At 35.8% G+C, this 72,089-nt stretch overlaps 4 protein-coding genes across 4 annotated transcripts; 3 read left to right on the plus strand and 1 right to left on the minus strand.

Annotated features, from left to right (window-relative positions):
• The first annotated feature begins 12,861 nt into the window (after positions 1-12,861).
• Positions 12,862-17,694, plus strand: LOC110915473 (naringenin,2-oxoglutarate 3-dioxygenase). Its single transcript, XM_022160179.2, has 3 exons — positions 12,862-13,301; positions 16,488-16,916; positions 17,241-17,694. The coding sequence occupies exons 1-3, from the start codon at positions 12,921-12,923 to the stop codon at positions 17,523-17,525; spliced, it is 1,095 nt and encodes a 364-aa protein (XP_022015871.1). The 5' UTR covers positions 12,862-12,920; the 3' UTR covers positions 17,526-17,694.
• A 7,760-nt stretch (positions 17,695-25,454) lies between these two features.
• LOC110915472 (calcium-dependent protein kinase 28) lies at positions 25,455-31,850 on the plus strand. Its single transcript, XM_022160178.2, has 11 exons — positions 25,455-26,584; positions 27,563-27,693; positions 27,797-27,838; positions 28,195-28,306; positions 28,431-28,509; positions 28,944-29,240; positions 29,307-29,422; positions 29,496-29,603; positions 30,066-30,128; positions 30,593-30,766; positions 31,394-31,850. Exons 1-11 carry the CDS (start codon positions 26,186-26,188, stop codon positions 31,508-31,510), a joined length of 1,638 nt encoding a protein of 545 aa, XP_022015870.1. The 5' UTR covers positions 25,455-26,185; the 3' UTR covers positions 31,511-31,850.
• Positions 31,851-41,097: 9,247 nt separating this feature from the next.
• Positions 41,098-41,814, plus strand: LOC110920394. Its single transcript, XM_022164607.1, has one exon. It carries the CDS (start codon positions 41,098-41,100, stop codon positions 41,812-41,814), a length of 717 nt encoding a protein of 238 aa, XP_022020299.1.
• Positions 41,815-47,488: 5,674 nt separating this feature from the next.
• On the minus strand, positions 47,489-48,281 carry LOC110920393. The gene is made up of 2 exons (XM_022164605.1): positions 48,150-48,281; positions 47,489-48,019 (listed from the first exon to the last, which is right to left on the minus strand). Exons 1-2 carry the CDS (start codon positions 48,279-48,281, stop codon positions 47,489-47,491), a joined length of 663 nt encoding a protein of 220 aa, XP_022020297.1.
• Between the last annotated feature and the right edge of the window lie 23,808 nt (positions 48,282-72,089).

Genomic DNA, 72,089 nt, shown 5'->3' on the forward strand with positions numbered 1-72,089 from the left:
GGACGAACCTCGACGTACAAAAACTCACCTTAAATGGACGAAGGATGAGGAATTCGTGTTGACTCGGGCGTGGCTCGACATTTCGGAGGACCAAGAAACCGGTAACTTTTATATTTTTTTTACTTATTTTTTACTTATATTTTTACTTTTATTTTTAACATACAACTTATATTTTTACTTTATTTTTTAAATTTGTAGCAAACTTTCAAACGGGCCCCGTTTTTTGGGATAGGGTTCGTGCACTCTTTTATAGCACGTGGGGTTAAGGCGAACATCGGGAGAAAGATTCCATTTCTAGCAAATGGACCGACATCAACAACAAGTGTCATGCGTTCCAAGAAGTGTACCAACGTAACTTCGATAATCGCCCGAGCGGTGAAGGTGACGTCGGGGTTTTAACGAGGACTTTGGATGAGTTCGAGAAGACGAAATGCCCTTTCGCGTACTATAAGTGTTGGGATCTACTACGAAAAAGTCCAAAGTGGGCGCGAGTAGGTACCATGACGTCTAGTAGTAGACGTCGAGCTAAACGGTCAAAAACATCATCCTCCGTTGACCCTGAAACACCGACTTCGGATGCCTGCAATGTCGATCTAAATGAGGTGGTGGACGTTGACGAGGAACTTGAAGAAGAGTTGACCCGACCGGCCGGTAGAAGAAAGGATAAGCGAACCGAGAAAAAAACGGTCGAGTCGTCTTCCGATCTCGAGTTAAAGGAAGATTTCGAGGAGATGAACCGTCATCTCCAAGACATTCGCGACCTCGGCCACCAACGTTATGAGATTATGAAAGAACGAGTGGCCGAAACCAAAAAGTTTAACGAGATGCAAGAGGCGAGACAAATGGAAAAGGACATTGAGTTTTTGTCCAAACCGATCGACCACCTCCAAGGCGACGCGTTGATTCTTGCGCAAATGCGTCGACAAAAAAATTCGAGAAAAATATGGACTCTAGATCATCTTTTTTTTAACTTTATTTTTTTTCGGTTTTTTTATTTTCAGTTTTTTTTCGTTTTTTTTTTAAATTTCAAGTAGTGTAATTTTTATTTTAAATTAATGAAGATTTTTATGTTTTAAATTAGAAAAAAATAATTGTGAAATGATTGCTTGGACGTTATTGGAATAATGCCCCACTACGCCACTTTTGGAATAAGGCCCCATGCTGACTGAGATGACACGTGTCGAATAATGCCCCATGGTGGGGGCATTATTTTCTTTCACCACTACACATGGGTCTATCACCAACAATTTTACGGCAACAATTTTAATTATATGGGCATGTCATTTAGTGTCTTTTTTTAACGGCGGATCAACTGAATTTCCAGCTTACTTTAAAGAGTCAGTATATGTTGTTCAACCCCTCATCCCAAGTTCGAATCCCTCCCAATGGTGCTCACCCATATTTACATAATTTGCACTTAGTAGGGATCTGAAACATCCACAGGAGGAAACCACTTAGTCGAAAACCCCCTAACCAACTGGGCTATACCGTATTGGCAATTTAGTGTATTCACTTGTCCGTTCTTAAAACTTTGATTTTTTTTATATTTCAACTTATTTGATAATAAAAAGGCTTTGAATCATATATCTATACTTTAATGCATAAAAACAAGGATATTTTAAAATACTCAAAACTTAAGAAATTTTTTTTGCTTTAATGCATAAGCTGCAAACTAAAATGAGGGTAAAATAATCTTTTAAATACTAATTACACTTTAATCTCATGATCTTAATTATACTATAATCCCTCATATTTAACAAAATTATAGATAGTTCGTTAATAGTTTCACTTTATTCCCTTATAAAATACTAACACCCATGATTTTTAAACGACCACAATTTTTTTGTACGTTAATATTTTTTTAAAATTAGATCATATAAAAACATTTTATTCTCTTTAATTTGAGTATAGTATTGCTATAGTTTTATATTAAATATTGACATGTTAAGTGATTAACGGTGTTTAAGGTGAGCAATAACAGAATCGTTAATCGAAAACAAACGAAACGAAACCGAAATCCATAAAAAATCCTAGATAAACTAAAACAGACTAATTGAAAACCGAATTAACCAAAAACCGGTTATCAGTTTTTGTTTGTACCCTTGTTTAACCAAAATTAACCAAACCATTGATATTTTCATATATTTCTAGCAGTTATATATTTGCAACCTGTATTTCATATTTTATACCTCCATTCATGTATTAATACCTTAATTTCATATATTTCTAAACACAAATTTTAGCCTAAATTAGTTTTGGCTATTAATCGAAATTAAATAAATCGAACCAAAAACCAATTGGTTAATAAAATAGACCAACCGATGACTTCGATTAATGATAATAACCAAACCGATCCATCCATGCACACCTTGGCAGTGTCTGTATTTGTGTCGCATCGCGCGGGCACCCTTCTAATATGTGTGTGTGTGTGAGGGCTAGAATGAAAACCCAGTTGAGTTGAGAAAACTGTGAAAACCTATGTTTCAAACCCTTTTTTTTTATTTTCTTCTAAGCCAAAACAAACAATAATAAAAAAATAGAAGCGCCGAGTGGATTTTTTTATTAAAAAACTAAAAACCTGTAACATGGATGTAACATATGCGTTTTTTAGTAAAACAAAATCTTGTTAGACACCTGTTACGTTAATATATATATATATATATACATATATATATATATATAGGGGAAGGTTTAAATGAGAACGTTAAATATTGTGAGAACGAATGAAAAAACCACGAGAACTTGGTCAAAAACAATTCAAAAAAAAAAAAAAAAAGCTTATCATTATTATTTGAATACAATGTTAGAAATTCAATTTACATGTTTAAATTTATGTGAATTCGTAAATAAAAAAATTTTAAAAAATCTAATAAAAGTGATTTTGAAAGAAGAAATGAATTATTTGATGTTGTAATTTTGTTTTAATAAAAAAACTGCAACATCAAATAATTCATTTACATCTCAAAATCACTCTTATTAGATTCTTTATACATGTGTAAATATAACAAATTTACACAAATTTAAACATGTAAATTAAATTTCTAACGTTGTATTCGAATAACAATGATAAGTGTAAATAAATTTTTTTAATTTAAATTGTTTTTGACCAAGTTCTCGCAGTTTTTCATTCGCTCTCACGATTCTCACAATATTTTCTTATTTTTCTTGTTTAGACCAAAAAACCACTCAAAGAAAGGGTTAGATGAAGTTAATAGGATTAAACCATTTCCTTAGAGTGTGTCAAAGTGAAATGGGGAAAAAGATTGAGGTGACATGGAGTTAACATAGGTTAAAATATACCCAAAGGCCTTAGATTGTAATTTTGGATGGATGGCATTAATTAGTGATATTTTTGTAAAGAGTAAATTGCTAAAATAGTCCCTAACGTTTGTTCACATTTGCTAGATCCATCCAAAAAAAGATTTTTTCTCATATGAACCACTGAGGTTTCAAAAAAGTTGCTAAATCCATCCAAACTTTAGGGACAATTTTAGCAATTTAATAAAACAAACTTTTTTTGGATGGATTTAGCAAATGTGAACAAACGTCAGGGATGATTTTAGCAATTTACTCTATTTTTTTATTTTCATCTTTTTATTATATCTCTTAATTAACATAAAATCTATTATTTTTTTTTATTTTCATCTTTTTATTAAATTTCTTATTTAACATAAAATCTACTAGTTTTTTTTTTTTTTTTTTGAACGGCGAATTTCTACAACAGGCGATAGATTCGCACATGCTTTTGCAGGCCCTCCACCCCACTCTGGCCAAGACTGTGTTGTCTTAACCGGGCTCATGCTTGGCGTCAGAGTTTGATTTGGCGCTCCCCGACAAAATTTTCAGCCTACTGCCATATGCGAGTAGTTGCACCCTCCACAAGAGCCGAAAACCCTCTGGAGTAAATGCACAGTAATAGAAAACTCGGGTGTACTCCGCGGGTTTCGAACCTGTGACCAGGCCTTCACCCAATATTTTTTTTGTTCATTTATAAAATAAAATACACGTTCTTGCTAAATAGGTAACAAATTAAACAGTTGAAAAGATTTTGTCGTATAATTAACTTTATTAAAGGATTAGTAATGAGTAAAATGTTTACATTTTAAAAGACTTGGTTAGATGGTTAGATGATTATAAATATAAAACCGTATTCAGAGTGGGGTGGAGGGCCTGCAAAAGCAGGTGCGAATCTATCGCCTGTTGTAGAAATTCGTCGTTCAAAAAAAAAACTAGTAGATTTTATGTTAAATAAGAAATTTAATAAAAAGATGAAAATAAAAAAAAACTAATAGATTTTATGTTAATTAAGAGATATAATAAAAAGATGAAAATAAAAAAAAATAGAGTAAATTGCTAAAATCGTCCCTGACGTTTGTTCACATTTGCTAAATCCATCCAAAAAAAAATTGTTTTATTAAATTGCTAAAATCGTCCCTGAAGTTTGGATGGATTTAGCAACTTTTCTGAAACCTCGGTGGTTCATATGAGAAAAAATCTTTTTTTGGATGGATCTAGCAGATGTGAACAAACGTTAGGGACTATTTTAGCAATTTACTCTTTTGTAAATTATGTTTTACTTTTAGTGACTGATTGAATAACACGGGGGTATAAATGTTAAATTTAGAAACCCAAGTGCAACTTTTTTTGATCTTTTTTAAATGTTAATAGCATTTTTATACGTCATTAGTACTTTTTAAAAATTACACCATGCGTTTTTTTATCTTTATTGATATCGGTACCATATTATTATATAAAAATTTATGTTTCAACTGAGTGGTTTTTGTCTATGGTATTTCTTGTTCTATTATCCAATTATGTTTTATTTGTAAAAGGTACATTGTGTTTTATTTTGTAGGTAACAAATGGTTCATTATGTAGTGTTTTATTAGTAGTATGTATATGATGTTTTATTTTTAGTTAACAAATGGTATATGTTTTATTTTGCAAGAATATGATGTTTTTATCATTATTGAATAATTGTTTAATTTATTCTTATACCCTCCACTCTAAATTTTAGTTATTCTGACGTGTTAATCTCCTAAACCTTATTACACTTTCTAAGATTTTGATTCTTTGTAGAGTAATCTTTTATATATATACTATGAATAGATGATTATTGGTGAAACTTAATTATAAGAAACAAGCTAGGGTGAAGTTCTAGGTGTAGGGACAAATTCTCTAAAGTTTTGGGCTGACTTGCTATTTAATTTTTAAAGTTCTTAAGTTTTGTTAGTATCTTAATTATAAGAAACAAGCTAGGATAAAATTCTGTGTGCTGAGACAAATTCTCTAAAGTTGTGAGCTGACTTGCTATTTATTTTTTAAAGTTTTTTACGTCTTGTTAATACACACACACACACATATATATATATATATATATATATATATATATATATATATAGGGTAGGGTTCTAGAGTAAACACTAGTGTATCTGCGAACTAAGTGAACAAATCCTGCCCATTGATCTACACACGTGTATGGCCAGGATCTCATCATCAAATCGTAAAATACACTAGTGTATTTCAACATCAAATCTTGGCCATTGATCTACACACGTGTATGATCAGGATTAGTTCACTCAGTTCGCAAGCTACACTAGTGTTCACTCTTGAACCTAATCCTATATACGTACATACGTACATACATATATATATATATATATATGTGTGTGTGTGTGTGTGTGTGTGTGTGTGTGTGTGTGTGTGTGTGTGTAGGGCCAGGATATTCTATAAATGGCTAAAACTCTACAAACGCTAGGAATGATTTTTATGCTGATATGTGGCACTGGTGCTAACTTATACTAAGGGCAATATTGTCTAAAAGCCCATGAACATTCCACCCACATGCCAAAAACCATACATATGCAAGTCACATGCATCTTCCATCATCTTTTTTAAATGCTCGTAAATTTTTTATACGTGATTATTTAAAAAAATGCACCATGAAATCGAGTGTGTTTATTATTTTTCTAACGAGTATACTATTGCTCTACTTAAAAAAAAAGATATGAACTGGGTGTACGTGAAAGTGGGTGTTTTGTGAAGTTTTTGCACTGTACAATTTTGTAGAGTTTTCGGAAAACACCATGAAAAATATCCAAATGAAAAACGCCATAAAGATCCAGTTCAGAAAATACACAAATAATGCCTCCAATTTAAAACGTCATCACAAAACCCAATTCAGAAAAACACTGTAAATGTCCAATTGAAAAACGCCATAAAAACTCAGTTCAGAAAAAACCTTAGAATGTCCGGTTAAAAAAGGTCATAAAAATCCAGTTTAGAAAAACGTCATAAAATAACCCAATTGAAAACACAGTAAAAAACCTAGTTCGGGAAAACACCATAAAAAACCAGTTAAAAACGCCATAAAATACCAGTTCATTTTTCGAAAGTATAACAACAATATACTCGTTGGAAAGATAAAAATGCTCGATTTTATGATGTAATTTAAAATATAATAATCATGTATAAATAAATTATGGACGTTTAAATATGATGTGGGAAATGGCATGTGATTAGCATGTGTACCCTTTTTGAATCTTCTCATTTCCTTCCTGGTAGTTGTGAGGTCCACAATATTTACGTAAATGTCACTTCTTCAATCTCAGTCATAAATCACAAAGATCTTATGGCTGGAAATCATTCTTAGAGTTTGTAGGGTTTTGGCTATTTGTAGCAAAACCCAACACTATATAATATATATGTATGTGTGTGAGAGAGAATGATTATATGTGAGAATTAATTTATAAGAAACAAATTAGGGTAATATTACGTGTGTGGGGACATATTCTTTAAGGTTGTGAGGTGACTTGCTATTAAAGTCTTAAAATTCATAATTTTTGTTTTAGAACCAATTCCATTAAAACGTTGCATCATCAGCCAAAGCAATATGTCCTGAGCCAGACCATGATGGTAAGAGTCTCGGCATCCTAGCTTTGGACGCAACATAAGTATGGTGTGAGACTCTTACCATCATGGCCACTGTAACAACCAATCACTCTCCACAACTTAATATAACCATTACCGACTATTATATTTATATATATTAAAACCCGACTAAAAAGAGTAGTATGTTTTTGGGTTTCTCATTTTTGTTAGGATCTGAGTTTGACACTTTGTAAACAAATAGTGATAAAAACAATATAATTCACAGGTAGAGAGATATTACAATAATTGTTTTTCATTGATTCAAATGATTTAAAAGTTTTATAGAAATGATTCTACAATCTCTCCTCAGCCTGATCACTCACTAGAACTATTCGTACAAAAGAGAATGTGTAAAGTGATGAAATAGATCTCTAACAGGTGAGATCTATTTATACTAAATACTAAAACTCTGTTCGTGATAGGATGACATCATCCTGATAGTGACATCTAACATTCCTTACAGAAAAGATTCCACAGATGTTGTGCATATCTAAAATATGTTCTAACTAGTCTAAACATTGATACAAGATAAGTACTGTTGCATTAGGAAACATCTGTTTGGACTATCCTCTGTTGCTTTGACCCAAACAACTGTTTGGCCAGACAGGTGTTTGGTCTTCTTCATCAGACCTTTGGCTTCAATAGACTTAGTTTCAACAGACCTTGTTTCTTCTTGAACTGTGGTTCCAAGGCTTTATAAGATGTTTGCTTTGTCTTTATCATATGTTCTGATATAGGTGTTCAAGATTCAGTATCTTTGGAGAGAGACTTGCTTCATCAACTGTTTATTTCTTGATCCTTGAGTCATGTTTTGGCTTTTGGATATCATAAGTACTTTTCGAGGGCCAAAAATCTCCCCCAAGAACAGATGATGCCAAAATTGAGGTTTATTTGATCAACTTTTATTTTCTCATCAACTGTTCTCTTATTTGACCCTGGAATTGTAATTCAAAGTCTAGAGAAACAGTGTCTTCCGGGTCCCTCTCCAGTGATAAACTAATCAAGTCTTGCAGATCTTCATTTTTTAGCTCAGAAGCACTTTTCATTGAAATCTTCTCCACCTCCCCACTATCCCTGAGCAAGGTCAATTCATGGGTGTCTTTGTTTGACTTCCATTTTAGAATTTTAAGGCTATGATGATTTACAGGGACCAACGTTATTGCTGATGAGTTTGGAGATACCGGTCTTCCCATGATTGTGTCAACTAGAACATCTTTCCTGGTCTCCTTCTTCTTCTTCTCAAAATTTCTCTTTACAAATTCCCTTGCATCTCTTGATATGTTTCTTGCTGATGGGAATTCAGAAGGTTCAATTAAATTTTTGATAGGAAAGTCTAGTTGCTCATACTCTGGCTTTCTTGGTAATGATGGATCTCTTTCCCTTTTGATTTCCAACTGTTTGTAGCTTTCAAGGGTTGTTGACTCATTCCGTTTTCCATTGTCTTCATGGTGCTCATCTTTGCAGTAACCAGTTCTTCTTTCATTCTCCTTATCTTCAGAGCCCTCTTGTCATTTGGCTTTTTGACATCTTTCCAATTTGGGATTGAAGGGGGGTAATATTAGTAAATAGCTTCAACTTTTCAATCCTCACTCTTTCAACTAGCAAGGATTCAGTTGGCCATCCTGTGAACTGTCCCACGTTAGCATCATATGGTTTCTTTTCCATGATGTAATTTAGGTAATCTTCTCTGTGTAGCTTTTTGAGGTCTACATCAGTTATGGGATCATGGGATAAGTTTCTATAGATCATTTTGGCATACCGTTGTAAGGCATCCACTTTTCTATATTCTTCTGCCAGAATTCGCATGATTTGTTTATCATCCTTCCCTTGGTTTCTTTCCAAGACCATCTTTTTAGCCTGCCTTTTCTTGAGTTCCAAATATTCAGAGACACTAGATGACATTGGAAAATTTGCAAATGGAAGAAATGATGATGGTGGTGATGATGTTGTGGTTTTGGTGGAAGATGTTTTAATGGGTGATTTAATAGGTAAGGTTATCATTTTTCTATTTCTGGTTTGAGGGATAGGTGGTAATGAAATGAGTAATGGTGAAGTTGTAACCTCTATTTTCACTTTTATAATGGCAACAAATGTTTGGATAGGTGGTTGATCAGTGGTTTGAGATGAAGCAGTGGTTTGAGTTGGTTGGACAATGGTGTGAGAAACCTTAACCTTTTTAGCTGGGTTTGCTGGTGAAAGCTTTCTTAGGCTATCACTACTCTCCTTTTATTTGAATCATCTGCAGGATACCTGGGAATTGAAGCAGTGTCTGTAGCTTGAAGAAGATGATCTTTTATGGCTTGAATTTCTGCTTGTGTATCATTGAATCTTGCTTCAACCATATTTCTGATCATTTCCTTGTGAATATTATGGGTGGCATCTTCAGACTGTTTTTGTAGTTGAAGATAAGATTAGGCATGGAACCAAATTTTTCTTCAAGTTCTACATTTGTTAGAGGAGGAGTAGAGTTTTGTACCAATATCTTCATCATGTCTTTTATCTCAGCCACTGAAGATTCCAAATTGGATACTTTAACCGCCAATTCCTTATATCTTAATTCATCACCTAAACGAATAGGATCATCTGAATTCCCACCAGATGTGGTTGTATCTGGTTTTAAACCAGATGCCCCTTTTTCTTGGTACTAGGGACTTCCAACTATTTTAGAGTGAGCTCTGATATTTCGGGGTGTGACACACATGGCCCCGTGTCTTCTTGTTCTCTGTTTTTATTTAATGAGTTGTGTTAGTCCGTATGCACACACGGCCCCGTGTATCAGAAGGCATGACCCCATGGTCTTCTACTAGCTGTACTATAGGAGATTTTGCATATTAGGGAGTTGACCACGATATGTGTCCATGGGACACAGACCCATGTCTCTTGTCTGCTTCTGTTTATCATTTTCTTTATGGAATCTGGAGTGGGGCACGACCCCATACCTTGGTGGCACGACCCTGTGCTTGTCTTCTAATTTGTTGTTTTGGTCTTGGGGTGAAGCTCGGAGGGTTAGTATGATGTGTCAACTTCTCTTCTTTTGTATTTATGTTGGTTTTTTCCGTTAATTTGTTCCTTTTGTACATTTAAGCTCTTTTAATCCTGAAAATCAAAAGTATAAAACGAAACATACTTTTTCCAACATTAGTACATAAAAGGGTTGATTTTATACCTTTTTGATATCATTTATATGTTACATTTTGCGCATATCACTACATGAGTATGAAATGAATATGGTACTATTTGTATAGCCTACTATAATAACATAGATGTATGAGTATAAGTTGAAAGTTCATATGATAGATAGTTGACTTTCTGAAAGTCAACAATGTATGAATAGCATGGTTAGGCTTTTTTGACACCAATGTAAGTGTAGAGAGATTGTGTGTTACTTGTTAGATCAATATGTGTTATACATGATGACATGTGGAATTGAGTGGGTTTGAAATGATGTGAATGATAGTCCATGCCTTGTGTCGTTAGAACTTAGACTAATGAAAGTCAAATGTAAGACATTAGTTAAATGTGATTGATAATATGTATTATCACATATTCTAACAAGGATGTTAATGTGATGGCATGTAAGGATAGTAATCATGTCAATGTAGACTCAAGAACGGGAGGCTAACGGGTCAAGAGGAGGCAATGAAGCAAGCACGAATACGGACGCTCAAGGTAAGTGATTCCTGACTCCCTTCTTAGTAGATAATGTGAGTTTATATGTATGAATATTTGGAATCATATAAGAAAGTATAAATAATGGTAGTACTAAGCTAAGTATCGTTGTAGTGGTCAAATGTAGTTCACTATGCCGGAAATCGCTTGGTCGAAGCAAACGGGCCAAAAAATAAAACTAAATGCAGTATAATAAATTGTGGAATTTGGTTGTGGGGACAAGGGGATTAGTGTTAGAATGATTTGGGACCTTGGAAAAATGTTATTTTACACGTGCGGACAGGGGTCGAAACGCGCAAAAGAATGAAACCCGGGCACAGGCATTGCAGGTGGAGTTGTCAACGCACTAGATTGAAGTCGCCGACGCCATAGGGGTGATAGATGCCCTAAGTGGCTGTCTACGCCCCTGTCAATGCCGAGAAACCCCATTTCTTCGTTTTCTTCGATCCCCATAGACCCATCCCCAAGTCCCATTAAACTTCTAAAATGCACCCTAACCTTACAAAATAGTTATGTGAGGTACGGGTGAATATGGGACTTGTATTTAAGCTCCCAAAATGTACCGCAAACTTACCAAAGAGTGTTTATAAGGTGCGAGTAAGAATGGAGCGTGTATGCAAGTATGTGTAGGAACAAAATAAGTATGTAAGCATGTGTGCATGGATTTAGTTGTATGTTAGTTGATGGAACCCATAGGTGGGAATGATTAAGAATGAATACTTGTGTAGGTTTGTATGTACGGGATTTGTATGTATGGATGTTTGTGGCTAGGATTTGTATGTCTGATTATGTTAGAATGTAAGATGTATGTAAGATTTAGATATAGAGATATGTATACACCTATGGGAATTATATAATATGTATATGAATGAATTAGACTTGTACATATGTATACGTGGTTTTAATACATACGGGTATTAACGGTGCTAACCATGTTGCTTTGAGAATGAAATAATAGTGCAAGTAAGATATTGTTGGCTCTTCGAAGGTTTGAAGCCGGGATGAAATGATTGAATTCGGAAGAATAAACGAACAGATTATCTCACGTTGGAAGAATGCGATATGTCGTTTAAATTATATATATATATATATATATATATATATAGAAAAAGTATATCGTACATTACGGCTTAACGTACTTCACGTACGACAACGTGCGTGATTTGTTCTATAACATGCGTGATTAATGTTTTCAATATGCGTGATTATTGTGTTTCAACATGCGTGATTTTGGATTTTTGAGTTATAACGTGCGTGATTTTAAAATGAACGTGCGTAATTACCTGTCGTACGTGATGTGCGTTAAGCCGTAATGTACGTTAACCTTCCTCTCTCTCTCTCTATATATATATATGTGTGTGTGTATATATATGTTTTAAATTATCTATGAGGTTACCGACTAGTAATGATGTGGATGTATACGGTTACTGCAGGTTACATGGATCATCATCAATATCATCATCAAAATCACGAAGGTTATCAACGATGTCCATCTTTCGTTTTCCAAGGTTTTGACATTCCTATATAAAGTTATATATGTTGACGTTTCGAAGTTATTTTTTCATGGTTTTATACTATCTCTTTCTGATGCTATACCAAATGTTGGTACCGTATTAATACCGTAACGAAACGAACCTATACCAACCAAATTCTCGTTGCAACAACCAACTTTGGAATACAATCAAAGGTTGTACATTTAGCATGGGTATGCATGACAAAGTTTTTTTTTTATCTTTAATTTTTTTTTTTACTTTTACTCCTACTACTTTTTCATCTTTTACAATTTAACTACCAACACTTTTTTACTTTCAACTTCGGCCCCATATACATTTATCTTTTACAAATTCTTCATTTTGCGTTTCGGTCTAAATTTTGCGAGTTAGCTCCCCGCAACGTGCTTGTGTGGTTCAACATTTTTACGCATATATTTTCCCGGTTGCAATGCGAGGGTTCTGGATCAACGTAATTATTGTGTTTTTTTTTTATCTTTTACGTTTTGTGTATGTGGTTCAACTTTTTTACATTTACTTTTCGTTTGGTTTTACTTTTCTGTTTTTTATACAAACTTTCACTTTTGATGAGGTATCACATTAGTGCTACTTCACATGGTTTTATGCCGAAAACGCAACAATGATAAAATTTGCTCTTACTTATTGACTAGTAGTTGGTCAATATAACTCCATCTATTCTCCAAAAAAAGCCATATAACCCCCGGTCACGTGTGGTGGTTATAGCCTTGAAGTTCACCAACCAAATCACTTCATTGCTACAAATACGTCCCCATCTAACTAAACAAAACACAAACACAAACACAAACACTCATGGCGCCGGTATCTTTGAAATGGGACGAGACTTCCCTGCACGAAAACCGGTTCGTCCGCGATGAGGACGAGCGGCCAAAGGTGCCTTATAACAAATTCAGCAGCGAGATTCCGGTGATCTCACTTAAAGGAATTGATGATGTCGATGGTAGTAGTGTTGATGGTTTCGGATCTCGTAGGGCAGAGATTTGCGATAAGATCGTGAAGGCGTGTGAGGATTGGGGGATCTTTCAGGTGGTGGATCATGGCGTCGACACGAAACTGTTGTCCGAGATGACGAGGCTAGCTAGAGAGTTCTTCGAGTTGCCCACGGAAGAGAAGCTCCGGTTTGATATGACCGGTGGGAAGAAAGGCGGCTTCATCGTCTCTAGCCACCTTCAGGTAAAACGGATTTTTGAACGGCAAACACACACCTCTAAATCTACTTTTAAAAAATATATATCTTTTCGTGGGATTTAAACCCGTATCATTTTAGTGATAATAAACATCTAATGTCACTACCACTAGGCTAAGACGCTATCGGATTCAATTAAATAGTTAATGCTTATTGACTACTAGTAGTTTTTTGTTTAACGTTTGCATAGACCCAACGTACATGCTTCAAAGTATATAGTTAATGCTTAATTACTCCTAGTACTTTTTCGTTTAACTTCATAGACCCTACGTTGATTCAAAGTTACATGGAAAAAAGTGGAAAAAATTGATCTTTGTTGTACGATTTGCAAAATTGATTCTACTGAACAATCAAATCAGTATTATGTTAATATAACTTATAGGTAACATCAAACATACAGTATTTATTTAACTGTTTTTAAAACATGGTATATAATAAAAATAATCAATTAGGTGAACAATGAATAATGAGGCCCATAGTGATAAACGTACCCCATCCCTATTATATTTACAGAAGACCTTTTTTTTCTATTAAATCAGTCATATTATCTCAATGTTTTTATTTATAGGGGTATGTTTAAGATACATGGGGTAATTTAACAAAACTTTTTTTATTAATGTAAACTGATAAATTTAATAATATGTATGTATATTATGTATATTTATATTTATATTTACAGTAAAAACTCGATAAATTAATACTCGATTATTTAATAAACTCTCTAAGATAATATTTTTTGCCGGTCCCGACTCGGAGATAGGGTGCTAAATTAATAATTCGCTAAAATTAGAAGATAATACATTTTTAATAATTTCTTTAGACCCCATATAAAATATAAATTAATAATTCCTTATATATAGCATATTACATGAATGATTTATGAAGGTTTCTTGAAAAATGCTCTTCGAATCTCGTCTGTCATTGTTGTTTTTCCACACCTTTAAGATGGGAAGCCATGTTGTGTGTATGATTTGTTTGTGTTAACCTATTTTAATCTTGTATTTATATAGAAAATATTTTTAATGTCCATAAAGTGATACATTGAACACAAGAAACATAATAAGGTGGGAGATTGAAGGTTTCTTTCAAATTGGACCGTTCATTTAATATACATGCATTGTATACAATAATTAAGTGGAAGCTTGAAAGGTGTTTGTAAACTAAATATTCTACTATAAATTAATAAAATATTAATTAATATATAAATAATAATTATTAATTTATCGATTAATTAATAACTCTTTTAATTAATAAATTTTGGTGGTCCCAAGTGTATTATTTTATAGAGTTTTTACTGTATATTTATATTATTTAATAACTTTATGATTCATGATGTAACTGTTACGCAATTCGTACCTAACTAAGGAGAATTTGTGGTTACATTCAAGATACGTGAACACTCAATAAACAGACATCACATGTCTTTCGGAAATGGTTGTTTTAAAGCTTGCCTACTTTTTATTTATTATATTTGTCCAACCTAAATGATTATGTTGTGCAATAAAGTGTTGAATAAAATAATATATCATACTCTAACGAAAGGCACAGAACCGTCTTCGAGAACTCTTGAAATAATTTAGACCCCGGACGAAATAAAAAAATCAAGCCCAAAATTATGGTAACGGGAAAAGAATTAAAAAAAAAGCACTTGGTGGGGAGCCGATGCTTGAACCTGAGACCTCTACATTATTATTTTGAAGCAATTTTTTCCACTCCAACACCAACACTTTTACGTACAACAAATGAATGCATAAATTAAATATATAATTTACTATATATATAAAAGCTTATAAAAATCTTTCAGACCCTTTGAAAATTTGGGCCTCGAGAAACGGCACAGGTTGGCCGGCCTAAGAGCCGGCCTTGGAACGGAGGGTTAAGAGTGTTAGAGCCAATGTGGTCTAGCTCATTTGATAGAGTCATATACTCATATGTCTTTTAGAGGGGACTGGATGAGATTCCAGGTTTAAACCTGAGCAATGAGAGTATTTTTTAGGAAGCGGATTAAAGTCTATCAAAGAAATACATAAGAACAAAGATACTCTTCGAAGCAACTTTCCAATATTTTTCATTCATTCGAACAAATAAGAGACTGTAATTTTTTTTAAAGGTAAGGTAATTTTTATAATAAAAATCGTAAATTTTTATGGAGGAAACGTGTTGTTTTAGATGAAAACATAAATTTGTTTAAAATATGTAACAAAAACTAAATTCCAACATTCTTTTTCGAGAAAAGTACAAGTACTCATTTGGAAAACATGAGTTTTTTTTACTATATTTAAGAAAAAATCTATCTAAAAACATCGTTGTTTGGCAGTAATTAACACTACGACGCTGCAATAGTTACATAACAAAGATTTAACCATTTTAAGACGGAAAACGTATATTTTCTATTTAGAAATCTTCAAAGACGTCAATTTGTGTTTTTGGTAATAATAATAATAATAATAATAATAATAATAATAATAATAATAATAATAATAATAATAATAATAATAATAATAATAATAATAATAATAATAATAATAATAATAATAATAATAATAATTTGTTTTTTTAGTAAAATGAAATGTTGTAGATGTTAAAGTCTATTATGGACCACCATAAAATGTCAATTTAATTCAAGTTATTCAACATCACATGAGTTGAAGGTTGAAACTTGTCAATCAAGTACGGTTGAATCATTAGGGTGTACGGGTGGTCGCGGCAAGCCCCTTTGCCGCTCGGCAAACACCGCCGCCACCAATGTATGCCGTGTGGGGTGGAGAACAAACGGGGAAATGTTGCCGCTTGCGGGGAGAAGCATGAATGCCTTGATTTGACCGTTGGGGACTTGATTCAACCAATCATGTTTTTTTAATATGATTAGGTGGGTGAAAATTTCCCCCCATCTTAGTCATGCACCCTATACACCGTTATACAAGAGAAGGGTGTTGGGCCTAAGTCTAGACCGAATCGAACTGGGCTGTGCTCAAATGTCAGGCCCAAAACAGATGTTACGCCGTTACGTCATCAGTTAAAACTTAATAAAAATTATTTTTTTTACGTATAGTTACTAATAACCATATTTTATTTTTATTGTGGCCGTGAGGACACAGTTAAAACTTAAAAAGTCTTGAAATTTTGTTACGTATATATACCATAACTATTTTTTATTTTTATTTTAACTGTAGGGAGAGGCGGTGCAAGATTGGAGGGAGATTGTAACCTACTTCTCATACCCAATAAAAGCAAGAGACTATTCCAGGTGGCCTGATACTCCCAAAGAGTGGAGGGCTGTTACTGAGAAGTATAGCGAGGAGTTGATGGGCTTGGCCTGCAAGTTGCTAGAGGTGTTGTCTGAGGCAATGGGTCTTGAAAAAGAGGCCTTAACAAAAGCTTGTGTTGATATGGACCAAAAAGTGGTGGTCAATTACTACCCAAAGTGTCCCCAACCCGACTTAACCTTGGGCCTCAAACGACATACGGATCCAGGAACAATCACTTTGTTGCTTCAAGACCAGGTCGGTGGCCTTCAAGCAACGCGTGATGGTGGCAACACCTGGATCACAGTTCAACCGATCGAAGGTGCTTTCGTAGTTAATCTTGGTGATCATGGACATGTAAGTGTTGATTGTTTGAATAATTACTTAATTTTGTTATAAATAATAATAAACATACTTTGAAATTAGTAGATTATTTATGTTTTACCAATCACAACAACATATATATTTTTTTTAAATAAATGACTGCGGGTAAATTACCACATTGTTACTATGATTGGTATGAAACAAAAATATGTTTTTTTTTTAATATTGTGTTTAATAATCTAAATGTGAAATATGTTGTCATTCATCCTATAATTATTTGTTAATGATCAAATTTAGCTATTGTTAAATTATTATCACATTTTGAGTTGATACTAACAAAACTTGGGTTTGAGATAGTATTTGAGCAATGGGCGGTTCAAGAACGCGGACCACCAAGCCGTTGTCAATTCAAACACGAGTCGGCTATCCATAGCAACGTTTCAAAACCCTGCACCAGAAGCAGTCGTATATCCATTGAAGGTGAATGAAGGAGAGAAATCGATAATGGAAAAACCTATAACTTTCATGGAGATGTACAAGAAAAAGATGAGTACCGATCTAGAGTTGGCGCGTCTTAAGAAGCTAGCAAAGGAAAAACAAGACTTGGAGAAAGTGAAACCGATCGAAAATATATTTGCTTAGAAACTTGTGATTTCCCCTTTGCAAATCATATTTGCCTTGGTTTTATGTCATATAAGAATAACTTCACGTCCTATAATGGTAAAATAATAAAGCTCTTGAGCCATGTAAATCATGCTAAGCACATTGAGTTGTTGTTTGTCTAATTCTATTATTATCATGTTTATGATTCTTTGTGGCGTTAGTATTATCTATTAAGATTAAAGTTATCAGGGACGGACCGGACCTAGCATGTTACATATTATTATGATATTTATGATTCTTTGCGGTGTTAGTATTATCTATTAAGATTAAAGTTATCAGGGGCGGACCTAGCATGTTACTAGGGTTAGACTCCACTACCCCTTGACACTCCGGATGTAGTTTAAAATTTGGAAAATCTGATGTTTTTTGATTTCGTTACTCCTTTTTATATGAAACGTTGCCCCTATAAAGTTTTCCAGATCCGTCACTGAAAGTTATAAGTATAACTCTATTACATGAATTGCTCCTCTTTAGACAGTGAAAAAAGATTAAATTTAAAACCACCACAACAAAAAAAATTCCATAATGTATTGAAAAAAAAATACTAAAAACAATACTATATTTGTAAACTGAGAGAACTACTATCCATAATGTATTGAAAAAAAATTACTAAAAACAGTATTATATTTGTAAACTGAGAGAATCACTATCAACCAAGTAAATTTTTAAAAATAATTCTTGCTTTTATTTATAAGTTACTCATCTTTACCTAAAGAAATTTGAAACAATATATATGGATCGACGGGTTACATACACATACATCGTAAACTATATATATATATAGTGGAGAGTTCAAATGAGAAGAATTTTTTTATAAGAAGAAAAAAGAAGAAGTTTCAACCAATAAAAATGCTTCATTTTACTTCATTTAGTATTTGCATTTAATTTTAATATAAGGGTATATTTGTAAACTTACATAAATCATTAATATGTATTCTTCCCTTTAATAACTAACTAAATTAAATTTGTAACTCCTTTTCAAAATATATACTTTTTCCAAATTAAAAAAAAAAACAACTTAATTTAAAGTGTAGAATAAATTACTAGTTGTGTAGGATAAATTACGAGTTGTGTAGGATAATTTTCAAGGTGTGTAGGATAAGTTTCGGCTGTGTAGGATAAAATTCTATAATGTGTAGGGTATATGTAGGGAAATTTTGATATGTGTAGGTTTTGTAGATTATATGTAGGATAATTAATGATTAGTTGACTAATTAATTAAAGAGAGAAAAATGAATGATATGAGTTATAAATGAAATAGTATCTTACTAATATGTTCTTTCTTCTTTTTTCTTCTCACATTAAATTTCTTCTTAAATGAACCTTCCCCTATGTGTGTGTGTGTGTGTGTGTATATATATATATATATATGATTAGGTTCATGTGTGAACAAATCTTCATAGTGAACTGTGTGAACTAATCAGAACCATTGATTTTCTTTTTAATTGTTAAGGGTAGGATTGTAATTATACAAGAAATTAATTATAAATCTTTATTTTAATCATTGAATTTCAGTTACAATTTTAATTTTGGTAGTTTTCTTAAATTGCATAATTATCTTCTCCATCTCTCTTAATTCAAAATAATAAAATTTTTTAATTGCATATTCATGCAAGAATGGATTATTTACAGAACGTTTGATTACATATTTTTTTATTTTTGGATTACATATTCAATTTTTTTTTACAATTGTATATCCATGATTATTCTTCATGTACTCATAATGAATCTTGTGTGATAATGTACACTTGTTCTAAACATAGGTGTGATAATGTACATACGTGTTAAGAATATGACATGTTAATGTACATATACGTATATATGTGTTGAGACTGTTATGTACACATATGTACAATGCCGAGCAATCATCTCAGATACTTGTTGTACACATATGTACCATGTTGAACAACCATATCATTAACTTCTTTTTTAGAAGTATATTATGAATGTACATATGTGCACATTACAAATCGGACATGTACAGCTAAAGAAGATGATCGGATGGAATTGTAACGCCCTGCGTTTTCATACTTTCTATATTTAGAACTCATCGCTTGTAAACTTATTTTTGGAAGTCTTGTGTTCTTGTAATCGTTCTTTCGTTATAATCGATGTAAAATCCGAGACTTGGATTATAAATAAAACTCGTATTGCTTTAATTTCGTGTTATACGTACTCTATACACGCTCATACGTTTAATTTCGTGAAAGATTCGTCACGTATTCTTAATTCTTGGAAACTATGTGTTAATCTTGCAAATACACGAAACTTACGCATAAAACGTCTTTTGATCGTATACGATACTTAAATACGACATTCATACACTTAATTATACCTGGTTTATGTTCTTCATACTTGTTTTAACCTTATACTATGTGACAACCCTCACAATTCCAGGTATCCGTACAGTTAATTAATATTTAATTTATGCTTAATGACTGTGCTTGATTGCAATTGTGATTAAACTGTTTTCTGTTTTCTGTTACATACATACACATGCATCACATTTTATACTGTCACTCTATTTATTACACACAAACTTTAGTGACAAACTTGATGCACAAAGCACAGTTAGCACACTAAATGGATAACCCAGAGACATGCTGACAATGCCAGCACCTAGACAGACAATATTTTTTAGGCCAGTATGTAACAACCCGCACTTTTGTGCGTTGTTACTACTCGTTATACTCGTTACGCCTAACACCAGAGATTCGGATCATAATGTAACTATATCAGATACATCGCTAAATCGAAGTATAACCGAATAATTACGCATATTCTATCGCTATTACAAGCTATTTTTTTCGTAAATAATAACACTCACGATGGTGTTAAGTGAGGACTTAATCTACCCTCCTCGATAACCGTGAGGTGTCAAAATATAAACCATCAACGCTCGCAAGGACTTTCGGGTGAGTACCATGACTCCAGCCATCGTGACGATGACGGCAATACGATCAAGTAGTGCCCCGATAATCCTTGTGGCACATCACATCGAAGAACGCACTCGAAGGCACGCGTAACTCGATCATCGCACCGAATATTGGATATATAGATACGTATATACGACCCTTTTTGTGATTCATTATAATAAATAAATAAATAATAATATGAATATATGAAAATGTGTAACCAAACTATCGCAACGCTTAACGATTGAAACGAAACGCCAAAACTTAAAGCGCCGGAGGCGTTTGATCGAATGGCACTTCGATCGGACAGCCGTCCTGTCGGAGCGTCGTCCTGTCGGAGCGTCGTCCTGTCGGACAGCCGCCCTGTCGGACAGTCGTCCTGTTCGATTGGACAGTCGTCCTGTCGGAGCGCCGTTCTGTCGGAGCGCCGCCCTGTTCGATCGAACAGCCGTCCTGTCGGACAACCGTCCTGTTCGATCGGACAGCCGACCTATCCGACTCACTGCACCACCTCCTCTCCTCTCTTGCCTATAAATACCTCCACTTTCACATCGATAGCCTTGATGTGGAGCTCTCACTCGACCAACACGCTTTGGGGCTCTTTCCTCTCAATTTCTCGTGATTCTTGTAAGTTTCTACCTCAAATCTTGTACTTCCTTGATCTATATGCATTCCCCCACCTTTCTATCTTTCAAATTCCAACTTTTAACCGTGAAATCAACAGATTTGAGGTGTTCTAGGATGATGTCATCTGGGAGTTCTTATGAACTTCAAGTGTTGGCCTCATTCCACCAAGAACAACTCAGATCTAAAGGATTTCCACAAGAATCAACAAGATTTTCACATCAGATCTACACCTAAACGCGAATAAAAGGATTGAAGGATGGTTTTCCAACTTTCTTTCAACTCTTTTACTCTCAGAGTATTCAAAAGCGGTGGAATCGGAGCTTAAACCGACCTTCTATTCATTCTTAGTGTTGTGTTGGTCAAAGATCTGATTCCTAGCGATGAAACAACCAATTTCGGGTTAAACAAGGGAAAACCGCCAAGAACGGCGAGTTATGATGGAACGGGGTGATTCCCGGCCGATAGAACAAGCCGGTTTTGGTGGAATTTCTGTTGTTTAACGCGTCCCAGCAAACGTCTCGACCAAAACCACCGAAAAACTTTCAAATTGTCGAACACAGCTGGTCAGGCTAGCCGATCGGACAAGCCAGCCTATCGGATAGGCCAGCCTATCGGACAGGACAGGCCAGCCTATCGAACAGGCCAGCCTATCGGACAGAACAGGCCAGCCTGTCGGACAGGACAGGCCAGCCTGTCGGACAGGACACGCCAGCCTGTCGAACAGGCCAGCCTATCGGACAGGACAGGCCAGCCTGTCGAACAAGCCAGCCTATCGGACAGGCCAGCCTATCGGACAGGCCAGCGGATCGGACAGGCCAGCCGATCGGACAGACCCTCCGAACGAGGAAATCAAGAGTGATGAAGAACTTGTTCCAATGATGAAGGTGATGATTGCCAGAGAAGATCAGAGAAGTGGAAGTACGTATTTTGTTTCTTGGGTGATGATTAGTGAAAAGGGATTAGGGTTAAGAATGATTTAAGTTTCACTATTAGCACTAAGCACCCTAAAGAATTATCTATCACATATTACATGCACAAGATATACAATTTACAGTTTCACCAGCACATTTAAGTATTTGTCAAATCATTCATAAGTAACACATAACCATGCTCAAACACAACATACTTTATTGAATCAAACGCTACAGTTTCACAGCAAACTAATTGTGTAAGTAAACGATTAAACAAACAGTGAACGTGCAATAAATGCGAAAATGGAATCTTGGAAACTCGAGTTGTCACATTTTCAACTTCAATGGCGTTTTCATGAACTCTTTCCACTTCCATGGCGTTTTCATCAACTGGTTCCACTTCAATGGCGTTTTCAATTCCAGCCATCTCCTTCTCCCTTTCTTCTTCATTTTCACATCCTTCTTCTCCTTCTTCTTCATTTTCAAATTCTTTGGCGTTTTCATGAACTGTTTGCTCTTCAATGGCATTTTCTGTTTCAGCCATCTCCTTTTCCCCTTCTTCTTCATTTTCATCTCCTAGTACCACCTCATTTTCAACCTCAGTTTCATGTGTATCTTCTTCTCTTTCAGCTGGCATTTCTTTGGCGTTTTCATCAACAAATTTTGAGGTGTTCTCCAACAATGTCATACATTGTGAGTATTTAATGTGTACCAGGAGGCTGTTTGGGTATTCAGACTTTGACTGTTTTAACAATGTGCTCATTTTATTGTAACAGTCTTCTAATTCTTTGTATGCTCCATCCAATTTATCAGCCATTTCCTGTTATATTAAAAAAAGGATTTTGTTTATCATGGTGTTTTTTTTTTTGTTTTTTTTTAAATTTATTATTTGAACAACATACCTCTTCAGGTTCTTTGTTTTGTTCTTCTTCATCAGCAAAAATGTTGTCATATTGTGTTACTCCTCTGATAAGAGCATGGTTTCCTGATGTAGAAACTTCAAACATCATTTCCCGGGCTTTCTCTATCCTCATTCACCATCCTTTGAAGTGAAGCCTCTTCATCGTCATTGAAGGGCATGGCGTTTTGCATATTATAGTCATAATGATCATCATGATCAAAACCATCATCATCATCATCATCAAACTCATCATCATTGTTATCAGCATGCTCATCGACCTTGTGAACATCATCTTCATCTTCATTCTCAACATTATCACCATCATCTTCATCATGAACAACAACCTGCATTTTTCTTGTTTTTTGGGTCTTGCTTCCCTTAGCTTCTTTGACTGTTTTCCTTTTTACTTCATTGCCCACAAGGCGTTTTGCCATTGCACTCTCAAATAATTCAAGAGTATCTGGTGTAACCCACTCAATTGGATATCCTTCTTTTCGGTCCCATTTTTTCCTATTGCAAGCATCGTTCACCAAGGCAAGCTGTAACAAAATAGATTTTTCAAATGACAGATATTTTTTGGCGTTTTAGTGACACACAAATGAATAGTGAAATTTTATTCTTACAGCAAGTATGATCAGTGGCCCTGTGTAATGCTTTTTGGGAACCCATGCGGTTTTGGCGTGTTGCAAGCATTGGATGATATAACTACACCAGTTCATTTGGTTTATTTGAACGTTTGGTGTAACTTTATGCAAGAATTGTTTGTTGCCGACTGCATTGTCAGTTGCATGCCCCATTATAGTGAAGAATGCTACAAGAAAATCTAGGCAGAAGTCTCTCCCAAAGCCATGCATCATAGGCAAAACGTTATCAAAATATATCTTCACACTTGGTCTGTTAACCTAGCCCAACCCTTGGAACTGTGCTTTCCACTCAGCCACCACCTGGTATTTAGTTGTTGGTCTTTTTTTCATGTTCACGGGCAACCTTCTATTTGGTATACCCGTTAAAGAGTTTATCAATTCTTCATTCATATGTATGGTATGGTTGCTAACGTTTAGGGTGTTTGTCTTTTCATTGTAATTTTCAACCAACCAGTATGCAAGCATTGTCGGTACGGTGTCTATTTTCAACCTTAGTGTAGCTCCAAACCCCATTTGGTGTACTGTCTGTCTTTGATTTTCGTTTAGATTCATAAACCAAGCAGTCAAGTTTGTAGGTTTCACTCTTGACAAGATCCTAGCCCCACTGAACTCATGATATGGTTCTTCCTCAACCTCAACATTCTGACTTAATACCTTCCTCTTATTGGCGTTTTGGGCCTTTCCAGTATGGACATTTATTCTCAATCTTAACCTCTCTTCACCTATAAAAAATGATTTCATGGCGTTTTATTTTATGGAGTTTTAATAGTATAATTTAACATAACTATGATACATTTATGGCATTTTATAAATCAATAAGAGATGATAGATGTTGAATAAGACAATAACAGTTAAATGACGTTTATAACAGAAACCATACATTTTTTGGCGTTTAGTAACAAAGCTATGACAGGATACATGTTTGTGGCGTTTAGTAACACATGAGTGATATGTAAAATTTGTTCTCATACATTGTTAAACAAACGATACAAATTTTGGCGTTTGGCAACAAAGTATCAAAGTGTATTTTTACATCACGAAAAGTAACATTGTGTACCATGTCCTCTTGTTGTCTTCTTTCGTTGCTCGTTAGTTTTTTGGCGTTTTGGAGCAGATGGCCCTTCCCCTTCCACACTTGTGGAAACTGCAAATTTTGTTAAAATTAGAACGCCAAAAGCAGCATAAACTAGCACAATGTAAATCGAAGTTAACTCACTATGTTTTTTTCCTCTGGATCTGGTTTGAACTTTCGACGCCATAGTTTTTGTTGTTTCGCGTTTTCTAGGGTTTTCGCGTTTTACGTTGGTTTTGGGGAGGTTTCTCTGGGAAGTATATATGTTTCAGTCAGGCTTTGATGTGTTTTGTATATGAACATTTACCTTTTTGCCCTTATGGAAGCGCGCCACACTAATAAAAGTGATGTTATTTACGTAAACGTCACCGCGTCATGTTGGTCATAGATTGTTTTGATCTGACGGTCCATAATCGTTCTCACCGTTATCACACTTTCACTCGTTCTCTCTAAATCATGACCCTATATATATATATATATATATATATTAAAATAAAATAAATAAGGAAATGACAAGAATATGGAAAGTACTAAACTACCCTCATGTCCTCATGTGTAACACACATGACCTAACTTAACGCTAAAATTTAATTAAGTTAGACACAAAGAACATACAGTGTAAGATTTTGAAACGTAAAATACAGAACTCGTCAACTTTTGTGACAAAAGACGTTGTCTGAAAAACAGTGTTAACATAAAAGAAAAAACTAAATGGTGTTAACATAAATTACAAAACTCTCTATAATCATTCATTCAGTCACCCAAATTGATTTCTTGCATTGCACGTCCAAACACCGCATATTACGGAATCTTGAACCAAACAAACCCTCTTTTAATGGGTAGTTGTTCTAGAAACATTGTATGAATACACGAAAGAAATGTAGACCAAATTTCATTGGCCCCCAATCTTTTGGGGGTTTCCGACATATTTTTTTCTTCATGCTGCTTGAAATCACACGATTTGAAGCTGTAAACATCAAATTTATTGAGGAAAGGGTCCTCTTCTTCTTCTTCAACACCTAAAAAGTCTTCTTGACCACCACCACCACCGCCACCCCTCTTTCCACCAATCTACCACACAATTTCCTCCACCATTTTTTTATTATTTCCCACATTCTTCATTTCATATTAAAGATTGATTTTTGACAAAAACCCACATCAAATATTTGATTTTTCATTCGTTTTGATTGATAGGTTACATGTGTATCTGTTTTTTTTTCACCTGCTTGCATTCTTGATTTCATAATTAGCTGAAATTCTGAAGAAAGAATTGATTTTTAACACAAACCCATGTCAAAGATTTGATTTTAACACAAACCCATATCACATATTTGATTTTTAACACAAACACTTATCAAATACTTGATTTTTAACTCAAACCCATATCAAAGATTTGATTTTTCATTCATTTTGGTCCATAGATCATATGGGTATATGTTTTTTTCACCTGCCTCAGCTGCCTGCATTCTTGATTTCATAAATAGGTGAAACACTGAAGAAAGTTTTCATTTTTAACCAAAAAACTTGATCAAAGATTCAATTTTTAATCCATTCTGATCAAAAGACGAGATGGGTATCTGTTTTTCGACCACAAAGATTAGTGGGTTCAGCAGCACGACCCCCTCGGTTGACGGTGGCACCACCCCGTGTGAAAAGCAGCCTCCTGGCAAGCATGATGGAGGTGGGTGTAATGTCAATTTGATTGTGAAAAAAGATCAGAAGAGGGATCCGCGTCAAAAACAGAATAACTACTATAATCAACATAAAGCGAAGGTCCGGGCTGCGCCTAAACGACAGCAAAAGGTGATTCCTTGTGGGAAAAGAACGGATTTCGGGTATCTTAAGGACTTTTATGAACGGTATACCACTGGAAAGTTGTTGGGGCATGGTCAGTTTGGGTATACGTATGCTGCGGTTGATAAAGCAAATGGAGATCGTGTTGCTGTCAAGAAAATTGATAAGAATAAGGTAGTTTTCGTATGAATTTGGTGTTTTTATTCTCTTCCTATGTTGAATGTTTGGTTTTAGCTAGTTTGTGTTTGATGACATCGTTTTGATATGTGAAATTGTGCACACTATAACGAATTTCGGTGTATAGTGCAAGAACTTTGAGCCATATGAAACATTTGATGACCATGTTCTTGGTTCTTGATTTCATATATATTTTTGAGTTAAATGTCATTTTAGTCCCTGTGGTTTGGGCTATTTTGTCAGTTTAGTCCAAAGGTTTCATTTGTTGCCTGTGGGTTCAAAAATGTTTCACCGTTGCTATTTTAGCATACTGAGTTAACTTCATCTATTTTTTCTGTTAACGAGAAGGGAAAGTTGGTCATTTTATATGGCCGAATTGCCCTTCTAGTTAACAGATACATATAAAATGACCGAATTGCCCTTCTCGTTAACAGAAAAAATGGATGAAGTTAACCCAGTGGAATAAAATGGCAACGGTGAAACCTTTTTGGACCCACAGGCGAAAAATGAAACCTTTGGACTAAACTGGCAAAATGACTCAAATCACAGGGACTAAAATGGCATTTAACTCTATATTTTTTATAGTACCTTTTTCTAGTGTGATTTGCCGGATAATCACAATTATGTCACCAAATAATGAATCAAAACCGATATTACTAGAGGGGTCTTTGACCTATCAAAATGTCTATAAGTTGCCTCGTTTACTCGTTTTCTTGTAGTTTGGCACCCCATATTATCTTAGATATTATAAATGAAGTGAATGTAAAAGAATAGCTTTACTGCGACCCTCTGGCTGAAAATTTCTGGTTCCGCCACTGTGTCTAGACTTTGTGCTTGGTAGCGCGCATATGCTTTTGTTGTTTGTTTGTCTTCTTTCTAATATAGCTCCAATTTGTGGTAGATTACTATAATGTTCATACAACAAACTACAAAAAATAAGTAGTTCTAAGAACCTTTTTTGAATTTTTCTAACAGATGGTTCTTCCGATTGCTGTTGAAGATGTTAAACGAGAAGTCAAAATCTTACAAGCGTTAAACGGTCACGAGAATGTAGTTACATTCTACAATGCATTTGAAGATGATTCCTTTGTATATATTGTCATGGAGTAAGTTTTGCTAACAATTTGCTTTATTATTCCATTTTTAATCACCTTATATCTTTGTAAAATCATATAAATGCGGGAGTTGACTTTAAAACGCGTCTTTCAGGTTATGCGAGGGTGGTGAGTTGCTGGACCGGATTCTGTCAAAGTAAGAATTCTAATCTTTTGAACATGAAATACAAATACAATCCCTCTAATTGTATATGTTGACTTTTGCGGTCAAAACTTAAATTTTCCAGATTAAGAATAGATACAGGTTTTGTCAATAATTTAAAGCCAGATTTCGTTAACTGGTAGTGTTTCGTTTGGATTAAACACACGTCATTATATTGCCTCGAAAAAGGTTACATCACATCTATAGTTTCGAAACTAAACCACCCTGTTTGACTTCTTAGGTCAAACAATGTTTATATACAATATTGGACCCGTTATGATATATTTGTTTCTTGTTATACGATATAAAACGACCAACAAATTTAAAATATTTTTTTTTTCTTTTTACAGGAAAGAAAGCCGTTACACAGAGAAAGACGCAGCAATCGTTGTAAGGCAGATGTTGAAAGTTGCAGCCGAATGTCATTTACATGGTTTGGTACATCGCGACATGAAACCCGAGGTTTATAAATTTCAACACTCTTCTTTTTAAAAGTGAATCTTTTCGAGCTGAAATTACCATATTACCCTATCACTCTTATGAGCCATTTTACTATAACTGATTATTTGACTCTTCTGAATTATAGAACTTTCTTTTCAAATCCCCGAAAGAAGATTCGCCCTTGAAGGCTACGGATTTTGGTCTATCAGACTTTATACGACCCGGTGAGTAACAATACCAAAGTCCATATTAATAATTATCTCACTTAGACCACCCGTAGTGGGGCGGTATTTTTGAAAAAAATTGAAAAAAACGCCCCCCCCCCCCCCCCCCAAATTACACTAGGCGTTTTGGGGCATTATTTTTGAAAAAAAATTGCCCAAGCGTTATATATAAAACGCCTACAATTGTATTGTGTAATGGTTGACTGGGTTTGACCCACCAATGAGAAACTAATATTTTTTTTTTGTTTAATGATTGGAAGGGGCATTATTTGGGCATTATTCCCACTACGCCACTTTTGCAGTAACGTCCCATGCTGACTGGACTGCCACGTGTCGAATAATGCCCCATGGTGGGGGCGTTATTTGGCTAAACCACTACACATGGTCTTATAATATCTTGTGTTTTTTGATGGAAAATTGTGTAACTAATGCAGGAAGGAGGTTTACAGATATTGTTGGTAGTGCTTATTATGTTGCCCCTGAAGTATTAAAGCGTAGATCGGGCCCGGAATCCGATGTTTGGAGTATTGGAGTGATCACATACATTCTTTTGTGTGGGCGAAGACCCTTTTGGGATAGAACCGAAGATGGCATTTTTAGAGAAGTGTTAAGAAATAAGCCGGATTTTAGGCGCAAACCATGGCCCAGTATTAGCAATAGTGCTAAAGATTTTGTAAGGAAATTACTCGTGAAAAATCCGCGAGCAAGACTCACCGCCGCACAGGCCCTATGTATGTTTTTTGTATATTTTTTTTATTCATTTTTGAGATATAAATTGATGTATAAAACTTGTGCAGCACATCCATGGGTTAGAGAAAATGGAAATGCTTCTATGATTCCTCTTGATATTTCTGTTCTATCCAACATGCGCGAGTTTGTGAAATATAGTCGCCTAAAACAAATTGCTCTACGGGTAAGAGTTTGTTTTTGATCCCTCGCGTGTTGGATCGTAGCTAATAAAAGGTTATATTTTGATGTGACAATAGGCATTGGCTAGCACACTTGATGAAGAAGAGATATCTGATCTCAAAGATCAATTTCAGGCCATTGATGTAGACAAAAATGGTTCTATTAGCCTTGAGGAAATGAGACAGGTTTGTTTGCTTTACATTACATTACTTTTTGTTATTTTTTTTTAAGTAAAATGCTTAAATGGTCCCTGAGTTTAGGCGGCTTTTGCTACTTTAGTCCAAAAATAAAACTTTTTGTATCTGGGTCTCTGAGGTTTCATTTTTGTTAATTACCATTTTTATCCAATTGACAGACTGGGTTACAATTTTCTGTCAACTTCTCCACTTTTTTGTTATTTTCCTCATTTAATTAAAATATATTATGACATAAAAGGATGATTACGCCCTTCATTTAAAAGAGAAAAAACGAGAAAAAGGGGAGAAGTTAACTGAAAATTCTAACCCAGTTGGATGAAAATGGCAACAAATATGAAACCTCAAGGGCCCAACTACAAAAAGTTTCATTTTTGGACTGAAATGTCAGGGACCATTTTGTCATTTAATCTATTTTTTATTTTATGCAATTATCTGTGCGGTTTATGGTAGGCTCTTGCTAAGGATGTTCCGTGGAAGATGAAAGACTCGCGGGTGTTGGAGATTTTACAAGCTGTACGTTTTCTAACTTTTCTTATAGAGTTAATTACTGTTTTCGTCCTTGTGGTTTGTCAAAAATTACTATTTCAGTCCATTAGTTTAAAAATCACTATTTCAGTCCCTGTGGTTTCACTTTCGTAACCATTTTAGTCCCTGTGGTTTCACTTTCGTAACCATTTTAGTCCCTGTGGTTTCACTTTCGTAACCATTTTAGTCCCTGTGGTTTCACTTTCGTAACCATTTCAATCCATTTATTCTGTTAAGCACAGGGACTGAAATGGTTACGAGGTGAACTGAAATGGTTACGAAAGTGAAATCACAGGGACTGAAATCACAATTTTTAAACTAGTGGACTGAAATAGTGATTTTTAAGTTTTGACAAACCACAGGGACGAAAACAGTAATTAACTCTATAAATATGATCACATTTAAAACTAAACACCCTCACTCAAGTTGTTATTGTAAATGATTTGACACAGATTGACAGCAACACAGACGGGTTAGTGGATTTCACCGAGTTTGTAGCCGCTACTCTTCATGTTCACCAGTTAGAGGAACACAACAACGAAAAATGGCAGAAAATGACCAAAGCTGCCTTTGAGAAATTCGATGTTGATAAAGATGGATATATAACTCCAGATGAACTCAAACTAGTAAGCTCAAACATCCATCCCACATTTTTTATTTTCAAAATCATATGCATATATTCTCCTTTTTGTTGATTTTTTCATCAAGATCAAACTAGTTGTTAAAACATTCATATATTCTTTTAACTAGGTTAAAACCTGCGTGTTACACGGGTTGAATAAATATAAATGTTATATATTAAGTGATAAAAAAAAGTTATATCTTAAATAAAGCCCGTGTGTTGCATAGGTTGAATAAAACTGTGTATTACAAAGGTTGAATAAAACGGTGTATTACACAAGTTGAATAAAATGTAATTTAATCGGTTAACACATAGAATTATCAAAACATGTCTTTAAAAATTGAATTTTGATGTAGTATTTATTAATTATAACGTTGTACTTTGTTATTTGTTCTATCTTATCACTAACTAATTATGTGATATAATGATTATTTCTTATTAAAAAGAATAAATATTCATAATTAAGTAGGAGAGAGGCGGAAAAAAAAAAACAATAGATAGCTCCAATAAATAACACGTGTCACTCATAGGTTAGGTTTCTTTTATTATATAGTATAGATATCGTGTTAAATTAGAAGCTGCAAATCTCTTTCTTTGACCCTTTTTTTTCTCTATTTTGTTGATTTTGCAGCATACTGGTCTAAGAGGGTCAATATATCCGCTTTTAGAGGAAGCCGACGTGGACAAAGATGGAAAGATCAGTCTCCCGGAGTTCCGCAAGCTATTAAGAACGTCAAGCATGAGTTGAAAGAATCGTCACGAGCCCTACTGCCACTTTGTTCCGCCTTTCGGCTAATTCATACCATAAAGGAGAAAAACGCGGTGTTTTCTTTTACATAAAGTTGCAATGTTTTTTACTATGCTCTCTTTTTTGAGCTAAATTTTCATGGGCTAGTAGTGAATGAGAAAAAAATGAGGTACTTCATGTGAAGATAAGATTTAGTGTGAATTTTTTTTTTGGCCAAAATATTGGGGGTGGTGTGAATTTTTTTCCTAGTGCGTAAAAGGTGTTCTTTTTGTAGTTTGATGAGAGTAACAACATGTAAATATATGTCTATATAATGCGAAAATTCAATACTTAACTATTGTAGGCGTGCTTTCATTAATATTTCAATATTATGTTAAAAGCATCAATATTTATGTTAAAAGCCGTGAGCAATTCATAGTCATATGTACAATGTACATAATGGTTAAGTTGGAAAATAAATGGTTTATTTTTCTATCTTACTCTTTCTTTGATTGGTCCACATGGGCAATACAATTTACTCTCATCAGTACATGGTTTTTATTTTTTATTATTCTTTTTTAAGCCAACGATCTCTAGATCAAGTGGTAGAAAACTTGCATTTCTCTTGGGATATGTAAGTTCAACTCCTATTTGGTGCAGATTGAGCCACTTATGAGCGATGATAGAAAGACCTAGGGAAACCTGGGTTTGATTCTTGAGCCAAACGAGTTTTACCGGTAATTTCACCGTCGTACTTACGGACGGGTGGGTTGCCGGAGTTTCCCCAGAATTGATAGCGGACCTGATTTTCCAATTGCATTAAAACGGTTTAGGGGCAGGAAATAAGGAGAGGTAATACGAGGGCTAGCAAGGACCTCCTTCGCCAAGGTAACCCTACCGGCAAGGGATAGGTGTCTCACTTTCCACCCCGAAAGTCTTCTCTTGAATTTTTCCACAACAGGCCTTCAAAAAGTGGTTCTTTTCATATTCGCCGATTGGTATTCCCAAATAAGTAAAAGGGAGTGCGCCGGTACCACAATTAAAAACCAAATTCATTTCCAAAATCGGTCAATAAATTGATTAATGAAATCTTTCGGCTGCTAAATTTAAGATGGCAACTTTGTTCGCTATATTTGAGCGCAACTTATTTTGGTTTCAACAGTTGGCTGCGAAGAGGGTTTAAGAGACAACTGAAATCAGTCACAAATGGTGAAATGGTCATAGACAGACTTTTTTTTTATAGTTATAGCCATCATAAGTCATTGACCTTTTAAATAGTACATAACTCTCATTAATATGTAGTTGTGTACTTTGATTACTCTAATAATATGGTATGTTTCAGAATTTTGTTTTACTTAACATATGTTTTCCAACTCCTAGGGGGCTTGAATATCTCTCTGAATGGTGTTGGACATTTTCAGATTGAGATATTTTGATGCTACTCAACCAACATTGTCCTTTTTACCTACAACACAAATGGATTTCCAAAAAAAAAAACTTAAGGTCATCAAAGATAACAATGGAGACACCAGTATTGAGTGTACCTTGCTGTACCTTGTTAGCGACCATGTGAGCTTTCTCTTTAGCGCTATACTCGGGATTGCCTTGCAGTTTCGGCATTGTTAATCCAACAATCAAAACATCCTAACTGTGATTGATATTCCCATACTCCACGATTATTAGGATGTAATTATAAATTATTGAATCTGATAATCGTCGTTTGAAAACATATAGAAGTCTTTGATGTAGTCTAAATTATACATGTTTTTATAAATATTTCCTTACACTTTTGAGTAGCTTTTAGGTTACTTTTATTGGTTATTTTAAAGGTTTTAAGAGACAATTAGCTAAATTGGAGTACCTTTACTAAACTTTTGACCAACGAATGAATTTGTTTATTTATTATTATTGTCAATTTTTTTATAGTTGATAAATATTTATATATACTTAACAAGGGCTGAATTTAATTAACTAATATTGGGTTTCCATGGATTAGGATCAAATACAAAGGATCCTAATTGTAAGAAGTGTAAGAAGGATTTATAGAGTGATAAGTGTCCAATAACCTAAAAAAACCCACTACACAAAAAAACCCCACTAAAAAAAAACCTTAAACATCCACCACCACCAAAAACCTAAACCCCCACCCCCTCCCCCCATCACCCACCCAAAAAAAAAAAAAAAAAAAAAATTTGCCGAGGGGGTGGGGGTGGGTGTTTAGTTTTTTTTTAGATTTTTAGATTTTTTTTAGGTTTTTTTTTTTTTTTTTTTGGGGGGGGGGGGGGTAGGTTTTTAGGGGGTGGGGTGGGGGGGGGGGGTTAGGTTTTTTGGGGGTTTTTTTGGGTGAGGTATAGTTTTTTTTTTGCCGGGGTGGGGGGGGTTTAGGTTTTTGGGTGGTGGTGGGGTGGGGGTGGGTGTTTAGGTGTTTGGTGGTAATGTAGTGGGTTTAGTTTTAGGTTATTGGACATTTGTCACTCTATAAATCCTTCTTACAATTAGAAGCATTTGTAGAATAACTTGACCCGGGTTTCCATAAGATTGATAGGAATTGTGTGGCTACTCTCAATGCAAGAATAAAGTGGACATCATTATAATCAAGGGAAATTAAAGCTCGTGGAATACATGATAAACCAACCAATTACCCAATTATCTTAGAACGAGGGGTATGATGGGGCGGAGGTTTGGGGCATGAGTTGACACATGGAGTTCGAGCCACCCCGCTGCCGAGTGACGTATCCGTGGAGTATGGCAGGGTATGGCTAGCCCGGCGTGGCATGGCCATGTGTATAAAAATAAAATCTAAAATTAAAAAAATACACACAACATTTAAAAAAAAAAGCCTATAATTTTATTAAAATTTCCTAAACATTATTACAAATTTCTACAAAAAAAAAAATTACAAAATAAAAAAAAGCCTAAAAAGGATTACAAAAAAAAAAAAACCTAGAACGTTAGATAGATTTCGAAAAGGGCAAGCTTGTCGAACGGCTTGCGCTCCTTGCCCCGGAACTCGATGGGTTCGCCACCGCCACCCGGTCTTCGTGGCTTATCTCACCGGTCGGGACGCTGTCGTAGTAGGCTTTGAAATGATCGAGCTTCGATCGTAGCTCGCGCCATTTGTGTTGGCACGCGTTTAAATTGTGCCGGTCGTTTCCTACGTTATGCCGATAGCTAGCAAAAGCTTCCGGCCAATAACGTGTCTCACCGGGTTGGCGGCCATTCATTGCGTCAACGACGCTCGTGACAAGAGCTAGCTCTTCCTCGTGTGTCCAAGAGGCCATCGATCAAGTGTGTGTGGGTAGCGGGTTCGATCAAGAGTGTTTGGGTTGGGGTAGCCGGTGGGGTTGGGGATATATATAGTGATGTTGACTGTTGGGTGGGTGAACCGCTTGGCTTGGCCAAACGGTTAGAATTTGAAATTTAAATGCCCCCCGCTATGACCTAGCCAACAAGCGAATAGGAGCCGGCCACATAGGATCGCTAGCCCGCCCCACACCCGACTTTAAACTCCCGCCCCTTGGGCCACGCCCAAACCCAAGCCCACCCGGGCTGGTGGCTTGGGCGTTTTCAGCCAACCCACGCCCCATACCCCATAGTCTTATGGTGAAGGCAATTTCTTTCATTACATATAAAAAAAACTAAACGGTTTTTTTTTTTTGTTTGTGCCAAGAGTTATGCGCCTTATGTCCAAGTTTTGATGCAAAACTAATGTATATATGTGTGCACATATAATGTATATATGTGTGGGCCCTCGGGGGGCAAAAGTGAGATTTTACTAATTTTAACGTTATTTTACAAATTTCGTGAAAATAACGTTAAAAGCAGGGGACGGTTAATCATGCATCATGTAGTGGCGTTGATAGTCGAAAGACAAGGGGGTACAGGCAATAATCGACCTTTTTGCCGAGAGTTATGCATCTTATGTCCAAGACTTGATGCGTAGCTACTATGAAGTCGGGGGTCTCACTGGAAGCAGCCTCTCTAGTCCTATGGGGTAGAGGTAAGGCTATCTACATCCAGTGGCGGAGCTTGACCAAAAGTTTCGGGTGGGGTGGGGTGGGGGGGGGCGGAAAGTCATGCGACCCAATTTATATATTGTATAAATATTTAGGCAAAATAATTGGGTGGGGGAGGGGGCGATCCTTTAAAATTTTAAAATTTTCGGATGAAAAATCAAAAATTTACACTTCTAACCGAAACTTTCGGGGGGCCGGGATTGTGATAATGCAATCGATAACACCGTGCGTATAGTAGATGGTTTTACGACTAGACTAAACGTTTCCCCGCAATCAATACCCACCTGCTGTAACCGACCGTCGCACACAAGGTGTGCCTTGTATCGTTCTAACGTACCATCGGACTTGAACTTGTGTTTAAATAACCACATGCTGCGAATAATATTCATGCTTGGTGTACGTGGCACGAGATCCCAAGTATCATTTTTAATAAGAGCATCGAATTCGTTGGTCATGGCTTGATGCCATACCGGTGTGGACAAGGCCTCGGTTGGGTTCTTAGGGAGGGGTACGACGGGTGAAGCAGCGGTGGTGTGCAAATTAAGTTGTCGTTTGGGTTTGGTAATCCCGTCCATGGCGCGGGTTCGCATGGTACGCGTAGGTTGGGTGTTAGGAGGCTGGTTCGGTATAGAAGTAGGTATAGGTGTAGTTTGGGCCGAGGGGTTAGGCAATTGTGAGGTTGGGCTAGACTGGTTAGTGGTTGGGGATGTGTGGGCCGTGGGAGGGGTGGGAGGTGTTTGGGCCAGGGGTGGGAGGTGTGTGGGCCGCGGTTGGGGTGGGGGTGATTGGGCTGAGAGAGGTGTAGTTGGAGTTTGGGCCGATGTGGAGGATGGATCAGTAGTGGGAAACTGGATTGAGGGCCACAAGAGTGGTGATAGGCCAGTTTAGAGGAAGTCATAGGAAGGTGTGGGGGAGATATGGTTAGCAAATGGGAATGTAGTTTCATCGAACACGACATGGCGGGAGATAACAATTTGTTTTGTTTGTAAATTGAAGCACTTGTAGCCTCGGTGGGTGGATGGGTATCCAAGGAAGACACACGGATAGGAACGATGTTCAAGCTTGTGGATGGTGGTGGATGGGACTAGGGGATAGCAAAGGCAACCAAAGACGCGGAGATGGTCGTATGTTGGGATACGGTGGTATAAGTTTTCAGTGGGGGTGGTGTTATGTTTGTGTTTGGTGGGGAGTGTGTTAAGGAGATAGGTGGCGGTGTCGAGAGCGTGATCCCAAAAATACGATGGTAGGGATGCATGGGCCAAGAGGGTGCGGAGCATGTTGTTAATGGTGCGGATTTGACGCTTCGCTTTGCCATTTTGGGATGACGTGTGTGGACACGAGAGTCGATATTGCATGCCATGTTCATTAAAAAATTGTGTGAAAGATGAGTTGACATATTCACGACCGTTATCACATTGGAGAGTTTTTATTTTCTTCTCAAATTGGGTTTCAATATATTTGTAAAAATTTCAAAATATAGAGTAGACTTGGATTTCTTAGATATGGGATATGTCCATAGGAAGTTCGTGTGGTCATCAAGAAAAATAATATAATATCGATGACCACCCGAGCTTAGTATGGGCGAAGTCCAAAGGTCGTTATGTATAATGTCAAACGGTTGAAATATATGGGTACGAGAAGTCACAAACGGTAATCGAACACTTTTTCCAAAAACACAAGATTGACAAATGTTGTTATTCAAAGAACTGAAATTAATAGAACATGAACGTTTTAAAGATTGCATAGTAGGTTGTCCCGAGTGACCGAGACGACGGTGCCATAATTGAGAGGAAACAGCTGCAAAGGTGGAGGGATTGGTTGTGCTTCTCGGACCGAGCAATAACGGGTATAGATCACTGCTGCTGTTGCATCGTAGGATAGGGATCCGGGTCTTGTAGTCCTTTACAAGAAAACCAAACGGGTCAAATTCAACTGAAACGGAATTATCAGTAGTAAAACGTCTGACGGAAATTAGATTTTTGAGGAGTTTTGGTGCATATAGGACGTTTTTAGGACAAAGGGTGGGAAGGGCGGTGGTAGGATTTGAGTGCCATGCCCAACAACTGGAATGGTCGAGCCATTACCAACAATTATATCTTGTGGGTTGCTATTATTAAAAAGGGATTGAAAATTACCTTGGGTGTTAGTCATGTTGGTCGTGGCGCCAGTGTCATCACCGGGATCGGATCCTGTTGGTTCAGGGACATGGTATACATCGCCTGTTCAATGTCCGTAGGTGTATAGGCAGCATGATTGGCTTGATTGGGCCGAGGGCCAAGGAGTCCATGAGCAGACGCTGAGTTGCCGGAAGATGGATTGATGGTTGGGTACGGGCACGGGGGCGCGACCCACTGTTGCTGCTGATGAGTGGCCCACGGTTGCTGGGCTTGGATGGCCCACTGTTGCGAGACCCATAGAGGAGGAGCAGCCCATTGTTGTGTGGCCCAAGGAGGAGGAGCAGACCACTGTTGCCATGTACTGTTGTTGTGGTTGCCACGACCGCGACCCTAGGAGTTCCTGCCACGACCTCTGCCACGCGAACCTTGTAACACCCCGAAGTTTAAAAGCTTTATATTAGCATTATATAAAGTACAAAATAAACGAGAATGAGCTAACTAGGAAATAAATAACCCAGTTAGTCGATTGTCTTGTTTTAAAGCATGAATGAACTTAAATTGCCAAAGATATAAACTAAATAAAAGTGGAGGGGCCTATGTTGTTAAAATTGAAACTTAAATTCATAAAAAAATTAAAAACAAACCAAACACACTCAAATGGTGTGTCTGGTCGATCAAGAAGCAGGGAGGGCGACAAGGGTTCTTCACCAAACCCTAATTCTCACAGAAAACTACAAATTGAGGGTCTAAATCAAGCTAAAATCAAAATCTAAACATAGATTCGTGATCACCTCGTCAAGGGGATCATAAGGAATGTCAACATAGGTTGTTTTGATTCAACCCAAATTCCTTGCGTATGATAGAAATCAAATGTTGAGCTTGATTATGTGTTGTAAACATGAAATTGGAAGTGATATGAGGTTTAGGGACAAACCCTAGATGATTTCTTGTCAAAATCTTGCATGATAATTGTAAGGTTCATAATCCCTATAGTGGGTGATTAATAAGTTAGTAGAACTTGATAAACACTAGGATTAAGACTCTTGTTTTAGTGTAAACTGAGTTTATAAGATAATCTCTGAAATATTGATGTTGAAATATGTGTATATTTGCCTAATTAAAGTTGATTTAGGTAAGTTAACAAGTCGTGAACTTGGTAATGATTATGTGAAAATTTGACCCGCTAGGTGTTTGTTGTAATGCCTAAGTGGGGGATTAATATGTTGAAAATCGGATAAAAACGCATAATTAACTATTGTGGCAATATATGTGTTAATAATTGCAAAAAGGGTTCTAAATGTAAGTTGACTTGAACTCTTTAGGCAAAGAACCCGGATCGTCAAGCGGACAAGCCGGAGGAGGAGATACGCGCTTGAAGGGTGTGCTCTAAAGGTACGTGACTTTAGTCTTGTTAAAATTATGCATATATGTTTGGGTTTGATGTATAAATGGAGTCGTAGTGTAATAGATGCGTTTGATGTGTCTTTAAAGCGGCAAAGTTCACTCGACCATCAAACAGGTCAAAATAAAGATTTGGAATTGGGTTTGGCTTGTTAATAAAGTGATGGTTTTCACTATATAGTCAAACGTGTCAAAATAAAGATTTGGAATTGGGTTTGGCTTGTTAATAAAGTGATGGTTTTCACTATATAGTCAAACGGGTCAAAATAAAGATTTGGAATTGGGTTTGGCTTGTTAATAAAGTGATGGTTTCCACTATATAGTCAAACGGGTCGAATTGATGCCATAAAAAGAATTATGATAGTAGCGACTTGAAAGTCTCGTATGTTGTTAAGTGTTGGATTGCACTACGCTTATGAATTTAGCTATAATACCATAAGTTTGTGAATCCGGGATATTGGATCAAACAATAAGAAGTAAGTTGCAAATGTCGCTTGAAAAGGAATGTTTGAATTCCGAGGAAACAAGCTTTTAATTCTAAGGAACACAAAGCCATGAACGGCGCAAATACACTAAGATGTATAAGCCCGGGAACTTGGGTAATTGCATCTAAAAGGTTTTAGAATGAGAAATTGGAATTATGCACATATAGTTAACGGGTCAAATAATTAAAACGAGGATTTTGTAAACCGTTTATCTGTAATTCGGTTTCTATAATATGAAATTTACATGGTTGGCTTCGTAATTTTATTACAGACTCATAGGAAAAAGAATCGCTTAAAACGGATAACCGAGTAAAAAGTTATGAGGATTTTAAGTTGGAATTTTATGAATTTTCGGAGCTGCAATAATGCAGGTCCAGTTTCTGGACCTGCTGGAAAACGTACTACCCCGCTCCACGCGGGGGAAGCCTAAGAATCTGGCGCGACACGCGGGGCCTCCCGCGCTAGCAAAGCTGAAATTTTATTTTTATTTCGATGGTTTGATACTAGGACTTGTTTATATGCATTATAATCATGTCAATACTAACTTTCTAAGTGGTTTTGACTCTAGGTATAAGTGTGGAAATTCCGGATGGTGATCAAGTATGCTTTCAAGAACCGAACACTAATTTTTGAAGCTTCCGCGTTAAACTTAACTTTGTCTAGACAATGATTATGTTGTAAATGAATTGTTAACCATGTTTTGAATGTTTAAACTAGCTAATAGTTGACTAGTGGGTGTTACTTTAAAACTTGTTTTGTACGTATCATGAATATGAATTGGTCTACAAATATGAAATTTTTTTTGTAAACTCAGATTTAGTATGAAATTCATGTAATTTCTTATTTAATCTCGTCCTTTTAACAAGGGTCTTACAAGTTGGTAATCAGAGCTTAAGGTTGTTAACAAAGTGTGTTCGGTTCAAGCTTGATCAAGCATCCGGTAAGAGTTAATTGTTCTAAGTAGAGTTACTAAGTATAAAAAGGAAATGATGAATAGACATGCATGGGAAGAGCGTGTTAACACACTCAAACCCGGAAAGTGCATTAAATAAGAGCGGTGAAAACGAGTTATGAACTTGGATAAACCGAAGCAAATAAACCATATGCTATAGATGAAATGTTTACATGAAATGTTTAACGTTTGATGTAAACATTTCAGTTAAAGATGACGGATAAAGGTAACGATGATGCGGTGCCGAGAGTCACCGAACAGATGAGAGAAGTGATTGCTGAGGAGGTAGGAAAGGCAATCGAAAACAGTTTGTCGGGATTCATCGACAAAATTCAAAACACGGTATTATCAGTGGTGGATGAAAGAATCAAGAAATTGGAGGATAATACCAATTTAGCAAAGGAAAAGCCGGGATTGTTCATACAAAGAGTTTATGGCGTGTAAACCGCCAATTTACAATGGGGAGGTTGACCCGATAATATGCCAACGGTGGCTAAGTGATATGCAGGGAGTATTCGAAAGGACCCATTGTGACACAGATGACTATGTAGCCTATGGCACGGGTCAGTTAAGGGGTCAGGCGAAAGATTGATGGGATAACAAGAAGAAGGAAATTGGAAGTGAAGCGGCTAAGGCTATGACATGGGATGAGTTTAAGACGCCATTTCTTAAACATCATAGTCCCAAGGCAGTCATTAATAAAATCAAGGAAGAATTCATGCAGCTTCGACACAAGGGTGAATCCATCGATAAGATCACGGGAACATTCTTGGATAAAATGAAGTTTTGTGATGAACTGATAACGAATGAAGAGCAGAAAATATATTATTATTATTATTATTATAATATGTTGAGCGCCGAGTATAGGAAGTTTATGACTCCTTCAAAGTATGAGACTCTCACCGAGATTATAAACGTTGCTCGGGAACGGGAGATAGAGTTGAAGAAACAGATTGAAAAAGGCGAAAGAAGGGCGCATGTAGTCAATCCAAGCCCAACGAAAAAGGCGCGCATGACCGAATCCTCAAAGAAACAAGAAGGAAAAGGCGGGTCATCAAACTGCAAGATATGCGGGAAAGGGCACAAGGGTGAGTGTCGGTTTAAGGACAAACCGTGTCCTATCTGTGGGAAAACAAGGCACACTGCTGCGTCGTGCCCGGGGAAAGTGTCGGTATGTTATAAATGTTATCAGCCGGGTCACAAGAAATCTGAGTGCCCGGAGTTGACTGGAAAGAAAGGAAGCAATGATACACCTACAGAGACACCAAGAGCAAAAGCTAGATCTTTCCAATTAACAGCAGCGGAGGCAAAAAGGGAACCTGATGTTATTTCAGGTATATTTGCTATAAACTAAATTCCCTCACATGTGTTATTTGATACGGGTGCGAATAAATCCTTTGTTTCACATGGATTTATTCGACATCCTTCTTTTGTACTAACAAAATTGCCTATGCCATTAGAGGTAGAAATAGGTGATAACAAAAGTTTCCTTGTGTGTGATGTATGTCGAGATTGTAAGATAAGCATTGACGATGAGGAATATTCAATAGACTTGATTCCTATGTCGATGGGAGAATTTCAAGTAGTGGTCGGGATGGATTAGCTATCCCGACATCATGCGAAAGTCGTATTTTCCGCAAGGAGATAAAATTAACATCTCCAAGTGGAAAATCGGTTACCATATACGGCGAAAAAGGGGGTAATCACGTCATGTGCTCAATGCTAAAGGCTCATAAGCTCTTGAGCCGCGGTTGTAGGGCATTCATGATATACGCAAACGAATCAGACAAGGGATCGCTAAAGATTGAAGACGTACCGGTGGTACACGAATATTCCGACGTATTTCCGGAAGATCTACCGGGAATACCGCCAGAACGGGAGGTAGAGTTCGGAATCGAATTGATTCCGGGCGCGAAACCTGTGGCCAAAGCGCCGTATCGGCTCGCGCCATCAGAATTACAAGAATTGATGTTTCAAATCCAAGATCTGCTAGACAAAGGGTTTATTCGGCCAAGTGTGTCTCCGTGGGGCGCACCGGTGCTATTTGTGAAAAAGAAGGATGGAAGCATGCGGATGTGTATCGATTACTGGGAGTTAAATAAACTCACGGTGAAGAATCGATACCCACTCCCAAGAATCGACGACTTATTTGACCAATTGCAAGGCGCAAATTGGTTCTCCAAGATCGACCTTAGATCGGGGTACCATCAGTTGAAAGTCAAAGAGGAAGATATACCGAAGACGGCTTTCCGTACACGGTACGGACATTACAAGTTTCCTGTAATGTCCTTCGGGTTAACTAATGCACCCGCGGATTTCATGGACCTCATGAACCGGGTTTGCAAGCCTATGCTAGACAAGTCGGTGATAGTGTTCATTGACGACATCTTGATATATTCGAAGAATGAAGCGGAACACGCAAGTCATTTGCGTGAAGTATTAGAGACGCTCAGAAAAGAGAAATTGTATGCAAAATTTTCAAAATGTGCCTTCTGGTTACGAGAGGTGCAGTTCCTGGGGCACGTCATTAGTGCAAATGGGGTGTTAGTAGATCCATTGAAAATAGAAGCAGTGGCGAGCTGGAATCCCCCAAAGAACCCTTTGGAGATCAGAAGCTTCTTGGGGCTTGCGGGTTATTATCGGAGATTCATACAGGATTTCTCCAAAATTGCTATGCCATTAACCAAATTAACCCGTAAGGACGAAAAGTTTATCTGGGGCGAAGATCAAGAAAGGGCGTTCCAAACGCTTAAGGAAAAACTGACCCATGCACCGGTATTGTCATTACCGGATGGAACGGACGATATGGTAGTTTACTCGGATGCATCGCATTCGGGGCTTGGCTGCGTTTGGATGCAACGAGGCAAGGTTATAGCCTATGCCTCGAGGCAGCTAAAAACTCATGAGAAGAAATATCCTACACATGACCTCGAGTTGGCAGCGGTGGTGTTCGCCTTGAAAATATGGAGGCATTATTTGTATGGGGTAAAATGCACTATCTTTACCGACCATAAAAGCTTGAAGTATTTCTTCGATCAGAAGGAATTAAATATGAGGCAGAGGCGGTGGTTAGAAACTGTCAAAGACTTTGATTGTGATATACATTACCACCCCAGGAAGGCTAATGTAGTGGCGGACGCATTGAGCCGAAAGACAGATTATACGCCTATTCGAGTGCGATCAATGCAACTAATTGTGACATTGGGTTTGCTTGACCAAATCCGAAAATCTCAAACTGAAGCAATAAAGGAAGAAAATGTGAAAAAGGAAAGAATAGTTGGGCAGTTAAAAGACTTGGTGGACGGTAACCAAGGATTGCAAACTCGATTTGGGAGGATTTGGGTTCCAAATTCATGTGGGGCCAAGGCACTTCTACTTGACGAAGCCCATAAATCCCGCTATTAGATACATCCAGGGGCGACCAAGATGTATAATGATTTAAAACAAAACTATTGGTGGCCCGGAATGAAAAGAGATATTGTGAAATATGTGGAGAAGTGTCTGACCTGTTTGCAAGTCAAAGCAGAGCACCATAAGCCATATGGTAAGCTGCAACCGTTGGACATCCCAGTTTGGAAATGGCAACAAATTACAATGGACTTGCTGACCAAACTGCCCAAGACCAACCGCGGGTTTGATGCTATATGGGTAGTCGTGGATAGGTTAACGAAAAGTGCTCACTTCATCCCTATTCGTGAGACTTATACATCCGAGAAAATGTTAGAGGTATACACCAATGAAATCGTGGCACGTCATGGAGTACCGATATCCATTGTGTCTGACAGAGATACTCGGTTTACCTCAAACTTTTGGCATGAATTCCAAGAACAAATGGGAACTAAGCTGTTCATTAGCACTGCTTACCATCCACAAACGGATGGGCAAAGCGAAAGAACAATTCAGACGTTGGAGGATATGTTGCGGGCTTGCATCATCGACTTCGGAGGTAGCTGGGATGTCTATCTACCCCTGGTCGAATTTTCATGTAACAATAGTTATCACGCGAGCATAGGAATGGCCCCGTATGAGATGTTATATGGTAGAAAGTGCCGAGCCCTGGTGTGTTGGGGAGAAGTGGGTCCACGTGAACTAGCACATACAGATATAATCCGAACTATGAATGAGAAAATCGATTTGGTCCGAACTCACTTGAAAGTAGCGCAGGATCGACAAAAGTCGTATGCGGATAAACGAAGGAGGCCGATTGAATTTCAAGTGGGCGATAGGGTAATGTTGAAAGTATCGCCGTGGAAAGGAATAATTCGGTTTAGAAAAAGAGGAAAGATGAGCCCAAGGTTTATTGGGCCATTCAGGATCTTAGAACGGGTTGGTAAGGTAGCATACCGACTCGAACTCCCCGAGGAGTTGAGTGGGATACATAGCACATTCCACGTGTCACATCTCCGAAAATGTCTAGTCGACGAAACTGCTCATATCCACTACGAGGACATCGAGGTGGATAATAGTCTTAATTACGCGGTAAAGCCGATTGCAATTCTGGATCGTAAGGTGAAAAGTTTGAGGAACAAAGTGATTAACCAAGTGAAGGTTAAATGGGAACACAGGAAAGGTTCGGATACCACATGGGAGTCCGAAGAAGAGATGCAACGGCTCCACCCTACATTATTTGGTACGTATTCTGGTTTCGGGGACGAAACCCTTTTTAACGGGGGTGGACTTGTAACACCCCGAAGTTTAAAAGCTTTATATTAGCATTATATAAAGTACAGAATAAACGAGAATGAGCTAACTAGGAAATAAAGAACCCAGTTAGTTGATTGTCTTGTTTTAAAGCATGAATGAACTTAAATTGCCAAAGATATAAACTAAATAAAAGTGGAGGGGCCTATGTTGTTAAAATTGAAACTTAAATTCATAAAACAAAATTAAAAACAAACCAAACACACTCAAATGGTGTGTCTGGTCGATCAAGCAGCAGGGGGGCGACAAGGGTTCTTCACCAAACCCTAATTCTCACAAAAAAACTACAAATTGAGGGTCTAAATCAAGCTAAAATCGAAATCTGAACATAGATTCGTGATCACCTCGTCAAGGGGATCATAAGGTATGTCAACATAGGTTGTTTTGATTCAACCCAAATTCCTTGCGTATGATAGAAATCGAATGTTGACCTTGATTATGTGTTGTAAACATGAAATTGGAAGTGATATGAGGTTTAGGGACAAACCCTAGATGATTTCTTGTCAAAATCTTGCATGATAATTGTAAGGTTCATAATCCCTATAGTGGGTGATTAATAAGTTAGTAGAACTTGATAAACACTAGGATTAAGACTCTTGTTTTAGTGTAAACTGAGTTTATAAGATAATCTCTGAAATATTGATGTTGAAATATGTGTATATTTGCCTAATTAAAGTTGATTTAGGTAAGTTAACAAGTCGTGAACTTGGTAATGATTATGTGAAAATTTGACCCGCTAGGTGTTTGTTGTAATGCCTAAGTGGGGGATTAATATGTTGAAAATCGGATAAAAACGTATAATTGACTTTTGTGGCAATATATGTGTTAATAATTGCAAAAAGGGTTCTAAATGTAAGTTGACTTGAACTCTTTAGGCAAAGAACCCGGATCGTCAAGCGGACAAGCCGGAGGAGGAGATACGCGCTTGAAGGGTGTGCTCTAAAGGTACGTGACTTTAGTCTCATTAAAATTATGCATATATGTTTGGGTTTGATGTATAAATGGAGTCGTAGTGTAATAGATGCGTTTGATGTGTCTTTAAAGTGGCGAAGTTCACTCGACCATCAAACGGGTCAAAATAAAGATTTGGAATTGGGTTTGGCTTGTTAATAAAGTGATGGTTTTCACTATATTGTCAAATGGGTCAAAATAAAGATTTGGAATTGGGTTTGGCTTGTTACTAAAGTGATGGTTTTCACTATATAGTCAAACGGGTCAAAATAAAGATTTGGAATTGGGTTTGGCTTGTTAATAAAGTGATGGTTTTCACTATATAGTCAAACGGGTCGAATTGATGCCATAAAAAGAATTATGATAGTAGCGACTTGAAAGTCTCGTATGTTGTTAAGTGTTGGATTGCACTACGCTTATGAATTTAGCTATAATACCTTAAGTTTGTGAATCCAGGATATTGGATCAAACAATAAGAAGTAAGTTGCAAGTGTCGCTTGAAACGGAATGTTTGAATTCCGAGGAAACAAGCTTTTAATTCTAAGGAACACAAATCCATGAACGGCGCAAATACACCAAGATGTATAAGCCCAGGAACTTGGGTAATTGCATCTAAAAGGTTTTAGAATGAGAAATTGGAATTATGCACATATAGTTAACGGGTCGAATAATTAAAATGAGGATTTTGTAAACCGTTTATCTGTAATTTGGTTTCTATAATATGAAATTTACATGGTTGGCTTCGTAATTTTATTACGGACTCATAGGAAAAAGAATTGCTTAAAACGGATAACTGAGTAAAAAGTTATGAGGATTTTAAGTTGGAATTTTATGAATTTTCGGAGCTGGGAATAATGCAGGTCCAGTTTCTGGACCTGCTGGAAAACGTACTCCCCCGCGCCACGCAAGGGAAGCCTAAGAATCTGGCGCGACACGCGGGGCCTCCCGCGCCACGCGAAGACCTGTCGCGACACGCGACAGGAGCAAAGATGAAATTTTATTTTTATTTCGATGGTTTGATACTAGGACTTGTTTATATGTATTATAATCATGTCAATACTAACTTTCTTAGTGGTTTTAACTCTAGGTAAAAGTTTGGATATTGCGGATGGTGATCAAGCATGCTTTCAAGAACCGAACACTAATTTTTGAAGCTTACGCGTTAAACTTAACTTTGTCTAGACAATGATTATGTTGTAAATGAATTGTTAACCATGTTTTTAATGTTTAAACTAGCCAATAGTTGACTAGTGGGTGTTACTTTAAAACTTGTTTTGTACATATCATGAATATGAATTGGTCTACAAATATGAAAACTTTTTGTAAACTCAGATTTAGTATGAAATTCATGTAATTTATTATTTAATCTCGTCCTTTTAACAAGGGTCTTGCACTCGGCCACGACCTCTGCCACCATATTGTCCGTCCGTGCGGTAGTCGCCCGGTGCATTGTTGTTGCCGGCAGACCGAGAAGAGTTGGCGGTGAGTGCGGTACCGGCTGTCTGAGATGCTTGAAGTGCTTGTTCGACTTTGCGAGATTCCACCATAATAAGTTTGGAGCGTGCATCATAGAAACTGGGAAGAGGATCTTGATTTTCTAAAATAGTAACGATCCCCTCATATTGTTCATTTAACCTGCTGATCAGTTGTAAGACTAGACTTTGGTTATCAACCGGTGAACCGACACTTGCAAGTTGATCGGAAAGAACCTTCAACTGCTGGCGGTATGCAGATACATTTGGAAAGCCGCTAAGACATGTATTGGAGAACTTGTGAAGGAGACGAATAGCCCGTGAACTTTTGTTTCCGTGAAAGATATTTTCGAGAGCCACCCATCCTTCATGGGCAGTAGCATTGGGTTTCAGGATGGTGTGTAAGAGATCACTGGATATAGTTGCATAAATCCACTGCAAAACGATAGCATCTAGTCGATCCCACGAGTTATCGATGGGTTTAGCAGTTTTGTCTTTGTCTTTTTTCGGTTTCCTTTGACGAAGAAGATTCAGCGACCGGCTTTAGAGAAAGGTGTTGTATAACCTGGAACGCACGACAGTGGAGGCGAAAGAGTTCGATCCATGAGGCGTAAAAGCCGCTGTCCATCTCTAGGGTTACGGAAATAAGGCTTTTGATGTTTGTAACGGTGGAAGCAGGATGAAGCTTAGCATCCATGGTAAAAGATGAGAAGAGAGGAGACGAAGAAGGGGAGCAGAAGCGAGGGGAAGAAGGATCGAAGGGGAGACGGTGGCAATTAGAGTGCCCGGTCTCTTGATACCATGGTAGGGTTTAATATTAATGGCTTTCTTGCCTCCTCTATTCTCATTCATCAAATATATATAGAGATGTACAAAACCCTAGAATTAATTATAATTGACATATATATGGAAATACAATATTGACTCCTATTATGAATATTATTGTTTTGATTATTCAAACATGTTTCTTGGCTAGTTTATCGTTCCGTCTAGGTTGTGATGAATTTGGAACCTTTGTTTTGATTTTTATATTTGATTTTTCGACCACAACGCTTTTTGATTTAAAATAATTTTGATTTGTTGCTGAACATGATCATGTGTGCTGCTGTGTTACTGTGATTATTGGATTAGTTGTCATTATTGATGTGTTTATAAAGAAGACATTCACCATAGGCACGTTAAAATCATTGTTAGTTCGTTAATTTGGCCAGTTTTCGTCGCAACCCTATTATTAGAAATAATATAGGTTAACTAATCAACTAAAACCGGTAGATATTAGTGTACATCCATTTTCATTGAATAGAGATATGATTTGGGATTGCTAGGTTTGTTCTAGGCGTTGTCTGATAGTTTGAACACTCGATAGCTTAGGGTTCCTCTGTTTATCCACGTTTAGTTGCTCCTAGGTATTCGGTGTATCAAATTGAGGTTAGCTTCACAATTAGAGGGTCGTTAATACCGATAGTGTTACATATCCTAATAGTTGTGGCATTTGGTGTCGATAGGTCGAGTCGGTCCATCTTAGCATTTTATTATGTGTTCTGATTGTTCTCCATAGTTCGGTTTCTAGGAACTGGACAGTGGGGGTCTCGCTCGGAGCTGACTAGTTACTACAGGAGATAATCATCTTTACCAGAAGGTTGGTCGGATTAGATATCGGATCTTTAGTCGATTGTCAAAGTCATAGGTCACTACATGTTCTAAGGGATTCATTGCTTAGGTGGTTTCTTCTGCTGATTGTTTTCAACTTCGTGTTCTCAGTCTCGTTTGGTTATCTTAGTTCGTCTTAGTTTGTTTAATTTAGGATATTAGTTAATTAGTTAAATAAAAACTGTCAAAACCCAAATAAACCAGTTAAGTAATTAGTTCAGTCAGAGTCTAGTTAGCGTCGCTAATGTCTCATGGGTTCGATACTCGAACTTCATTAGCCTTTACTATGTACGATAGGTACACTTGCCTGTCAGTGGTCTAGCATTTAGAGAGTCTTAGTTTATAAATTTAAAATTAGAGTGTCTAAATTAGGTTAGTTTTTATAGACCATATTTTGCACATCAGTCGCCTTTGACGGTTGAATATCGTGGATGGTCGTCGCCTAGCGTGTTCAAAGGTTGTCCAAGGTTTGGGTCGTTGTTGGGTCTGCTCATGGTTTTGGTTGTCGCCAGCCAAGGTTTGCTCGTCGCCGTCAAGGGTTTGGGTTGGGAGGAATTTGAAGGATGAAGGTTTGATAGATATGACAAATTGAAAGTTAATTTGATTTGATAAAATCCACGTAAATGGTGGTTTAGAGCTTTTAATTATGATTTGATTTAATAAAATCCACGTATACCCACATAGGCATTTAACAAAATAAATAATAGGAAAAAAAATTGTTGCCGGGTGACCTGGTAATTACATAATATTAAAATACCAAATCAAAGCTTAGAAACTTTAAAGATAGAATAAAAATTATGATGACTTAATTGAAACAATCTCCAAACTTGATTGCATTTCTAGGGCATTTCCCCTAAATAAAAAGGCAAAAACACAGTCACATGTGTTGTGCGTAGTGCACATGACTGTATGCAACGAATTATCACTATTGGAGTTAGACTTATGAACCAAGATAAAATCAAGTACAATTATTATATATATCAATTCACATCGCACGTTTGCGCCAGTGACGTGTCTACTTCTTAGCTTTAGCCACCTAACTTTTCAGTGTTTTATTTTTGCCCACTCCTCGGTGGTTCAAGTGCCATAATCTGAAAACCTAGTACAAATTACAATATTTATTGCCTGTTGGAGACGACGATGACGGATCTGAAAGATATCCTGGTTGGTGGTGTTGGCGGTTTACGGTGGTGTTGTTTGCTCCGATCTAATCCAAGATAGAGATAGAGCTAAGTTGCTTAATTGTTTGCGTCTTGGTTCAAGCGTGGAAGTGGTCGTTGTACTGAAGTGCTAAGTGTTAGGTTTCGGCGGTGGTTGCCGGTTATCCACAGAAATTGTAAGGAGGGAGGAAATCCACCGTCTGCGACGGTGATTTCGCCTGATGCGGTGGCCTCCTCTTTCCATCTCTCCGCTTCTCTGATTTCCTCTTTGGATTTTTTTGCCCTAATTTGAGACGAGAGAGAGATGTGAGAGCAGGGGAGACATCGTGCACCAGTGGCGGAACGCGGTGGCTGGCCACCGCAGCAGACGTTCGGCCTTTGGCCCTTTCGTTACCGGTCGTCCATGAAACTGACCATTTTTAACGATGAGGCCTACCACGATCACTGTTGCGGATGAGCGAAAGAGAACGATGTAGCATCGACTAGTTAGGTTATTTCTATATTTTTCCCAATCTTTTGGTACTGTACATTTGTTTGATAATTGGTTAAGAGAATCGATTTTCTGAGGTGGAATTTTCATGTGTATAGAAACCACTAGATCTGATAATATATTGAAGTTCAATTTCTATGTCCATTTGTGATTGATGTTTGATGTCTATGTTCTTGACTGAATTTGATCTTAAAATGAGTTAATCACAATCATTGTTTGTTTCTCTGAATCCATAATTTGATCTCAAAACGTTGTTGTTTTTTAAATGGTTGCTGCAGTTTGGAGGGTTTAAGAAGCGTTTGCTTTCTGATGATCCCATCTTAGCTAAAGTTGCTATGGAATCCGGCTTGGTATGTTCACCAATGCATCTTCTCTTTTTCTTGATGTGACCTAAAAATGGTATATTGATATATGGATATGTCCTTCACAAAAACCGACAAACATGTTGACTGCTATGCTAAGCTGGTATTGTAATGAACCGAATCGATACTGACCAAAAACCCGTCGCGAAGCGCGGAAAATGCAACTAGTTTTAAACAAATAATAAAAATATTTACGGATTCTCAAAGAAATAAATCTATTTAGTTTTAACTACCTTTTCAACAAGGTGAACCCTCGACTCCTCTCTAGACTAGGGCTGTAAATGAACCGAACGAACACGAACAAGGCTTTGTTTATGTTCGTTCATTAAGGAAATAAATGTGTTCGCGAACGGTTCATGAACACTTACCGAACGAGATTTAATGTTCGTGTTCGTTCATTAAGGAAATGAGCGTGTTCACGAACGGTTCACGAACACAAACGAACGCAAATATATTTGACGAACGCAACGAAGGATAAAGGTGGATAGCCCAGAGAGTAGCACTGGAACATAAATCCCTTATTGTGGAATGGAGGTCGATCGCATTCGTAGATGTAAATAATGAGAAAGGAAAGAGAAATGATGCATAAACAAAGTGAAATAGGGTTTCTTAATTAAAATAAATAAATAAAAGTCTAATAATATAAAAAGTATAGATAAAATATATGAAAGTACAAAAATCTTTAATTAAAACCCAAACATACGAACATAAACGAACGCAACTGAATGAATGTTCATGGACACGTTCACGAACACCTTACCGAACGTTCACGAACACAATTGAACGAACGAGACCTCTGTTCATGTTCGTTCATTTAACTAATCGAACGAAATTTTTTGTTCATGTTCGTTCGTTTGTTAAACGAACGAAAATAAACGAACTTCCCGCCGAACAGTTCACGAACTGTTCGCTGAACGTTCAGTTCGTTTGCAGCCCTATCTCTAGTTCTACTAGTGACAAGATTGTGTAATCGAATAACGATTGTTTTTCAAATTACTCATAGTAATTCTAAAGATTTGAAGCTTGAATTTTTTTTTTTAAACCCAAAACCTTAAAAAGAACAAATAAAATAATGTAAACTAATGCCGGATTATCTTATATTATGTTTATAAGACGTGTATATGATATGGGCTCAATCACATATATTATCAATCTTTTAGATTTTAATAAATATTGGCTGAGAAGAGGATAATTGTTAGATGACAGGATTTTGAAAACGATTGAAGTTGATGTTTGGCAATCGACAATTGTTTAATCTTTGGTTGAATATTCTATATTACATGAATGTGATATTTAGTGGTCCGAAATTTTTTAAGCCTACTATTATGGTTTTCCATGAGTCATTTTCATTTAATATTCTACACACATACGTATATGTGTCACATGCGCATATGTGAAGCTTGAAGTTGAACACGGTTTATTTTGGTTTCTAAATTCCAAGTTAAACCTCTACTTGTAAGATTGTTTTTAAGTTTGAGTTAAGATCAGGATTGCCTGGTTTATATTTATTCTCTCTCTCTCTCTCTCTCTCTCTTTAGAGAGAGAGTATAAAAATACATTACGGCTTAACGTATATCACGTACGACAACGTGCGTGATTATGGGTATAACGTGCGTGATTAATGTTTTTCAACATGCGTGATTTGGGTTTTTGAGTTTATAACATGCGTGATTTTCAAATGAACGTGCGTAATTATCTGTCGTACTGGTCGTACGTTAAGCCGTATTGTACGTTAACTGGCCTATATATATATGGCCGCTAAAATAAAAACCACCCCCAGTTGTAAGAACCGCGAGAACCACTCTCCACAGATCAGATAATAACAATCAAAAGGGTAATATAGTCATTTAATCAAAACTATTATATCATCTCTCTCCTTATTAAATTTTCTTTTTAAAGTCTTGTCAATTTTTTCTCTTCAATTTCTCTCTCTTCTCATTCTCTCTATTCACGTTTTCCTCTCCTCTTTTTGTTAGTTTATAAAAAAGTTATTGTAAAAAAAATTGTAAAAAAGTTTTTGTTAAAAAAATTTAAAACCGTAAAAATAGTATTCGTAAAAAATGTAAAAAAGTTTAAAAAAGTGTGTGTAAAAAAAGATTTTTGTAAAAAAGGTTAAAACCGTAAAAAAAGTCTTCGTATAAATTTTTGTCTTTTGTAAAAAAAAATTTATGAAAAAATAAATTTGTCAAAAATTTTTGGTAAAAAAGTTTTTGTAAAAAAAAGTTTAAAACCGTAAAAAACGTTTTCGTGAAAAAAACATAAAAAAATTTAAAAAACGTGTGTGTAAAAAAAAGAGTTTTTATAAAAAAAGGTTAAAACCGTAAAAAAAATTTCGTATAAATTTTTGTTCTTTGTTAACAAGTTTTTGTAAAAAAAAATTGAAAAAAAGTTTTTTTGTAAATTTTTTTTATAAAAAGAAAGTTTAAAACCGTAAAAAAAACGTTTTCGTAAAAAAAAGTTTAAAACCGTAAAAAAAATTTAAAAACGTGTGTATAAAAAAAGGCACGTAAATACGGGGCGAAAAAACAAGGCGTAAAAAATGGCGCATAAAAAAGCACGTAAAAAACGGGGCGTAAAAAACGACGCGTAAAAACGGGGCGTAAAAAACGGCTCGTAAAAAAACCGGGTTATAAAACGACGCATAAATACGGGACGTGAATACGGGGGCGTAAAAAACAGCGTAAATAACGGGGCGTAAAAAACAACTCGTAAAAAGGTTTTTTGTAAAAAAATCCTGACAAAAATTGTTTTTTTGTAAAAAAAATCAGCTCATAACAACGGGGCTGACTTGTAAAAAAACCGGGTTATAAAATGACGGGTAAATAAAGGGCGTGAATACGGGGCGTAAAAACGGCGTGAAAAAACGGGACGTGAAAAACGGCGCTGTAAAAAACGGCGCATAAAACCGGGCATAAAAAAACGGCGTGTAAAAAACCGATCGCAAAAACGGCGCGTAAAAAATAGGGTGTAAAAAACGGCGCGTAAAAGCAGGGCATAAAAAACAGTGCGTAAAAGCGGGGCGTAAAAACGACGCGTAAAACCTGGCGTAAAAAAACGGCGTGTGAAAAAGTCGGGATTAAAAACGGCGTTTTAAAAATCTGGATCTAAAATGGTTTTTAATAAAAAATTTTGTTTTAAAAAAACAAGTAATATAATAATACAAAAAAAGTAATAAAAAAACAATAAAGACAAAAAGACAAAAAAGAGTAAATTTACTAAACTACCCTTTTGCATTAAAATATTAAAAACATAATAAGACAAAAGGTATTTAATATTACTTTTAATCTCATCCATCCATCTTGAAGATCTAATAGTTGAAAAGTGGTTCTCTCGGTTCTTACAACTGAGGGTGGTTTTCATTTTAGCATATATATATATATATATATATATATATATAGGATTAGGTTCAAGATTGAATACTAGTGTAGCTTGCGAACTGAGTGAACTAATCCTGATCATACACGTGTGTAGATCAATGGCCAGGATTTGATGTTCAAATACAGTACTGTATTTTACGATTTGATGATGAGATCCTGGCCATACATGTGTGTAGATCAATGGCCATGATTTGTTCACTCAGATTGCAAATACGTTAATGTTCACTCTAGAACCCCACCCTATATATATATATATATAGGGAGAGGATTATGAGAAAACTACATGTAAATGAGAAAACTATAAAACTAACTAAAAAACCTAAACAAAAGCTAAAAAACATACCAATTTTTTTTTTTAATTTTTATAAAAAATCGCTATTTTATATATATATATTTATATATATATATATATATATATATATATATATAATTGTAGTACTGCACATGTGCATTATATCCGTAATAGTGCACATGTGCAATACAATTTTTTTTTGAAATTTTTTTTCCATACATAAAAATAGCGATTTTTTATAAAAAAAAATGCAAAAAAAATTTGGGTATGTTTTTTACGCTTTTTTAGTTAGTTTTTTGGTTTTCTCATTTAAACTAGTTTTCTCATGATCCATCCCATATATATATATATATATATATATATATAGGGTTAGGTTCATGAGTGAACAACACCCTTGATAGTGAACACTAGTGAACTAATCCTAGCCCTTGATTATCAATACACAAGTGTATACACTAGTGTAAATCAATGGCTAAGATTTGATGATTAAAATACACTAGTGTATTTTACGATTTGATTATGTAAATCAATGGTCAGGATTTGTTCACTCAGTTTACATATACACCAGTGTTCACTCTAGATCTCCACTATATATATATATATATATATATATATATATAGGGGAAAGATAAATCGAAAACCCATGTGAGTTGAGAAAACCCAAATAAACCCTATGTAACATTTTTATTTTTTTCTAAAAAAAATAGGGAATGTAATATAAATGTACACGGACCTATTTATGAAAAAAAATGTAAAAACGCTTACTATTTTTTTTTTAAAAAAATGTTGAAAATTTGTATGTTACATTTTTTTTGGACATATATATTATGTAACCTGAAATTTTGTAACATTTTTTAAAAAAAAACTACTTGGTGTTTTTTTGTGTTTCTTTTTTAAAAATGTTCAAATATATGTATATTACATTTCCTATTTTTTTTAGAAATGTTTCTTGAGTTTACATGGTTTTTTTACAAAGGTTTTCTGAGTTTTCTCAACTCAAGTGGGTTTTCGATTTATCCTATATATATATATATATATATATATATATATATATATATATATATATATAAGGCAGGGATCCTAAGAGAGGTCCATCTTATTTGGGAAACTTGAGAAGCAATCTGGACAACACATTTTCCCTAAGTACAAAATGCAAAAAAAAGGTGAAAAAAATGCAATTTTTTTTTTGGAAAAATCGGAGCTTTTTCTTTAAGGTTTTAATTTTTTTTGGGGATTTATACACATGTGTATATTGTTAATCTTTTAACTATACATATATGTATATACATGTTTAAAATTGAAAAATAAGTATTATAAACCCTGAACCTTAAACTCTAAACCCTAAAGCTAAACCTTAATGCTAAACCCTAATTCTAAACCCTAAAGTTAAACCATAATGCTAAACCCTAAAGCTAAACCCTAATTCTAAACCCTAAAGCTAAACCCTAATGCTAAACCCTAAAGCTAAAGCTAAACCCTTAATGCTAAACTCTAATGCAAACCCTAAAGCTAAAGCTAAACCCTAAAGCTAAACCCTAATGCTAAACTCTAAATACTATTGCTAAACCCTAATGCTAAACTCTAAAGCTAAACCCTAAATACTAATGCTAAACCCTAAACCCTAATGCTAAACCCTAAATAACACTTATTTTTCAATTTTAAACATGTATATACATATATGTATATTTGACAATATAAATGTCACACCCCCAAAATACCACTTGTGGGAACACCGCGGGGCTAGTGACATACCAGGATCTTAGCCACCAATCACATTGAACTCATAAATATATTTAAATAAAACTTTCATTCATTATCATAAAGTGATACAAAATGTTAAGTGTAAATCATTGTATACAGCGGAAGCATAAATCATTTGTTAAGTGTTTCATAAACCACATGTACGAAATCGTTAGTCTTGTCTTGCAATTCCAAGTAACTCGATCCATGACCACTCCAGCATCCCAAACAGCAAGTTCCAAGCGATATAAACCTATAGACCTGCAAGCATGCGGACAAGTGTGTCAGACGACGCTGGTGCGTTTAAAGTTTTGTTAACGTGTTTAGATACCAGTTACCAGATTAAAACGTTTCACAGATTCGATGATTTGATGTTGTAATAACTCGTTTACCGCTGATGGCTTAAAGTTGTTTTGCCCAAACCCCATTGCCTCTATCAAAGCAATGGTCAAGACTGGGATCATTAGTTCACTCCCGACCTCCTCGGTGCGGTGTGAGGTTGCCAAGCCTAAATAGCGCTATTAACTAATATCCCGTTGCCTCCCCGCCAACAATCGGTAGATGGGACTTGATTGATAGATATGCGAGTATTAACAAACATCCCAATAACCCAGCATTCCTCCCCGGAACGTTTACCAGATGTCCCTCCCCGGGACGCATGCTTGGAAAATGAGCAGTGAACTCACCTTAGATTTGCTCGGTATGTTACGTTACATTACCCGTTCCCGTTAGTCAACCAACCCTATCGTGGTTATTAATAATATCAGTTACGCAATAGTCAAAGTCGCGTATTTCACACAGAGTGCATTCATTACAAGGTTTACCAAATAACATGCATCAAATATCCAGTTTACATACTTTGCAGCACATAACAGTTGGGTCTACTCCTCCCACGAGTGACAACAGATTTCTCATCATACGTAACATATATTTTCAATAAATATTGACATCTATTAGCATGCGTAATATAATTCTTACTGTTGGTTCACACAAAACGGTTTTACACATAGCAGGTATTTAGTTTTCATGCAAATCAATACAGGGTCCTCATTCTTAACCAACATTATCATGAATTAAGGTAACATGCATACACATCAAACTCATTACATGTTATATTAGCTGTTCTGCTAATTTGTTCTTAAAACGCATCCTGACGAAAGGTCATATTTCGTCGTCTACTGTTATGACGAAAGTCCCTGACGAAAGTCCATATTTCGTCGATAGCCTTGTGACGAAAATCCAATGTGTTTCGTCGACCTGCCTGTGACGAAAATCCCCCATCTTTCGTTGGGTTACTCTTGACGAAACATCTTCAATGTTTCGTCGAGTTCAACTAACAGATTCTATCCAGGTTGCCAGTTTCTAAGCAGATCAAATAACGATATGTAACCAAGTTCAATAAACCCTAAACGTGTGCTCATCATCAACCAGTAACAGCTTAATATCAACATCAAATAATTACCCGTAATCATAGATTAACCATATCTGATCAGGATTACTATCATCTAAATATCCAATACTCAGATCAGATCAACAAAGATACGTGGTTTATTGTTAATTCTTATTATCATACAACCCTAATTCATAATCGTTACCCATGATTAATAAATATTATACATTGTCATGCAAGATCATCAGCCAAACATTTCATCCGTATCATCGAACCATACAGATTTTATACAATACCATCCCATGTTAGATCAGGTTATATCAGTTTGCATTGAAACCCTAAATCATTCATATCTCAAACATCAACATGTAAACATACAATTTGCACAGCAGAGAACTACAACAAGTAAGGATCAGGGCATACCAACCGAGTGAGTTGTGTGTGTGCATCGGAGTGTTAGAACCAAGAGAGAAAGGGGCTTCGCTGAAAGGAGTTGCCGTCAGCGTCAAGAAGAAGAATAATGAGGATTAGGGTTAGATTTACGTTTAATAGTGTGAACAGTGTGACTGGGCTATACTTGGGCCAAAAGCCCATCTCGGCGACGACAAAACATCAATGGGGCGACGAAACTCCCTAAGTTTTGTCGAGTAGAGGTGATGGCGAAACACCACTGTTTCGTCGAGTTTGGGTTTGCAACGGGGGTCCAATGTTTCGTCAAATGTGAGAGTGCAAGGATTAAGTCTGTCAAACAGTTAATGAGTTTACAAAGTCTTAATCCTATTCATTAATCATAAGGCCAAATAATAAAAAATAATCATATAACAAACGCGCATCCGTTACAACGCAACGAATTATAATACGCAACGTGTCGAGAAAAGACCTTGAAAGTTCGGGTTGTCACAATAAACATATGTATAGTTAAAAGATTAACAATATACACATGTGTATAAATCCCAAAAAAAAAAAATTAAAAAAAAAAAACAAAACCTTAAAGAAAAAGCTCCTATTTTTCCAAAAAAAAAGCATTTTTTTACATTGTTTTTTGCATTTTTTGCTTAGGGAAAATGTGTGGTCCAGAATGCTTCTCAAGTTTCTCAATTAGCCTACTACTTCTAACATGATCCTTATCCTATATATATATATATGTATGTATGTATGTATGTATGTATGTATGTATGTATGTATGTATGTATGTATGTATGTATGTATGTATGTATGTATGTATGTATGTATGTATGTATGTATGTATGTATGTATGTATGTATGTATGTATGTATGTATGTATGTATGTATGTATGTATGTATGTATGTATGTATGTATGTATGTATGTATGTATGTATGTATGTATGTATGTATGTATGTATGTATGTATGTATGTATGTATGTATGTATGTATGTATGTATGTATGTATGTATGTATGTATGTATGTATGTATGTATGTATGTATGTATGTATGTATGTATGTATGTATGTATGTATGTATGTATGTATGTATGTATGTATGTATGTATGTATGTATGTATGTATGTATGTATAGCCCGGTTATTGTACAAATTGCCTTAACGTACGCTGCGTATGAGATGCAGTATCAACATGCGATTTCCATTTTTCTTCATTTTTTTAGTTTATTAGATTTCACATTTTCTTTGTACATGCGATCTTCCCCTAATTAAATGAACATGCTATTTTAGTTTACTAGTTTGCTACATGCGATTTCACATGCTATTTTAGTTTTTTGGCTTACTGCATGCGATTTCACAAAATTAGTGTACCATGCAATTTTGTTTTTTTAAAAGATAACGTGTGATTTGCCATCGCGTACGCAGCGTATGTTATTGTATGATATACTTTTTCTATATAAATAGAGGTTGGCTAACGTACAATTGGGCTTAACGTACGTTGTGAACACAAAAAATACCTAAAAACACACAATTTTTTAGGAATATTTTTAATATTTTTTTAAATCGCTATATTTCGTTACTAAAAATATTCGAGTAACAATTATCGATGCACATGTGCATTTGTATCATTTCTTTGATAAATTCCGTAATACATTACCAGTATTAGACAATTGCACTTTCATTTACACTACCATCTGTAATACACTACTTTTTACATTAGCAATATATAAAATGTACATGTGCATCTATATGTATGAACATGATATAACGTGTTTTGTTACAAAAAGTTTGTGATTTTGAATCATGAAGTAGGCCCATATATATGTTTTTTTAGTTATATCTAGTGGTTGATGGTTTGGTTATATTTGTCACTTTATAATGTAATATGTTATTTGGTATGGTATGAAGGGTGTTGATGTACATGTGCATAAAGTGAAAATATTATACATATTGGTAATGTTAGTGTATTATGGATAGTAGGAGGTAATGGTAGTATGTTATGGATGGTATTATATACGAAAATGAAAGTGTATTCAAAGTAGTGTACCAAAACACGTTATATCATGTTCATACATATAGATGCACATGTGCATTTCTAATATTGGTAATGTAAAAAGTAGCGTATTACGGATGGTAGTGAAAATGAAAGTGCAATTGTCTAATACTAGTAATGTATTACGAAATTTGTCAAAGAAATGATACATATGCACATGTGCATCGATGATTGTTACTCACTTTTTTAGGAATGAAATATAGCGATTTTTTTAAATATTAAAAAACAATTTTGTGTGTTTTTTAGATATTTTTAGTTGTGTTCGCATTGGTTCTCGCGGTTCTCGCAATAAATGATGGTTCTCAATGGATCCTTGTCCTTAGGGGCGGACTTAGAAGGTTAGTAGGGGTAGCACGTGCTACCCCTCAACCCCGTTTTCGTAGTGTAAAAACACCCCTTAACTGCGTTTTCATACTGTAAAAATACCCCTCAACTTCGCTCTATTTTACAAAGGATACCCCTGGTCTAAAAACTAATTAATTGGGATACCCCTAAATTTTTGGACTAGTTCCGCCGCTACTTGGCCTATATTATATATATATATATAGGGAGCCGCTAAAATAGAAACCATCCCCAGTTGTAAGAACCGCGAGAACCACTCTCAACCAATCAGAGAAAGGGGTATTTTGGTCATTTATCCCAAATGTCAAATCTCCCTTCTCTCTTCATTTAAAGTCACTGACTTTTTCTAATACCTCTCTCCTCTCTCCTCTCTTCATAAGTCTCTCATCTCTCTTTCTTCACATTCAAACACAGAGTTTCACTCTCATCTCTCTTTCTTCACATTCAAACACAAGACTCACACAAACAAATGGAGATCAGATCTTTTGATTTCAACTTCCCCTTCCAAACACCCATAGCCGACAACCCCCCCACCCCCTCGTCGTTCAGATCGGCGACTGGTGGAGCCGGCGTCTGTTCCGGCGGCTCTCCATTCCGTCGACAACCACCAACAACAGCCACCCCTCACCTCCCTTCTTCATATGTACGGCGTCGGTTAACTGGCAAGACACCCCCCTTTGATGACGTTCCTGACGGCGGGTACCAGAAAGAGAGGCGGAGAGAGAGACCGAGCATAGTGAGAGTCGGAGAGCCAACGTCGCTGGCGACGTCACCGACGACCAACAACGTTCACGGCGGCGGAGGCGGCAGGTTCTCGACAAAAGTCGGCGACGGGCAGGGTTGTGGTGGTGGTGGGTTTTGACGGCGACGGCGGTGAGGGTTTGAGCAATGACGTGCCCTGTGTTTGGGTTTTGTGTGTTTGTTGAGTCGCCGGTAACCCCCAAATCAAGACTTGATTTTTTTAATCTTTGTTTGAGCCCTGGATCTTTGTGTGGTTTGTTTGATCTGTTAGAATGGGCAAACCAGGTGGGTTAGGGGTGGGTGAAGGGGTTGTTGTGGTGGGTGAAGGGGGTTGTTGTGTGGTTTGTTTGATCTGTTAGAACATGTTTGATCTTGGTGTTCTTCATGTGTTCATCTTCAGGTTTTTTTTTTGCTTTGTATCGTTGAATAAGTGGGTTTTGACTTTCTTGATCTTTGGGTGTCTTTTTTTGGAAGTTTTGACAGTGAACTATGTGGGTTTGATGTTTGGATTTTGGGCGGTGATGATGAAAAAAAACGCATATTCTGATGACAATGGCGCGGCACGGTTGGTGGATAGTAGATTTGTGAACATGCAACCCCACTTTGCAGCCTCGGATTATCGGAAAAAATTTGAGCCAAACCCCGTTTTTTCAAGAATCCAAACATTGTTTTGATTTTTGTTGTTGATTTTTTATTTTTTTTCCCACTCGATGATGATAACAATCTATCTGAGACACCTACCGAGTAGCGATTTCTGGGTGCATTCGTTTTGTGTAAAAAAGTTTTTGAAAAAAAAACTAAAACCATAAACTTGTTAACGTAAAACGTAAATTTTTTTAACGTAAAACGTAAACTTTTTAACGTGAAACGTAAAACGTAAAGTTTACGGTTGGTGGATGGTAGATTTTTGAACATGCAACCCCACTTTGCAGCCTCTGATTATCGGAAAAAATCTGAGCCAAACCCCGTTTTTTTCAAGAATCCAAACATTGTTTTGACTTTTGTTGTTGATTTTTTTTCCCAGTCGATGATGATAACAATCTATCTGAGACACCTACCGAGTAGCGAGTTCTGGGTGCGTTCGTTTTGTGTAAAAAAGTTTTTGAAAAAAAAAGCTAAAACCATAAACTTGTTAACGTAAAACGTAAATTTTTTAACGTAAAACGTAAACTTTTTAACGTGAAACTTAAAACGTAAAGTTTTTAACGTAAAACGTAAAAAGTTTAACGTAAAACGTAAAAAGTTTAACGTAAAACGTAAAAAGTTCAACGTAAAACGTAAAACGTAAAGTTTTTAATGTAAAACGTAAAAAGTAAAAAGTTTAACGTAAAGCGTAAAAACGTAAAACGTAAAAACGTAAAACGTAAAAAGTTTAACGTAAAACGTAAAAACGTAAAAAGTTTAACGTAAAACGTAAAAAGTTTAAAAAATCTAATATTAAAAATGTTTTTATTAAAAAAATTATGTTTAATAAATAAAAACTAATATAATAATACAAAAAAGTAATAAAAAAACAATAAAAACAAAAAGACAAAAAAGTGTAATTTTACTAAAATACCCTTTTGGATTAAAATATTGAGTAAGGTTAACATACAAAAAGCCTTATCATACATCACGTAGGAGACAATGGTAACCGTTGGATCAGGGGTATAATCACGCATGGGACCACATAATCACGCATGGGACCACATAATCACGCATGGGACTATAATCACGCACGTTCTATGATAATAACGCACGTTATATTTTTTGTCATGTATGTTAATGTAGGTTAAGCCTTGAAGTATATTATACTTTTCCTTAAAATATTAAAGACATAATAAGACAAAAAATATTTAATATTATTTTTTACTACTTTTAATCTTATCCATCCATCTTGAAAATTTAATAGTTGAAAAGTGGTTCTCTCGGTTCTTACAACTGAAGGTGATTTTCATTTTAGCGGTCTCATATATATATATATATATATATATATATATATATATATATATATATATTACTTTCGTTGCTGAACATTTCTTTATTGATTTATAAAATTACATGTTTCTAAATCTCCGGCAACAATGCAACATGGTGGGAAAAATCCTCCAGGGTTAATATTTGTTTAGGCCCACCGCCCACCCAATTGCATGGCTCATTTCGTTTTTTTCCCATTTTCGTTTGTCCTTTTGACTTGCCAAGAGGAGCCCCTTCAAAGTTTAAAGGGTTAAAAGGTCAAAAACATTGTTAGAAAAGTCAAATAACATTAGCTTTAAAAGAGTGTCTTCATTTTACTCATTCTTATAAACTACTAAGATTATTCGCGTTACGTTGTGAGGTTTTGGTTAGTTCAGTATAATAATGGAAAGAAATACGCATAAAAGAATATCCATACATGTTTTACATTGACTGAAAACTATAAAAATAAATATAAATTGAACAGAGGAACGGACTGGTTTTAAATTAATTGTAAATTGAAATATAAAAGTTATCTTAAATATAATTTGTAATGAAAAATGAACCTAAACGAAAACATTATATATAAGAAAAGTAAAAAAATAATAATAAAATCTAGAAAAAGTTAAGAAAGAAACAAAAAAGGCAAGAGGATGAAAGCACTATTTAAACAACTTTCTAAGTGTAATTTATGTCAGAACGTAGATCAACTGAAAATGTATATAAAATATGCATGAAAACGTATTATATTTGGCCCGACTCATTTATGGGAAAAAATAAAATTTACGTCAAAACGTAGAACAACTGAAAAGCGTACAAAATAATAAGCATAATAACATATTATATTTGACCCAACTTATTTTCAAGAAAAACAACTTGAATTTATAATGATACATATGTAAAAGAGTTAACTTCGTTTTTGCTCCCTGTGGTTTGACATTTTAACGTTTTTACCCTAATAGTTTAAAAATAGCCATTTTGCTCCTTGTTGTTTGTACATTTACTCTAATCTGCTCCTCGCCATTAACTACATCCAATATGTTCGTTAACTAGAAAGGTATTTTGATAATTTTATATATCAGAAGTTAATTATTTATTATTAATTCCTTTTTTATTAAACGAATATTCCTTAAATCCATTTTTTATTTTTTTTTTATTATTAATACCAGCGGTAAGCCCTGTGTGCAAACACGAGTGGCTTTTAGAAAACCATGCATAACACATATAAATGATGAATATGGTTATATTTATAAATAGATAAGTCAGTCGGTAAATACTTAAAGTTTAGAGTATAAAAAATACGAAAATATATGATTTATTAATCTTTATGAACGAAATAACATTTGCATTTAAGCATGTTTTTTCTCCAAAAAACACTGTTTTAACTCAATAGTCGTTTCAATCACCTTCAACCTCCACAAAACACTGTTTTAACCCAACAGTAGTTTTAAACCGCTGTTATAACCCAACAGCAGTTTCAACCGCTGTTTTCTACACAAAACTCTGTTTTAACCCAACAATGGTTTCAAACAACCATTTTCATATATCTATTGACCAAAGTCAACAGATGTATCAACCACGGTTTTATTTTCAAACATCTGTTCACAACAACAGAGCTTTCAAAAGATAAACAGACCTTTGGCACTATTACAAGCTTTTAAACTCTCAACCCTAAATATTTATTTAATTAATTTAAATAACAAACATGGTTAATAATTTTAACACAACCAATTATATAAAATATGAAAGTGTCAAACAGAGCTAACTATATAACAAAGAAAGTTCAAAAAACCAAACACCATTCATTAAGAGACACCATAATAATTTCTAATCAATGGGCGAAACAGTAGTCTCGATAAATAAAGCTCCTTTCGGACCATTGTAGTTGTCAACATGTTGGAGGTATTTCAAAACTTCATTGCTCAGATCAATTTCAACCATATCCCCCCAAATGCTTGTTATCAGCCACTAGTTGTTTTCAATTATATTAGTCCTTCGGCGCCTATCTACATAATCAACTATACGAGGATTATTGAAAGCAAACACCTTGATCCAGCCTTCTTCTTCATATCTGATCAAATCAGCAGTTAGCTCAGCTGACTTTCCAACAACAATCAAATGTAGTCTCTTTGCGATGGTCAAAAAATGCCCTTGGCAAGGATTGACTCCGATACTCACGGGAAAACGAAGCATTCTGAAAGTCTCAGAAAAAACATCGAAAGCAACTATGTTCCTCTCACCTGGTGGATACCAATAATTTGAAACCATGAAATATATGGTTTTACTGGAATAAATTCCGGGAGACCATGAATAACTGCTTGAACCATAATTATTTACGCTCAAGAAAGTTATTGTTCTCCATGACTCACGACGTTGTGAGTAAACACGAGCATTAACCACATTACGGTAACATCTAATGTGAAGCACTTTCAGATCGTTGGATTCATCAAAATAAATTCCACCTGTATCAGAATTTCGATCATGACTATTATTAAAGTAGTCATCAGACAAAACCTTATAGCGCCTCTTTGTTGGATTCCAAAGGATCAGCTCACAGCAAATCCGTTCATTGCAAACTAACAACAACCCATTAAGTGACAATAGAATACGTAAGAAGGTAGGGTGGGCATTGTTAGGAAAACTTATGGTTTTGCTTGTAACGACATCCAAATTACCAGCTACTATGTTGTCAACGACAATTGACGTGTCTTTAAAGGAGAGTAGTTTCTTTTGTAGTGAATCTCTACTTTGGAGAGAATGCATCATCTCAAATGCATGACTTGACAGTTCCCTATGAAAATTTTTGGAAAGACATTTCAAACGACCAATAGCTTCTGCATGGAGCCTTGTGAAAATTTTGTCAACGATCATTTGAAACCCAATGTTTTCCATTTTATGATCTATATGTTCTACGATAAAAAATACAACAAGTAAAATATAATTGTATATGTAAATGTTTATAAATAAGAAATAAGGATGTTACTATATATAAATATACCAAAAATTAAAAAAACAAACATCATATTTGTAACTACAAAACCGATCATAATTTTGATGAACAGAGTAACTATAATGACAGTTAAAACAAAGAATTTTTGAATTAGATAAGATACATTGTTGTGGAAGTAGAGTTTTAATCAATATTCTTGATTAACTTTAGGATTCATAGTTTGATTGTAAAATCTCAAGAGAATAAAAAAAAAGAGACATTTTTACAATTGTCAAGTGAGACTAACTTACTGTTAAAGAATATGATGCGACGATGCTTCAGTTTGTGTCTTGATTTTGCGGTCAACAAATGTGTGTTTGAAAGCCAAAGAGATTGTAATGATATTGGTAAACAAAAAACTTTGAAGATGATTGAGTAGATGGATGAAAGCGGTAATGATGAAAGCATTTTCCGAATGTAAGGCAAATAAATTTATTTTTATATACCCAATGAAGGCGGTTGTGATTAAATAGATGGTGAGACTAACTTACTGTTAAAGAATATGATGCGACGATGGTTAGGCTTTTAATGCAAAACATTTCAAAAATAAGTTTTCATGGGAAAACTATAAAATTAAATATCAAGAAATCCAAATGACAAATTTTAAACCTTAAAAAAAACAGGTTATCATAATTACAATTAACCTCTTCATTTACCATAAGACGCATTTTAAACACTATAAATGATTATTTACCATTATCCGCATTTCAAAACTTCAACAATTGTCTTTTAAAATTTTCACATTTGTTGACTTACGAAACATCTGTTCAGGCACAATTCAACATCCACATAATCTAAATCAAACTCAGAGACAATGAGAAGAATGATTTCATCATCATGCTTTTATAAAGATTGCAATTACATCTAATAGCCTAACAAAATCCCTACATCTACTATTAACCTAAGCACTATTACATTGAAAACCTCTGTTGAGCAGCATCTACTGAATATCGTCTGTTGTTCTTTATCATCTGTTGACCCATAGCAGACCTTTGCTTCTTCAAACTTTCTTCAGAGTTTGTCTTCATCAACAGATGATCACTTCAAACAGATGTTCCCTTTGGGTAAAATTTACCTTTGACAGACACTTAGAGTAGCAGATGTTGAGTATTTGTAATTAACATGATGAAATTTCTCAAAAAACTGTTGACTTACCAAACATCTGTTCAGACACAATTCAACATCAATGTAATCTAAATCAATGATATTATATAGTGAAATATCTTACAGCCCGAAGGTCAGATTTCAATTAACTGTAGGTTAAACAATCTAGCAGGAAAAAACGTGTACATGTTAACATAAACATGTAAAATTAGATTTAAAAACTACAACGTTTAATGCAAAACATCTGATAGCCTAACAAACTCCCTACATCTGCTATTAGCCTAAGCACTATTACATTGAAAACCTCTGTTGAGCCGGATTTATTGAATATCATCTGTTGTTCTTTAAGATCTGTTGACCCATAGCAGACCTTTGCTTCTTCAAACTTTCTTCAGACTATGTCTTCATCAGCAGAGGATCACTTCAAACAGATGTTCTCTTTGGGCAGAGTTTACCTCTGACAGACATTTAGAGGAGCAGATGTTGTGTATTTGTAATTCAGAGGAAATTCTTCAAAAAACTGTTGACTTACCAAATAATAAAAAAATAATAAAATTTCAAACCTCTGGCATAAAAAAAATCTCTTCATTTAAAGACCAACAATACTCTACATAGTAAACACATGCTTCTACAACTTCAGCAGACACGGATGTTGGGAACCTTTGTTAGGCAACAACAGATGTTGGCAACAGTAGCAAGTCAAACAACCGTTAGATTAGCTGAGGATCACTTCAAACAGATGTTCTCTTTGGGCAGACTTTAACTTTGACAGACGTTTAAAGTAACAGATGTTGGCAACAGTGGCAACTCAACAGTCGTTAGTTCAACTTATGGCTAAATCTTCTACTTCTACTCATTTCTTCTCAATAATATTCTATCAAATTAGTTCTATCCCGTCTAAAATTCCGTCTAAACCCGCAGGATCCAAAACTTTCTTTTACATCTTTTACAAGCTGGAGAAATTTTCTCCAGCATTTCCCCTCTGGGAACTAAAACTTCACCTAAGCTCTCACTCACAACTACCATTTATAGGCATGACCCTTCGTGCGAGTGAACTTGGAGCGAATGGGCTTCTCCCATTCGTGCGAAGGGAACCTTTTGTTACAATTCCGTATTTTTAACTCTCATATATACAATATTTAACATACGCTTTATCTAGCCTATTCGCACAATGGCGGACACACGGAATGCACTAACAATTTTCCCCTTGTACGTCACTGTCGAAGCTTGATCTACAACTAGTGTCTACACATGACATCTATTTTTGACGTGAAGGTGTACATATAAAAAGTAGTATATTTTTAACCATTTTATACATCAATTCAATTTTTGATATTTAGAAAGCACGATAAAATACTATCACTCTACACTTCATGTTGGGCAAGTACACCCATCGTTGGCATAATATAGTGATGGAAAGATACAAGGTCGTCTAAGGATACAACAATTCTTAAGGATGTAGGTCCCCTAGTCATTTGATTTTGAAAATATTGAATATACGATCAAAAGTGTGGAATCCTCTTTATTAGACAGTAACAGAAAATGAGTAGAAACAGATTAACGGTCACACAAACAAACTGATCTTCTGTGATTAACTAACAAAACTATTTACAATCACTCAACATCTCTAAACTCTCTCTAAAACCACTCTATCTCTCTCTCTCTCTCTCTGCGTTTTCTCTCTATTTCTAACTGTTCTGCAGTTGTGTAACCTAAACCCTAATGCAAGACCTTGTTTATATAATACACAAGTCATGCTTACAGACCAATTATAGGTCCCCTATTCATTTGCTCTTGACAAGATTGAATATCCAAACAAGAGTGAAGAATCCTCTTGATCAAACGGTAATAGAAAACGAGTAGAAACAGATTAATGGTTACACAAACAAACTAATTGATGTATTGTAAAATACATCTTTATTCGCGTTCGTTTTTAGTCGTCTTTAGATAGTTTTAGTTTCGTTTTAGTGTAGATTGTGCATACTTTTGATATTTTCGTGTTTTCCAGGTCTGAGTAGCTGAAAGTGCAGGAAACGAGTAAAATATGACAAGATAAAGTGTCGAGGCAAGAAGCGAAGAAGTTGAAACAGTGAAGAAGTTGCAGTTCTGGATGGTTTTAGCTACCCGCGACGGGTTTCAAAGAATGTTTACGCGGGCCGCCATGAAGAAAAACAAGAAAACATGATTTTAGGGGCGCCGCCACCTGCGACGCCTTACCCTTTCCATCTCCGCAGGCCGCCACAGCCTTGTGGCGGCAGATTATTACGTGAACAACTTGGCTTTTAGGGTTTGGTTAATATATAATCATATTATCGGCTGTTATCGAAAGATTGACGAATTTCAGAGTTCTTGGGTGATCGTTAGAGGCTAATTGAAGTGTTTGGAGGCTTACAGTTGCTTGGAATCATTCGGGTAACACTTTGGAGCGCTCGGGAGTGAAGTTTACGGGTTCAATCTTCCTGTTTCTTTTGTTTTCTTTCGTTTTTAGTTGTTACACGATGAATTCAGAATTGTTGATGATTGTTATTATACTTTTAGACATAATTATCGGCTAAACCTTTGTAACTACCTAGACATGGATGAATGATTGTTTACGTTTTGATTTATATTATAGATTTATGAAAACTATGGTTATTTATGAATTGTAAACGGTTTGTTCTATTGGTTAGATGTATATGCGTGCTTGATAGTATTTGAATATTGATTATTATTTCGTATGATTCTTGGTGACGGTCTTTATCACGTAATAGAGTCATGCTAGGGTTTAGATTTTGGTGAGTGTCTATATCACGTAATAGATCTTAACTCTTTAGGGTGAATTTGCGCAAATAACCTTAGAAGTAATAATTGGTAAACTTATAAAATCATAAAATCATAAAATCAAGTGCTCTACTAATCATCAATAGCTGTAAGGTGCGGGAGTATTGCTAGGTCTAAGTGATTAAACCGTAAGGTGGGTCCTTCTTAGGAAGTAAACCTTTTGGCTGCTGTCTAGCAAGTCTAACCGAGAACACAAATCTATCCTAGGTTTAGATCTCGTAAGGGAGTGAGCCTTGTAGGATACTTTTATAAATCCATTAGATGTCTTGTAAAGGAGTGTAATAACCCGTAATTAAACAACCATTAGGGAATCATAGCGCGTTCTTGAGAAGGGTTAGGGGTCCTTAGATTTCCCGAGAGGTGAGAATATTAAGATCCCGGTTCCATAGTAGACAACTTCCAAATATAATCATAACTAAAAGCAATCAGGATTCCTGTCTAGGTAGTGCTTTCGTCATCTGAGAGAAGTTCACAACAATTCGTTAGTTAGCTTAGTTAATTAATTTTAGTTTTAATCATATTCTTAGGATTTTTAGACCCCCCCCCCCTAAAACATAAAAATAGTTAAGTTGTGTCAGTGTCTGTCTAAATAAAGTCGTTAACGTAATTAATTAGAGTCCAATCTTCTGTGATTAACTAAAAAACTGTTTACAATCACTCATGATCTCTAAACACTCTCTCTAAAATGTGTCTCTCTCTCTCTCTCTCTCTCAATGATTTCACTTTCTTTCTAACTGTTCTGCAGTTGTGTAACCTAAACCCTAATGCAAGACCTTGTTTATATAATACACAAGTCATGCTTACATATGTGTTCAGAACATGAGCTAGGAACTGGGCCAGTATGCCCATTCACTAAACACGCAAACATGTGTGTTTAGTGGCCCATACAATTGCTAATTAACTAAACATGCTAAACGTTTATCGTTTCACTAATTACAAGATATCCAAATATCCAAATAAATAAGCTATTGTCACAATATGCCCAAACAAGGGACCATTTCATACTCAACAATATTGGTTTAAATCAGCAAGAAAATGCCCCACAAGGTCAGATCAAACCACAACGATATTGTCGAATGAGCAGGGAAACTAAATACCGTTGTGGTTTAGTATTAAGTAAGAAATATAATAATAGGTTTATATGACCCATCACTATTGACCCCTTGGTTTGGTGCTATCTCCCAAGAGTAGTGATGATAATATAAACCAAGTCATCAGCGACTTGATCCTGTCTCCACGCTTTGGAAAGAGTTTACCAACCCAAAGTCCCAAACCACAACCTATAACCCTCTTTCAAGCATATAACATGTTTGACTCTACATAGACATAAATAACATGAATGTTTCGTGCTAGCGACAACACAAGGTTATTAGTATGTTTTAAAGGATTTAGAAGAAACATGAATATTTCGCTCACATTCAATATGATATTTCTTACTTAAAGTCATTGACACACACACACACACACACACACACCTTATGTTAATCCATAGCTTGTTTTAGTTAACTCCCCATCAAGGAACTTGTTTCCCCCAAACACTTACAAGAACCTTAGCCACTCATGGCCATCAATATTTTTTTTACCAAACTTGAAAAAATTATATTAAGCATCACATGACTGAGTACACTTAATGAATGTTCTTAACTTTTCCTAATGA

Source organism: Helianthus annuus, chromosome 16 (assembly GCF_002127325.2).
Source record: "Helianthus annuus cultivar XRQ/B chromosome 16, HanXRQr2.0-SUNRISE, whole genome shotgun sequence".
In the NCBI taxonomy this organism is placed as follows: domain Eukaryota; kingdom Viridiplantae; phylum Streptophyta; class Magnoliopsida; order Asterales; family Asteraceae; genus Helianthus; species Helianthus annuus.

Coding starts and splice junctions, on each gene's coding strand:
- LOC110915472 (XM_022160178.2), top strand. CDS start 26,186: ATGGGTATCTGTTTTTCGACCACAAAGATTAGTGGGTTCAGCAGCACG. Junction 29,241..29,306: donor CACCGCCGCACAGGCCCTAT/GTATGTTTTTTG, acceptor AAACTTGTGCAG/CACATCCATGGGTTAGAGAA. Junction 29,423..29,495: donor TAAAACAAATTGCTCTACGG/GTAAGAGTTTGT, acceptor ATGTGACAATAG/GCATTGGCTAGCACACTTGA.
- LOC110920394 (XM_022164607.1), top strand. CDS start 41,098: ATGACATGGGATGAGTTTAAGACGCCATTTCTTAAACATCATAGTCCC.
- LOC110915473 (XM_022160179.2), top strand. CDS start 12,921: ATGGCGCCGGTATCTTTGAAATGGGACGAGACTTCCCTGCACGAAAAC. Junction 13,302..16,487: donor TCGTCTCTAGCCACCTTCAG/GTAAAACGGATT, acceptor TTTTAACTGTAG/GGAGAGGCGGTGCAAGATTG. Junction 16,917..17,240: donor ATCTTGGTGATCATGGACAT/GTAAGTGTTGAT, acceptor GGTTTGAGATAG/TATTTGAGCAATGGGCGGTT.
- LOC110920393 (XM_022164605.1), bottom strand. CDS start 48,281: ATGGATGCTAAGCTTCATCCTGCTTCCACCGTTACAAACATCAAAAGC. Junction 48,020..48,149: donor TCCACTGTCGTGCGTTCCAG/GTTATACAACAC, acceptor ATCGTTTTGCAG/TGGATTTATGCAACTATATC.